The sequence below is a fragment of the Tenrec ecaudatus genome, chromosome 7, assembly GCF_050624435.1.
Source record: "Tenrec ecaudatus isolate mTenEca1 chromosome 7, mTenEca1.hap1, whole genome shotgun sequence".
NCBI lineage: Eukaryota > Metazoa > Chordata > Mammalia > Afrosoricida > Tenrecidae > Tenrec > Tenrec ecaudatus.
Genome location: NC_134536.1, coordinates 55,080,991 through 55,153,079, shown reverse-complemented (window position 1 = coordinate 55,153,079; position 72,089 = coordinate 55,080,991). Strand labels below are relative to the sequence as shown.

The 72,089-nt window shown below is 40.0% G+C and overlaps 1 protein-coding gene and 1 non-coding gene across 2 annotated transcripts; one reads left to right on the top strand and one right to left on the bottom strand.

Moving 5' to 3' along the window:
- Positions 1–635: 635 nt before the first annotated feature.
- LOC142454092 (U1 spliceosomal RNA) lies at positions 636–799 on the top strand. Its single transcript, XR_012785620.1, has one exon. It is a non-coding gene; the product is annotated as a U1 spliceosomal RNA (small nuclear RNA).
- Positions 800–43,534: 42,735 nt separating this feature from the next.
- LOC142452749 (amine sulfotransferase-like) lies at positions 43,535–61,905 on the bottom strand. Its single transcript, XM_075553972.1, has 6 exons — positions 61,767–61,905; positions 58,261–58,469; positions 52,609–52,735; positions 51,509–51,603; positions 46,933–47,119; positions 43,535–43,656 (listed from the first exon to the last, which is right to left on the bottom strand). The coding sequence occupies exons 1-6, from the start codon at positions 61,903–61,905 to the stop codon at positions 43,535–43,537; spliced, it is 879 nt and encodes a 292-aa protein (XP_075410087.1).
- Between the last annotated feature and the right edge of the window lie 10,184 nt (positions 61,906–72,089).

Sequence of the window (72,089 nt, the reverse complement as noted above, 5' to 3'; positions counted from 1 at the left end):
CATTTTTCTTCAGCAATCGTGTCGGGAAGGTGTACATCCTGGAATGCCAATTTAATAGAACAAAGTGTTCTTGCATTGAGTAAGTGGTTGAGTGGAGGCCTAATGTCCATCTGCTGCCTTAGTACTAATCCTATAAATATATCCACATAGATCTGTATCCCTACACGCATATAAATATTTTTATATATGTACATTCCTGTCTTTGGACCTCTATAAATACCCTTTGTCACCTAGTTCTTTCCTCTATTTCCTTTTACTTTCCGCTTGTCCCACTATCATGCTCAGCCTTCATTTGGGTTTCAGTAATTTCTCTAGGTTACCTTGCCCTTGTTGAATCTCTAACAGGCCACTCACACCTTCCTTGCTACTGATTTTGGATCACTTATGGCTCCCCTGTCCCTGGGTTGGTTAGCACCACCTCCTTGCCCCCTCCTCCCCCTTTCCCATGTCCCCGCGGAACCATAGGCTCAATGGTTTTCTCCTCCAGACTATCCATTCAGGCTATCTTATCTACATAGCTCTATAGAGATAATAATATGCACCAAAAATCAAGTCATTGCAAGATAGGCAATGAGTGAGAACACATCCATGACAACAAAAAAGGAAACCAATTATCCGTAGAAAATAAATTAATTATACTTACCTGGCAGGGGAGATACCATGATCATGAAGGTGGTTTTCCCAGGGCGAGGCTCACCCATTGTACTCCGGGTGTGCTGACCCCTGCGATTTCCCCAAATGTGGGAAACTCGACTGCGTAATTTGTGGTAGTGGGGGACTGCGTTCGCTCTATCCCCTGATTAAAAAAATAAGAAAATAAATTAATTAAAAGAAAAACTTTTCAAAAGAAAGAAAAACCTGTAAATAGATCAAGGTCTGATTTTTTATTTCTAGGCGTGCCCTTCAGTCAGGTCCAATGGGGTACCATGCTTTGACCCCAAAGTCTGTCCTTTGTACTCCCTCAGGGGTTCCCTTCTCTGCTCCCGCGGTTGCTCTATTGCATGTTTTTAGTGGTTTGCCTCAGTCACAGGGTCAGCCTGTTCCAGTCCTTGTCCTGAGTCTCCAGTGTTGTACCCCTTAGGGCCCTGAGCCATCAAGGGACAGTGTGTCTCGTAGTGGTATCAGCGATATTGTCCACTCTGTCCATTGGCTGTTCAGAGTGGGGATAACATCTGTCAGGCCTGATGGGCCAGTATGTGCTCCACTGTCTTCTTTCCCCTTTCTTGCTCCCATTTGCTCTGATCAAACATGCCCCTCTCCCCTAGCTGCAGCTTCAGTGCTGTCCTCTCAAGTAAATTGTTCTGTGGTGGAGGGACAGATGTCCACGTAGCTGGTATGGAGGCCGATCCCTCAGGCCCCTCCACTGTCTCCCCACTTCTGGATGACACACTGCATTCTTCTGGCGCTGGCTTAATAGATGGTCCCTCTTTCCCTGTGGAAACACAAACAATACTCTCCCCTTGGGTAGTTCAGTGCCCTATTCCCCCATCAGACATCTTTCTTTTTCCTTTCCCCCATTCATCCCTTCACCCCCATTTTAGTTGGCTACCATATGTACCCCTGGATTTGGTCTGGCCCCTGCCATACTACCTGGACCTCACCCATGGAGTGTTTATATACAGTAGTTTTTTTTCTCTGTGCCCCTTTTGCATTTCCTTTCTGTTCTCTCTTATATATATATACACACACACACATATATATACATATATATACATATATATATATATATAAACTTACCTCAGCGGACTCATGTTATTCTTGTGCTTTTGTGCTTGGCTCACGTCAATATAATTTCCTCCAGTTCTTCCCATGCGTCGATAACCTTAATGTGTTCATCACTGTTTTTTTAGCGATGCGTATTACTCCATTTTATGTATGTACCACAGTGTGTTAATGCATTTGTCTGTTGATGTTAATTTGGGTTGTTTCTTACTCTTCGCGATTGTTAACTTTGCCACAATGAACATTGGAGCACAGATGTCTGCCCGTAGTTTGCTTCTTACCTCTTCTGGGTATATGCCCAGTAGAGGGATTGCTGGCTCATATGGTAACTCAATTTCTATCTGTTTGAGAAATCGCCAAATCAATTTCCATAGTGGCTGTACATACCTACAGGTTCACCAGCAGTGGATGAGAGTTCCTATCTCACCACAGCCCCTCCAACACTTGTTGCTTTCTGGTTTTTTGAATTTGGCTATATTTGAGGATGTTAGGTGATATCTCATAGTTGTTTTGATTTGCATTTCTCTTATGGCTAATGATTGGGAACATTTTCTCATGTTTATTGGTCATTCTGATTTCAGATTCTGTGAAACTTCTGTTCAGGTCCATTGTCCACCACCTCAGTGAGCAATTTGTTTTTCGCTTATTGCAAGCATGCAAAATATTGTAGATTTTAGTAATAAGGCCTTTGTCTGATGTGTCATTGCTAAAGATGTTTTGCCTGTCAGCGGACTCTCTTATTACTCTCTTGGTGAATTCTTTCGATGTAAAAGGTGTCTTATCTTCAGTATATCCCACTTGTCTATTTGTGACTCCTCTTATTTGTATCCTTCACTATTTCTTATAGCCTGTGCATTCCCTATGCCAAGATTCTCAGATGTGTTCCAATTCCTTTATTAATGGCCCTAATTGTTTGGGGTTTTATCTCAAGGTCTGTGATCCATCTTGAGTTTATTCTTGTGCATGGAAGGAGGTAAGGTGCTTGTTTCATTTTTCTGCAGGTAGATATCCATTTTTTCCAGCGCCATGTATGTATTGAAGATGGCATCTGCTTTCCATTTAATAATTTTGGACCCTTATCAAAGATCAGTTGCCTGTATGCTGATGTTTTTATTTCTGGGTCTTCAGCTCTTTTCCTTTGATCTGAATATGTGTCATTATGCCAGTACCACACTGTTTTGACTACTGTGGCTGTGTACTTAGTACATGCTAAAATAAGGTAGAGCAAGCCCTCCCACTTTGTCTTTCTTCTTGAGGAGTTCTCTGCTAATTCTGGGCTTCATCCCTCTCCATATGAAGTTGGTAATCTGTTTTTTTCCGCTTCTTTGAAGAAGAATGGTGGTATTTGTTTTGGGATAGCACTGAACTTTCATAGTGCCTCAGGCAGAACTGACGTCTTCACTATATTCAGTCTGCCAACCCAAGAGCATTGGATATTCTTCCATTTGTTGAGATCACTATGATTTCTTGAAGTAGTGTTTTATAATTTTCCTAATACAAATATTTCGTTTTTTTAGTCAGGTATATCCCTAGGTATTTCAATTTGTGCTTGGCAATTGTAAAGGGGACTACCTTTTTAATCGTCTCTTCTGTGGTCCTGTCTAATGTGTAGAACAGTCCAATAGACTTCTGTTTCTTGATTTTGTATCCTGCCACTCTATCATATTCCTCCATTGCTTCCAACACTCCGCTTGTGGAGTTTAAGGAATCTTCAATATATAGAATCATATCATCTGTGAATAATGATAATTTCACCTCTTCCTTCCCCAGTTATATGCCTTTAATATATTTCTTTTGTCATGTTGTTAGCTAGGACCTCCAGTACGATATTAAATAGGAGTGGGGACAAGGGGCATCCGTGTCTCGTCCCTTTTTAGTGGAATTGTTTTCATCTTTTCTCCATTAACTACATTAGCTGTTGGTTTTTCATATATGGCTTATATAATATTGAGGAATTTTCCTTCTATTCCTATCGTCTTAAGTGTCTTAAGCAGGAATGCATGTTGGATGTTGTCGAATGCTTTTTCTGCATCTATTGATAATATCATGTGGTTCCTATCATTTTTCCTGACAATGCGATCAATAATGCTGATGATGTTTCATATGTTGAACCAACCCTGCATCCCTAGTATGAATCCCACTTGGTCGTGGTGAATTATTTTTTTAATGTGCTTTTGTATTCTATTGGCCAGTATTTTGTTAAGGATTTTTGCATTGATGTTCATTAGGGATATTGGTCTATAGTTCTCAATTCTTGTGGCATCTCTGCCGCTTTAGGTATCAAAGTTATACTAGCTTCATAGAAAGAGTTTGGAATTTTTCCATCTTTTTCTATGTTCTGGAAGAGATTGTACAGGATTGGTATCAGTTCTTCCCTGAATGCTTGGTAGAATTCTCCTGTGAAGCCATCTGGCCCAGGGGATTTTTTGTTGGTAATCCCATGATTACCTAGTCTATTTCTTCCTTTGCCTTGGGTCTGTTGAGATTGTTAACATCCATCTGGGATAGTCTATGGAGGGATTGTGTTTCCAAATATTTGTCTATGTCTTCCAAATTATTGAATTTGTTAGAATATAAACCTTCAGAATACTGTGTTATCATTTTTATTTCATTAGGTTCCGTTTTAATGTCCCCTGTTTCATTCCTCATCCTTGCAAATGTCGTTTGTTACTTCCTTTCTTTGGTTAGGTTTGCCAGAGGTCTATCAATTTTGTTAATTCTTTCAAAGAACCAACTTTTAGCGACATTAATTTTTTCCATCGTTTTCTTGCTTTCCCTCTCTTCTTTCTCTGCTCTGATTTTTATGATATCTATTCTCTTGCTATTAGTAGGGCTGTTCTGTTGACTCTTCTCTAATTGGTGTAAGTTTTGTGTCAGCATATCATCCACAAGTGTCTCTTCTTTTTTAATGTGTGCATTTATTGCTATCAGCTTTCCTCTGATAAATGCCTTTGCTATGTCCCACAGCTTTTAGTATGTCATATTTTCGTTCTCATTGGTTTCTAGAAACTTCATTATTTCACCTCTGATCTGGGTGAATACCCACTCCTCTTGCAATAGGATATTGTTCATGCTTCAATTGTTTACCCTTGTTTTCTTCACTATCCTTCTGTTAATTTCCAGCTTTAGGTGCAATGATCGGAGAGAGATGTCTGTATAACCACTATGTGCTTGAATTTACTCAAGTTCGACTTGTGTCCCAGCAGGTGGTCTATTTTTGAATATGTGCCACGTGGGCTGAAAAGAATGTGAATGTTTGTTTGTTTTTTTCCATTTGGGTGGAAAGCTCTGAAAATATCTATCAAGTCAAATTGTCCAATTTTGCTATTTTTATCTGTTGCCTCCTTGTTGAGTTTCTTTCACAATGATCTGCCGTTATCAGAGAGTGGTGTATTGAAATCATCAAGTATAATTGTTGAGTCTCTAATCTCTTTTTTTCATCTTTTAGAGTGTCTGATTTACGATTTTCACAGGTCTCTTATTAGGTGCATATATGTTTATTATGCTCACTGGTTTTTGGTCTATTGTTCCCATGAGCTTTATATAGTGCCCCTCCTTGTCTCTTGTTATGGCCTGTATCTTGAGGTCCATTTGGTCAGATATTACGATTGCTACCCCTGCTTCGTTGCATTACCATTTGCTTGGTATATTTTTCTCCAGCCTTTGATTCTCAACCTGTTTTTTTTTTCTGTAAGCTTGAGATGAGTCTCCTGGAGGCAGCATATCGATGGGTTATGTTTCCTGAGCCAGTCTGTTAGCCTCTGCCTTTTAACGTCTGAGTTCAGGCCATTGACATTCACTGTTGTTATATCTATCTGTGGACTTTGTGATGTCATATTGTACCTTTTGTGATGGATATTTTTCTATCTACCTATCGTATCCACTTGTTTAGTGTGAGTGGTTTATGTTTGCCTTCCTTCAACTATTGATCTGATGCTCTCTTGGGGTCTGTTTCCTCTTTCTCACCCTCTGGGTGGAGTTGTTCTATGTGATGGTCTCTCGGTAGTCCTTGGTCAGTGTTGATCTTCTGCTCATACTGGATCAGCAAGGAATTTTTGTAGGGCTGGGTTTCTCTGTATGTATTCTTTGAGGGTGTCCTTGTCTGGGAAGATTCTTACTTCTCCATTTGTCTTAATAGATAATTTTGCTGGGTAAAGTATTCTTGGGTTTGCGTTGTTTTCCTTCAATATTTGGAATATGTTCCCACTCTTCTTCATCGTTTCCACTGATAGATCTGAATATACTCTTATTGGGTACATTTATTTGTGACTCATTGCTTTTCCCTAGCTGCTTTTATGATCTCCTTTTCCTCATAGTTAGATAGATTGACAATTGTGTCTTTTGGTGACTTCTTCTTGGGATTTAGTCTGGCTGGTATTCTTTCAGCCTTCTGTATGGTTGTTGATTTTCATTTATTAACCTTGGGAAGATTTCCTCTAAGAATCTTTTGCATTTTTTGCTTTTTGACTTCTTTGCTGTGTTTTGTTCCGGTAGTCCAATTATTCTAATGTTTTTTTTCATAGCATCTGACATGGCTCTCAAGTTTCCCTCAGTTTCTTTTTTTAAATTTATTTTATTAGGTGCTCATACAACTCTTATCACAATCCATACATATACATACATCAATTGTATAAAGCACATCCGTACATTCTTTGCCCTAATCATTTTCAAAGCAGTTTTCTTCAGTTTCTTTGATTGTCTTATTTGACTGCTTTTCCCATTTGCTGAGCTATGCTTGGTTGTCTACTAGGTCACAGGTGTGATTCTCTGCCTCCTCAAGCTTATTAGCAAGGTCTGTCAATTTGTCAGTGGATTTTGTTATTTCATCCCTTAACTCTTGTATTTCCCTTTGGTGCATTTCCTTTATCTCCTGTATCATTTCATCTTTTTTTCTGAATTGCTTCCCTCATATCCTCTTTGACTTTAAGCATCATTTTGAAAATTTATTTTTGTGGCAGGTCAATATCTGCTTCTTCTAGGCACACCGTTATGTTCATGACTTCTTCTGTCATTGTTTTCTTTTTTCCTGCTTTTTCATTGAAGCTGTTAGAACTGGTTGTTGTTTATGTGTTGTTTTGGAGGAGCCTGGAGCCATCTTCCTGATTTGAAGATCCCTGGGCTCTCTCTTGGGGGATTTGTATGAGTACTTCTACGAACTACCTGCCAGTAGCTGTTTTGGGGGTTCAGGCTATTCTTATATCTTCCTGTGGTTTCACTCTTATCCTACCCATCCCGAAAGAGAGAAAATAAAACTCCTACATAAACCTGTTTTCTTTTCATTTTGTCTATATTGTTGTTTTGCCTACCTACATAAGATAGGCATGGGAGGCAAGCCTGAGGAGAAAACAATAGAACCAATACTTCTAGAGGGACTTGGAAGCAGGAAAGGTGGGCAAAAGAGGAGGTGAGCAAACCATGCCACAGACACGGGAACAATTAGGGAAATAAAAGCAACAATGAGGAGGATGTAGACATCCCGGTGGTGTTGGCCCAACAGAAATCTAGTTGAGAAGAATTACTATGAGGCAGAAGAAGGGCGAGCATGATGGTAGGTCAGGAGGAAGGTAAAAGGAAACAGAGGAAAGATCTAAGAATCAAAGCTATAGAGATATAAACAAATGTTTAATTTATAAAAATAGAGGCATTGGCCTATGTACATTTATATGGATGACAATACATTGAGGAAGTGGGCAGACTTTGGGTCTCTGCTTAAATGCAAGAACACTTTGTTCTAACAATCTGGCAATCTGTGATGTTCACCCTGCCCACACAATCACTCAAGACAAAATGAGTGCATAAGTAAATGTGCTGAAGAAAGCTGATTGTGTCTGGGTATTGAAAGATATAGCGTCTGGGGTCTTAAAAGCTTGAAGTTTAACAAGCAGTCACTTAGCAGAGAAGCAACAAGCTAACATGGAAGAAGCACACTAGCCGGTGCAATCATGAGATGTCAAACGAATTAGGTAACAGGCATCAGAAGATTCAAAAGAAACAAACAGTAAAAAACAAACAAACAAACAAAAAAAACCACATCATTGAGAATGAGAAGCATCAGAGCAGAGACCCCAAACTCGTTTGTAGACAATGGGACATCCCCTCACAGAAAGATCACATGGAAGGGATGCGTCAACCAGGGCCCAATGTGAAACGCACAATATTCCTCTGGTTCACTGAGTTTTCCTCACCACCCCCCATCTATGAGTAACCCAATCCTGCTTTTCTCTTCCTGCTAGACCAGAACATGTACAGTGGTACAGTTAAGAGTTTACAACACATGGAATCCAGGTTGAATAAAATACTCAGTAACGGAAATGGGATTAGAGATAACAGGATGATCCAGGGCAGGTGGGAAAAGGGAGGAAGGGGGGGAACCAATCACAATGATAGACACATAACTACCAGCCCCACACCATGCCATCCATCCCCCCCTCCGCACTCCCAGCAGAAGGAACAAAATAAACTGTAGGGGAAGGGAGACAGCAGTTGGTGTAAGACATGAAAATAATAATAATTTATAATATATCAAGGGGTCAATAGGGTTGGGATTGAGATAGGAGTGACTAAAGAGGAGTTAATACCAAGGGCTCTAATAAAAAGTAAAATTTTAGAAAATGATGATGTCACCATATGTACAAATATGCTGACACAATTGATGTATGGAATGCTAGAAGAGCTGTAACAGCCCCCCAAAGAAGATCTTTATAAAAATTGCATACCTGATCATTTGATCTCCCTTTTGACCCATTTAAAATATGTTTTCATTTTTAATATTCTCTGCTTTCTTTTTGATTGAGGTGTTTCTCTGTTTTCCTTTGATATTGTTATAAGCTTTATTTTATAAAGATTTTTCTGTGTATAAAATCCAGAAGATGTAAATTTATAGAAATAGTACCTACATTAGTGGTTCCTTTGGGGTTTGGCAAGGGAGGTTGGGGGAAATGGGGAGCTAATAATAATGAGTACATGAATGAAGAAAATATTCTGAAATTGATTGTGATGATTGTACAACTCTTCCTGATGCAATTGAACTATTGAGTTGCATGGGTTGTGAATTATATGCCAATAAAACTGATAATAAAAATGAAAAAAATTCTATACCATTGGTTAAATAAATGACACCATCAGTAGAATTACCTTAGGCCTCAGAGGTATGATTTATAATGTTCTCCAACATAACATGATGATGATGTCTCTAAAGGGAACCAGAGACCTATATTAACTACAGATACATGAGTGAATTTGTGTCCTAGGACTTAGTTCTTGTCCAGACATAATATGTTCTTATGACATGGACTTACTTGATGTGTGTCCTCATGAAGAAAACTCTGAAAACACGGGTGCTATAACAAAGTGCACTGGGGGAAGAGATGGTTCGTGGCCATTGGAAAGAATAGTCTCTGGAGTCTTAAAGACTTGTCTTCAAACAAGCAGCCATCTAAATGAGATGTCAACTAAGTCCACACAGAAGAAGCACACAAGCCTGTGTGATCCAAGGATTCTCCATAACATCAAAATCTGGAGGTGGAAATGATATCAGAGCTTAAATTCTGAAGAGAAGGCTACGGATGACAGGGAAAGGCCCACGTCCATTTGCATAGTCCCCATATGGATTGAGCCTCCAGTGACCCCTCTCTGCCCATCAGGCAGGGCTGTGAATAGCCTTGGTACTGGACAGGGAGCATTGTGGAGTGAATATGGCAGATGCAGTTAGGTTACCATGCAATACCTCATCATTTGATTTCCCTTTGGACCCATTCTAACGTTGTTTTAGTTTGTAAATGTTTCTGATTTCTGTTTAATTGAAGTGATCCTGTTTTGTTTGGTCATTGTTGTTGGGGTTTTATTTGATTATTTCCTTTTATTTTATATGACTTTGTGTAAATTAAATTCATGATAGGAAGAGCTATAGAGACAGTAACTAGATTGATAATTCAATAGGGGCATAAAAGGGGAGGATGGGGAAAATGAAGAGCTAATAATGAGTATGACTATAATATGTTCTGAAATTTATTGTGGTGATTTTTGGACAAATCTTTAGTATGATTGGGCAAAAATTGTATTATATGTGAAATATAAAAAAATTTAAATACCCAGATTTCAGAAATACCAGACAAAATTTTAAAGCAACTCATAAGATATTTCAAAGAACTATAGTAAACAATGTTTAAAGAACTAAGGGAAAGAGTAAAGACAGAAGTTACCCAATAGATTCATTAAGAGATAATAGTTATACAAAACATCCGGTAAAAATCAGGAGTTGAGAATTACAAGAATTGAAATTACAATGTTACTAAAAGGCAGCAAGACAAAGCTCAGCTACAAGAAACTAATACCTGAAAAATAGAGGAACAGTGATGCCTCGGTAAGAAAAAGAAAGGAAAATGGATAAATAGAAGCAACCGGGTCCTCGGTGAACTCTGAGACACCATCTAGCACACCAAATCCAGGCAGTCCCCAGATTACAAGTGAGCTCGTTCTCATTCAGTAAGTTAAAGCTGTACTTCAGTCAGAAGATATAAGTATGGTTTGTGACTAAATTAGTTTTTTTTAAAAAGCTTTTCTTTGTCTTACTCTTATTTTTTATGTGCTGACAAATGGATTCTGACTCATAGGGACCTTATATCCAACAGAACAAAACACTGCTCAGTCCGGTTCTTTCCTCTAGTTCTTTAATGCTTCCTCCCTCCCACTATCCTGACCCTAATTCTACCTTTCAACTCTGGCTAGACCAGAGCATGTACATGGGTACAGATAAGAACTGGAAACACAGGAATACAGGACAGTAGCCATACCAGGAGGGTAAGGGTAAGGTGGGGGCAGAAAGGAGGAACTGATCACAATGACCTTTCTATAACTCCCTCCCCAGATAGGTAGCTCACGCCTGGAGCTCGAGGAGATCTGTGAGCAGGGAGATTTGGGGGCGGAGTAGGCGTATCAAATCTGCCTGTTAGAGTCCCAAGACCACTCAGAGCATCTCTCTGAATCAGTGGTGATCGCCAGGGCTCCGCAGACGCTAGTGGTCTTGGTGCAGCGCTTAGGGCACCCGCTCTGCGGGGACAGGCGCCATAGGGTAGCCAGGGGCACAGTGGAGGCTGCGCCTGCATTGGTGCTCTCAGCAAAACTGCCAGTCAGTAACCCAGCCCGCCTAAACTTGTTCTGGGTCCGTGTGCGCGCCATAATACCCAACCCCCTGCAGATTCGAGACCCATCCGGGAACCACTCGAGGTCCAGCGCGCCAGACCCTGCCCCCTTCTCCCCGGAGGCACATGCCGCTGCCACAGACAGGTGGAAGGGTTCCCTGCTGCCTTTCAGTTCTGCGGGAACCGCCAATCAGAGCTGCCACATGCTCAGCGGTCTCAGCCCAGAGGTGCCAGCCCATTGTGCTGGTCCTTGCAGATCCGCCAACCAGCCCCTCCCTGGGCCTTCCCGACCCCCACCCCTCGCCCCATACACGCGCACACCTTTGCGCGGGGACACACAGACATGCAGAGATTCCCATCCTGTCACACCGCTTGAGGCCTGCCAGGCAGAGGACCCAAGTCTGGCAGAGGTTTTTGCAGCTGTGGCATAGGAACCCAAGCCATTGGGGATTGCTCACTGCATTCGCCATTCTCCCTGCTCACTCTGTCCCACCCTTTGGGCTCCAAGCAGTGCATCTTCACACCAGTCACGGCCCCCTCCCACCTGCCTACCTGAGGGAAGTGCCCCTAACCAGAAATAGAGCACCCAACACCCTCCCCATCCCCTAAAAACACTCCCCTGCACTGGGGCCAATACATTCTGTCAGACCGCAGCGTGCACAGCTGCAAACAGCCCGTAAGTGGACCTAAAGGTGACTGCGGAACAAACCATAGGCCAAGGTGTGAGGGAATCCCCAGTAGAACAAAGGTGAAACACAACCCCGCAAGACAGTGGGCTAAAAGCAACCAGCTGAAACACCAACACCAGCTTTCCAAAGAGAGAGACCAGGGCTCTGAGACACCCAGAAAAATGGCACCAATTTCCAACAAATCAAACAAAAACAAAAAGCTGCTTCCACAGTTTCAACAAGAAAAGAGAAACAAAATCCAATGCCAGAGGAAAACCTGGGCCCACAGCAGTCATAGAAAAGGCAGAGGTTGACCTCCCACAGAAAGATCTTCAGAATGCTACTTGGAGACATAGAGGACATGAGAGAAGCATTACAGAAAAAGGATGAAATGATAGAGCAATTAAAAGCTCTGCACCAAAGGGAATTATAGGCGTTACAGGGTGAGATAACAAAATCTAATAGCAAGCTCGTGGACATCGCCTGGAGAATGGAGGAGGCAGAGAACCGCACCAGTGACCTAGAGGATTCGCAAGCAGAAATTAATAAATGTGAGAAAAAGTCTAACAAGTCCATCAGAGAAGCTGAGGAAAATCTCAGAGCTATGTCTGACACTATGAGAAGGAGCAACATTAGAATTATCTATCTGCCGGAGGAATACACATCAAGGAAACCAGCATGCAAAATAGTGATGGAATGCTTGGAGGAAAACTTCTCTAACTGAATGAATGAAAACCAGGCAAATATCCAGGAGGCTGAAAGAACCCCAGCAAGTTAAAAAACCAAGAGGCCTCGATGAGTGAATACAATAGATAATACACGGTAAGATCAAGGATGCAGGATGACACCCTTGAGGGGGAACAGGGTGTACAGTGGTGTATATATCAGGATGCCAGCAGCCAAACAGATAACCCATCACCACTACCACGGCTCCATCTATCAGACTCTCACTCATTATCACTGAGTGGATGCTGACTCATAGCAACCAGATAGGACAGGGTAGAACTGTCTCTGTGAGTTTCCAAAACCATAACTCTACACTGGAGTAGATAGCCCTGTCTTGTGGTTTTGAACTGCTGATCTTGTGGTTAGCTACCCAACTGGTAACTACTACGACACCAGGGCTCCATTTATCCGGATAATGAATTCCAATCAAATAAAAGTAGGCCTTGGAGGTGATAGGCGGGTGAAGATAAATTAAGTTCTGGACATATTTCAACTTAATCTGAGGACACTGGGTGAGGGGGAGCGTGCGCGCGCACACACACACACACACACACACACACAGAGCCACTGAGTAATGCGGTAAGACAGAGTAGAACTACCTGCAGGGTTTCCCAGGCTGTCAATCTTGATAGAAGTAGATTGTCAGGTCTGACTTGGCACAGCCAAGTGCAAACCATCACCCTTGTGGTCAGCAGCTGAGTTGTTTTCACCACTCCACTACCAGGATGGGGAGGAAGGAGTCAAGTTAACTAATACTGAGTCTTGACTTGTCCTCTACAACAAGAAAGCTCTAGTCCAAGTAAGTTTCCAACCTAGTAAAGAAGCTGCCAATGAGCTTTAGGACATCCTTGAAACTCCCTAAATTATATGTAAATTCTGTGGAGAAGTATATATGTACATGCATCTTACTCAACATGGTTTGTTTGTTCCACCATGTACAGTAGTTACATAACCTGGTACCGTAACCACCTCATACACATTGTCTTTGCTGACCAGCCCTGATCTGTGTCACCAAAATGCCAGCCGGCACGTAACTGGGGCTCTCTGCCCTTTGTAGAGTAGGTGCCCCTTAGAGCATGCCCTCAAGGAGGGAGTTCAGGCTGCTTCCTAAGGAAAAGGATAGAGGTTATTATTTCAAGTGTTACAGCCCTTTCACTTAGCATCTTGTATGACATCATCCTGCTGAAGACCAGAAGACAAGTTGGAGCTTGAGAAGTAGATTGCTGTTTGATTGTTTCCCAACTTGCAAAAACAACATAATAAAAAAAATTAAAATGTCAAAAAAAAAGAACCCCAGCAAGACTGAATCTCCAGAAGAAGTCACCAAGACATAGTTGTTAAACGATCCAACTTTGAGGAAAAGGAGAACATTATGAGAGCAGGGAGGGGAAAACGGGCAACCACCTATAAAGGTCAGCAGATAAGGATATGCTTAAACCTGGCAGCAGACACCATGAAGAACAGGAGACAGTGGAGCAGCATATTCCGAAAATTGCAGGAAAATAACGCAAACCCAAGAATACTCTATCCGCCAAACTATCAAAATTGAGGGAGAAGTGAGAGTCTTCCTGGAAAGGAAAGCCTTAAAGAATATGCTAAAAGGAACCCAGCACTACAAAAGATCCTCACTGACCCAGTATGGGCAGAAGAACAACACTCACCAAGCACATGCAAGAGACTGCCACACAGAACAACTCCACTCAGAGACCATTACAGGGAAAGCAGCGCCCAAGATAGAACAGGCTATATGATGGAAGGAAGGCAAGAATGAACCACAAACACACATGTGCACAACCCACAGAAAAGAAAGGGAGGTAGGAAAACACCCAACATAAGAGAGATAAAATGACATCACAGTGCCCACACATAGATGTAATAACCCTGAATATTAATGGTTTGAACTCCGGCCTTAAGAGACAGAGGCTAATAGACTGGCTTTGAAAACACAAACCCTCGATCTGCTGTCCACAGGAGACACAGATAAAAACAGGCTGAGAATCAAAGGCTGGAGACAATACCAGCCAGGCAAACTCTAATTCAACAAAAGGGGGAGTTGCAATCCTAATCTCAGATAAAATTGACCTCAAAGTGCAAACCGTAAAAAGAGATAAGGATGGACACTATATCATGCTCAAAGGAGCATTACATAAAGAGCCAATAAGCATTCTAAACATTTACTCACCAAACAAGCATCCAGCAGAATATGTCAAGCAAACACTGCAAAGGATGAAGAAAGAAATCACAGCCCAACAATTATAGTAGGTGACTTCAATACACCACTCTCTGAGAAAGATATATCACTTGCAAAGAAACTAAAAAAGGTGACTAAAGATCTAAACCCTGTAATTAGACAACTTGACCTGAGAGATATCTACAGAGATCTCCACCCAAACAAAAAAGAATTTATATTCTATTTAAGTCCACATGGTACATTTATGAAAATAGACCACTTATGCTAGGGCATAAGTCGAATCTACATAAATTCAAGCACATTGATATCATACAGACCTCTCTCTCTGACCACTGTGCCATAAGATTGCAAATAAACAAAAGGAAGATAAAGAAATCAAGGGCAAACCATTGGAGAATGAATAAGTCTCTGTTGCAAAAGGAGAGTGTACTGGCTCAGATCAGAGATGACATTAGGAAATTTCTAGAAACCAACGAGAATGGAAACACGACGTACCAAAACTTATGGGACCCAGCAAAGGCAGTCATCAGGGGAAGTCTCATAGCACTACATGCACACATAAAGAAGGAGGAGAGGCTTATGATGGATACCCTGGCACAAAATTTACAGCAACTAGAGCAGAGTCAGCAAGAAAATCCAATTAACAGAAAAAGAAAAGACATAATAAGAATTAGATCTGAGATTCAGGACAGAGAAAATAAGAAAACTATGGGGAAAGTCAATGCCGCTAGGAGTTGGTGATTCGAACTGATAAACCGAATTGACAAACCTCTGGCAAATTTGACCAAAGAAATGAAGGAACACATCTCAATAGCAAGGATGAGGGATGAAAGAGGGAATGTTTCAACGGACCATAGTGAAATCAAAAGGTTAATTACACAATACAATGAAGGACTGTACTCCAATAAATTCAAAAACTTGGAAGACATGGAAGAATTCTTGGAAAATCAATCCCTCCCTAGATTATCCCCAGTGACCATCAAGAACCTCAACAGACCCATATCAATAGAAGAAATAGACAAGGCTATCAAAGAATTAGGAACCAAGAAGGCACCCAGACCAGATGGATTCACTGGTGAATTCTATCAAGCACTCAGGAAAGAACTGACACCAGTCCTACACAAACTCTTCCAGACCATAGAAAAAGATGGCAAACTTCCAAATTCTGTCTATGAAGCTAGTATAACTCTAATACCTAAACAGGACAAGGATCCCACAAGAATTGAGAACTACAGACCAATTTCCGTAATGAATATCGATGCAAAAATCCTTACAAAATACTAGCCAAGAGAATAAAAAATATATAAAAGAAATAATTCACCATGACCAAGAGGGATTCATACCAGGGGTGCAGGGATGGTTCAACATATGAAAGACCATTAGTATTACACATCACATTGAAATGAAGAAACGTAAGAACTACACGATAATATCAATAGATGCAGAAAAAGCAAACCAAGACAAATTCATGTTTAAGACACTCAAGAAGATAGGAATGGAAGGAAAATTCCTCAATATAATACAAGCTATATATGAAAAACCAACAGCCAATGTACTAGTCAAAGGAGAAAAGACGAGATCAATTCTTCTGAAGAAGGGGACTAGATAAGGATGTCCCCTGTCCCCACTCCTATTTAACATCATGCTGGAGGTCCTAGCCAGTAATATAAGGCAAAGAAAGGACACCAAAGGTATTCGTCTGGGGAAGGAAGAAGTGAAACTATCATTATTCACAGATGATATGATTTTATATATAGAAAAGCCTAAAAGTTCCACAAGAGGAGTACTGGAAGCAATAGAGAATATGGCAGAGTAGCAGGTTACAAGATCAACAAACAGAAGTCCATTGCTCTACTTTACACATGGGACAAGGACATAGAAGAGATCAGAAAGGGGGTACCCTTCACAACAGCCAAACACAAATGGAAATATCTAGGGATATACCTGACTCAAAAAACAAAAGATCTGTATGAGGTAAACTATAAAACACTATTAAAAGAAACCAAGGATCACCTCAACAAATGGAAGGAGATCCCATGCTCGTGGATCAGCAGACTCAATATTGTAAGGATGTCAATTCTACCCAAGGCACTCTATAAGTTCAATGCTGTCCCGATCCAAATTCCAGCAACTTTCTTCAAAGAGTTGGAAAAAACAGATTACCAACTTCATATGGAGAGAGAGGAAACCGAGAATTAGCAGAGAACTCCTCAAGAAGAAGAACCAAGTCAGAGGGCTTGCTTTACCCGACTTTAGCACCTACTACACAGCCACGGTGGTCCAAACAGAGTGGTACTGGTATCACGACAGATATTCAGACCAATGGAAAAGGATTGAAAACCCAGAAATAAAATCATCAGCATACAGACAACTGATCTTTGATAAGGGGCCCAAAAGTATTCAATGGGAAGCAGATGCCCTCTTCAGTTCATGGTGCTGGAAAAAATGGATACGGAGCTGCAGAAGAATGAAGCCAGACCTTTCCCTCACTCCATGCACAAGAATAAACTCAAGGGGGATCACAGACCTCGAGGTGAAACCCAAACTATTAGGGCCATCAATGAGGGAATTGGGACACACCTGAGAACCTTGGCACAGGGATTAGATAGGCTATCAGAAATCAGGAAGGACACCAACACGGAGGAGGCACAAATTGGCCAATGGAACATACTAAAACACTTATGTGCATCCAAATAATTCACCAAGAGAGTAATAAGGGAGACTACAGAATGGGAAAACATCTTTAGCAAGGATACATCAGACAAAGGCCTTATTACTAAAATCTACAATACACTGCTAAACTACAACAAGGAAAAACCAATTGTTCACTCAGGAGGTGGGCAAAGGACCTGAGCAGTAGTTTCTCAAGGCCAGAAATGCAAATGGTCAATAAATATATGCAAAAATGTTCCAGATCTCTAGCCATAAGAGAAATGCAAATTAAAACAACTATGAGATACCACCTAACACCCTCAAAGATAGCCCAATTCAAGAAATCAGAAAGTAACAAGTGTTGTAGGGGATGCGGAGAGATAGGAACTCTTCTCTACTGCCGGTGGACCTGTAGGTATATACAAATATTATGAAAATCGATTTGGCGATATCTAGAACATTTGGAAATTGAACTACCTTATGATCCAGCAACCCCCCTACTGGGCATATGCCCAGAAGAGACCAAAAACAAACCATGACCAGACACCTGTGCCCCAGTGTTCATCATGACACAGTTCACAATTGCAAGGAGTTGGAAACAGCCCAAATTCCCATCAACAAACGAATGGATTAAAAAACCCTGGTACATACATACAATGGAGTATTATGCATCCCTAAAAAGCAACTATGAACGCATGAAGCACATCGCCACATGGGAAGAACTGGAGGAAATTATGCTAAGTGAAGTAAGCCAAGCACAAAAGGACAAGTACTACATGAGTGCGCTGTGGTAAGCTCAAAAAAAAAATTCAAAAGGGGCATAGGGAAGAAGATGCTGTATAATACATCCCTGGGAGGAGGCCCAGGTAATATGGCAGGGGCCAGACTAAACCCAGGGATACATATGGTAGCCCATTAAAAGGGAGGATGGAAAAAGGTATGGGTAGCCGGGGGAAGAGAGCACTAACCCACACAGGGGGAGGGTGTTGATTGTGCTTCCACAGGGAAAGAGAGACCAGACTTCAACCTGGAGCTCCAAGACAAGAAGGCAACACACTGACATGAAGCAGGGAACCGACAGAGAGGCATGAGGGGCCGGCCCCATTACCAACTCAGTGAACAGCACCCTCCTACCCCCAAAAAGAGTTCGCTTCAGAGGATAGCACTGGCACTACAGCTCAACAAGAGGGGAATAGGGACTGGTCTGGTCAGAGCACACAGGAGTCAATGAGGGGGAATATGGGGAAAAAGAGAAAAGTGTGACACACATCCTGGCTCACCAAGCTCCGAGGACAATATTCCTGCTCAGAACAGCTATGCACAGAGATGGCCACAGGGCAGCCAACCTCTGGGGGCATGCAGCAGAGCAGCAGGGGAAGCAGAGCAATGAAGTCCCCAGGGATAGAGGTGGTGCTAGGGCATGGCACCCCATCAGACTTGACTGGAAAGCACCTGTGAAGGAAAACAAACAGACCCTGAACTATTCATATGTTTATGTGTGCTATTGTTGTTGTTGTAGCTATTGTTTTACTTTCTTTTGGCGCTTTGTGGTACTAGATCATGTGATGATACATAGCATATCTACCTGGCTGGGATAGTTGGAGCAAGCAGGCCTGGAGAACTGCAGGATGAAAATTCCGGGGAGACATGGAGGTAGGGGTGGCAGGGGAAAAGAAGAGGATGTTAACAAGCCCAGGGACAAGGGAATAACAAGTGATCCAAAATCAGGAGGAGGGTGTGGGTGGTCTGGTAGGCTGGATCAAGGGCAAGGTAACCGAGAGGAATTCCTAAAACCCTAATGAAGGCAGAACAGGAATGTACAAAGAAATAGAGGAAAGAACTAGGAGGCAAAGGGTAGTCATAGAGATTTAAATACAGACATACAAAGATGTAAATATATTTATATATGATGAGGCAGAAATAGATCTATGTACATATATTTATAGGTTTAGTATTAAGGAAACAGAAGGACAGTGGGCCCCTGCTCAAATCCTCCCTCAACACAAGAACACTTTGTTCTAACAATTTGGCAGTCTGAGATGCTCACCTGCCTGGCATGATCGCTGATGAAAATGGGTGCACAGGCAAATGTGTTGAGGAAAGCTGATGGTGCCCAGCTACCAAAAGATTTAGCACCTGAAGTCGCTGAAGACATTGGGTGCACAAGCAATTGTGGTGAAGAAAGCTGGTAGTGCCCAGCTACCAAAAGACATAACACCTGAAGTCTTAAAGACCTGAAGATAAACAAGCAGTCCTCTAGCTGAGAGACAACAAAACCCTTATGGAAGAAGCATACCGGCCTGTCCTGACTAGATCACTGAGGACAAAGTGGGTGCATAAGCAAAAGTTGTGAACAAATATAATGGTACCCGGCCATCAAATGATATAGCATCAGGGGTCTTAAAAGCTTGAAGACAATCAGGTGGCCATCTAACTAAGAAATAAAAAAGCCCACAAGGAGGAAGTACACCAGCATACCCTGACACGAATGCTGACGACAAAGCGGGTGCAAGGGCAAGTGCGGTGAAGAAAGCTGATGGTGCCCAGTTGTAAAAATATATAGAATCTGGGGTACCATAGGCTGGAAGATAAACAAGGGGCCATCTAACTGAAAAACAACAAAGCTCACATGGAAAATGCACACCAGCCTTTGGGATGACAAGGCATCAAAGGGATCAGGTATCAGGCATCAAAGACAAAAAAAAAATCACAGCATTGTGAATGAGGGGGATTGCAGAGTGGGGACCCAGGGCACATCTAGGGGAAATTGGACATCCCCTTGCAGAAGGGTTGTGAGGAGGTGATGAAACTTTCAGAGTGTAGTGTAGCAACGATGAAACATACAATTTCGCTCTTGAATGCCTCCTCCCCCACCACTATCATGATCCCAATTCTACCTTACATAACCGACTGGACAGGGACATGTATACTAGCATGGATAGGAACTGGAAATATGGGGAATCGAGGACAGATGAGCCCCTCAGGACAGTAGTGAGAGTGGCGATATCGGGAGGGTGGAGGGAGGGTGAGGGAGAAAGGGGAAACACATGACAAGGTCTACATGTAACCTCCTTCCTGGAGGACGGACAGTGGAGAACAGGGTGAGGAAGACGTCGGATAGTGTAAGATATGATAAAATAGTAATTATTTATACATTATGAAGGGTTCAGGGGGATTGGGGAGTGGGGAAGGAGGAGAAAATGAGGAGCTGATGCCAGGCGCTCAGGTGAGAGTGTGTGTTTTGAGAATGATGATGGCAACATATGTACAAATATGCTGGACACGAATGATGTATGTACGGATTGTAAAAAGAGTTGTAGAGCCCATAATAAAAGGATTTTTTAAAAGAACCTAAAAAAACCCCACAAAAAGCAAAGCACCCCACTTGTATTGATGCCCTTCCTACTCATAAGAACTCTCCCTATAGAGCAGAGAGGATCTGCCTCTGGGTTTCCGGGGCTGCACACCTTTACGCAAGCACACAACTTCATCTGTCTGCTGCTGAGCAGCTAGTGATTTTGAACTGCTGATCTTCCAGTCAGTAGCCCAACACATTAGAATGGACCCAAAGCCACCTCCCCTGCGAAATTCCAACTCATAGCTACCCTGGAGGGCAGAGTAGAATGCTTCATAGCTTCAAAGTCTGTAATCCTCACAGAGGCAGACTTCAGGGTGGACGGTAGGGTGAACCACCATCTTCGCAGCAGCCCAGGGCTTAACCACTGCACCACCAGCGCTCTTTGCAAACAGGCACTGGCAGGTCAAATGACTGTTTTTTATATTTTACCACTAGATGGCACTCGAGCACACTGCATTTAATGAATTTGGTTGGTAGATGACTATAGTGTTCTTTACATAATGAAAAGAAGCTTTTCAGTGGAAGACCATTTACCATCCACCACTACAAGCATCATGAAAAATGCACCTTGTTAACCCAACAGATAACAATTTAGAACAAAAGATTCTTATGAAATGATAATCATGTATTTGTATCATATGGCAATTCAGAACGACAGTTCCATAAACCTCATTTCCCCCCTATTGATTTCCTCTTCCAAGGTGTGTTATTCTGGGTAAACTAGAGAAACATATTCATAAACACTCATATGTGTATATGGAAGAGGCTTATATATTAGAGCAATTGAATATTGAAAAAACATCCCAGTTCATTCTCGATCAGGCCCATAGGCTGATATTAGCCCATTTGTCAGATACCAATCTACAAAGTCTTCTTCAGTCTTGTGAAACACATGCAATGATGCCGAATGTAGGAAGATCACAGGGCAGTGGATGAAAGTCTTGCGGATCCATTGGCGGCAGAGGCATCTCAGTGCTGGCTGGGATCTCCATGTAGTTCCTTCAGCTTCCAGGGCATAGGCTCTATCAATGTAGTGCAATATGTCTTGTCAGTAGAGCATCTCCAAGGGAGTGAGGAAAGAGAGAAAGTGTCTCCCAACTCCAAGGAGAAAAATACAGGAGTTCCAAAAATTATCAGGAGGAGACCATGCCCACACAGAGGCCTTATTGACTATGAGCTGATTGACAGACTAGATCCCACCCCTTCACTCTTAATCCTCTCAAGTCCCAAATTGACTACAGCTTATGTAACTACCCCATGGTCTTCTCCAATGTATAATGTGAACCAATAGACTTTTGTTTGTTGATCTTGTATCCTGCCACTCTTATATATTCCTCTATTGCTGTCAGTACTCTTGTTGTGGAGCATTTCAAATTTTCAATGTATAGAATCATGCCATCTGCAAACAGTGATAGTTTCACCTCCTCTTCTCCCAGTTGGATACATTTAATGTCTTCCTGCTGTCTTATTTTGTTAGCTAGGATCTCCAGTATGATGGTAAATAGAAGTGGGGACCAGGGGAAGCCTTGTCTGGTTCCCTTTTTTCCATGGGATTGCTTTAGACCTTGCTCCATTGGCTATGCTATTTGGCTGTTGGCCTATCATAGCGATTTGAGCAAGTCCCTTCATTCCTATATCCTTGAGTGTCTTAATTAGGAATGGGTGTTAGATGTTGTCAAATGCTTTTCCTGAGTCTATGTCATATATATATATATATGTCATATACATATTACCAATGTGTTGTATAGTATTGATATATTTTGTGTGTTAGAGACTTCCCTGTTTCCAGTAGGTTTCCTGTTTATGAAATAATAAAATATTTATAATCATATTAATTTTGACAAGCTTATTGGAAGGAAGTTTATATTCATACTTGGATATCTTCTTGATGTAGATAAAAATTTAAAAATACATTACTGATCACAATCTAAATGAACTTCATTAGGAAATATGGGACTTCCGTTTTGGAATAGATATTAGGTACTCTTTGTTTGCTTTCTATTCTACTTCTCCTTATGATTAACACATCACATATAAACTTCTCCTAACGCTTTTGTATCTTTCTAAAAGTTACATCTCTTCAAGAAAAGAGTCTATTTGTCATTTCTCCTTGTTCCTTTTTTCGTCTTATTATGACAAGCTACTATAAGAAAAATATTCCTTATGACTATAATGTTCCATCCAAGTCTGGAGAAAATACTAGACATCAAAGCAATTCATTTGGCTCAATTGTTATACTCAGAAGCAAAAACTTTGACTACCAGAAATAGTTTTGACCTATTCTTATCTCTTTTTAAGAAGGATTCATCAGTCTTCTAATTATAATTCTACACCAGTGGTATAATAGGCTTCACTATGTAATAGTATGTAGTTTTTCATATGCAACAACCCCAGTGCCAATTCTACTCCAACTTGCAGGCAGGAGCTAGGGTGGAGGACACATGCATTCTCTAAAAGTCACTTTATACAATCTGCAAGAGGTATTGGGAGGTGCACACATTTCAATATTTGACTATTGGCTGAAAGGGTAGTGTCTTGAACACACCCACAGGTAACTTGGAAAACCGGCCTGACAATCTGCTTCTGAAAGGCAATGGATTGGAAACCCTGTGAAATACATTGTATGCACATGGGGTCTCCAGGAGTTGAATTAGATTAAACTGCAAATAACAGCAACAGCATCAATTCTTCTATACCAAGTAGAATTTCAGGTATTGAATCAATGTGGCATCTCCGAAAGCATAATCAAATTTTGTCCCAGGCTTTTCTTTTACAATATGCAGCCCAAGAAATCAAAGCATAATCAAATCATCTGCCATCAGGTCAATTCTAACTCATGGTGACCTCACGTGTCACAGAGTAGAGTTCACTTCATAGGGTTTTCTTGGCTGCAATATTTCATATGAATGAGAAATATGGGCAGTTAATAGGAAAACATAAGAAAAATGTATGTATTCCAATGATAATGTTGGTGAAGAATATTAAAATGGATTGCCCGAACAACCTACGATTCTGTCTTGGAAGAAGTCCAGCCAGTATATTCCTTAGAAGTGAAGAGGGCAAGACCTTGTTTCAAGTACTTTGGATCTTGTGTGTTAAGCTGAGTTCTCTAGAGAAGTAAAGCCAGTGATGTTCCTTAGTATGGAGAACTGGATTTCTCTCAAGAAAGGCCTCACACAGGTATCGAAGTAAGTCCAGTCCAGCTTCAAGTCTCTGTGTGTTGAATGTAAGTTGAAGTCTTATCTTGACTCCCAGAGCTGCAGGGCCCGACAAATAGGAAGGAAAATGGTAAAGCAGGAGGATGAAGGGCTGGTGGATGCTGAATGGAATGAATTCAGTATTGGCTAATGAATCAAGTCTCTACAGTCCACAGATGATTTCTGGGATGAGCAAGTAACAGACCAGGAAGTGAAGGAGCTAGAAACAACATATAAATCCAGCACTGAGAATGAGTTAGTTTACGCACACTGTCAATTTATACTAAAAATACCCCACGCCTTGAATGAAAACTCCTGCAGTCACTATCAAGACAGTGACTAGATTGAGATGTCTGTCCTTAATGCAATGACTTGGCTGCTTGTGAAAAGCTCAAGTCCACCTGGCTTTCAACAGGAAACACTGTGTCATCTGAATATTGCAGATTGTTAATAAGGTTTCTTCCAGTTTCTCTGATTATTTTCTCAGCATTCAGATTGAAAAAGTATGGTGACAGGATACAACCCTAGCACACACCTTTCCTGATTTTAACCATGCACCATTCCTTTGTTATGTTTACACAACTGCCCCTTGGTCTGCGTGCAGATTCTGCATGAGCCAGTGAAGTGTTCTGGAACTCCTGTTCTCCTCACTGCTATCCATACTTTGTTATGGTTCACAGAGTGAAATGCCGTTGCATAGTCAATGAAACACAGATAAACATCTTTCTTGTATGCTCTGCTTTCAGCCAAGAACCGTCTGATCTCAGTGATGATATCTTCATGCCATATCCTGATCTGAATGTGGATTGAATTTACAGCAGCTTCCTGTCAATATGTTGCCCCAACTATTGCTGTATTTCCTGCAGAAAAGTTTACCTCTATGCGATATTACTTATTTGTTAGATAAATGTTTGCACTCTCTGGACAACTGGCTTATATGATGGAGTGAGTTATCATAGCACATGTGATAGGTGTGTTGTGTTAACTAGGCCTCCTTAGGAAAAAGTGGGTCGAGTTTAATTAGGTTGTACTTTGAATGGAGGCCAGCCTAAATCAGTATTTTCCGTGCTGGAATCCCATCTCTGTTCTTTCCTGGTAATCAGATCAGTGTGCTGCTGTTTAAGCTCATTCTTTGCATTAAACAAGTACTGCACTACCTGTAGGCCAAGCCAACCAGTAGATCTTGTCACAAGGACTTGAAGCTCCTTCAAAGCTGCTTCACCAAGTTCGAGGCTGGTGGATTACTTGAGTTTGAGATACCATCCAGGCCTGCTTTGATAAGCACCTGTACTACTGGCTGTTGCTACTCCACCTTACTATTTGCTGCCTGTAGACTGACTCTGTCTTTCTTGCCTGAGGAAAGACTCTGGTGTCTGTTTCCTTGACCTGGACCACTGAGAGTTGAAGGACTTTCAGTAGATTAACTGTTTCACAAAAGTGAGTTGAACTGATCTCTCTGTACTGCTGTGTGAACTAATTAGCCATTATATTCATTCTCACTGTATAACTCAATCCATTTGTGTGTGTGCATATATATATATGTGTGTCAGAAAATTTGAATTCTTCAGAATTTATGCCAGTAGAAACAGTGCCAACTTGGACTAAAACAGGATACAGACAGAGATGGGACAATGCAGAGGAATTAAAGGGAAACAGAATTGCTGTCTGTGAAGATAGAAGTAGGAAGCTATGGGCCAAAAGATATAGGTGGCTTCTGCACACGGGGAAAGACAAGTAAACAGATTCTTCCCGGAGCCTTACACTCACGCAGACGAAGTGGGACCCATATTTAATCTGAACAGCAGAATGGGAATATAATAAACTGGCATTGTTTTAAATCACTAAACTCTTAATGGTTTCCACAAAAACAACAGGAAATTAATACACAATTCATAAATGAAGCTGTATCATCTGAGCACTAAGAAGTCAGTCTGGCTAACTTCCACTGAAGAGGAAACAAAAGAGACTGGCAAGAAAAACTCTTATATTTGTTTTACGCTCGAATACGTCAATCATCCACTAGCGTAACATTTAAGAAATGAATTGATTTAGAATCTAGCAAAGAGCAAGAAGAGGAATTTCCCTAAAATATCCTATCATGGCTAGACTACAGCATGAAGTTGCAGATAAATTTAGGATTTCAATGTTCTATTTTTGTCAAGATTAAAACTTGCTTTGTTGTCAAGACATCACTGCTGATTTGAAACCAAAAATTTTCTATTAGCTACTTTGATTGTATAAGCTGGCATTCCCTTCTTTGTCTTTTTCTGTATACAACGATCCTCAGAATGGTCAGACATATAGGGAATGTAATTTTTAAATCCCAAGAACATGCTTTCATTAATAATGATCTTAATGCTAATCTTTAGGAAGAACCTTAAATTAAATTTGTGCTCTAGCTGGTAGCCAACACAAGATTAGCACTTATGAGTAGAAATTCACCAAATATGGAATATTCTAACACATTTCACAGGAAGTAAAAAGCACATGGGTTATGTAAATTTAACATGAAGCAATATCAACAAAAATGTTTAAATGTCATGATTTTATAATTTCTGATTGAGTTTGTGTGTATGGCTTTGAATGATAGCCATTGAAATGAAGTTATTGTCTATTTCCCAATAAGTGCTATCTTATGAGATTTATAATGAATATTAAATATTTACAGAACAAAGGAAGATGAGCTATCTTAACCAACGATCTTAAATGGGTATTAAATATTTACAAAGGAGAATACTATATATCTATAAGATATAGGCATATGGAAAGTGGTGTGAAGATCCTTTCCATAATGCATACACATTTTAACTCTCACTGATGTAATCCCCACTACGTAACACTGTTTTCCAAACTCCTCCATTGTTTCCTAGTTCCATTCCCTTTTCTTTTCCAGCCCTTCTGAATCTTGTCCCTGAATAAATGCTGCATTTAATGACTCCAGAACATAGTAATTGGGAGGAAGGAATAGGACTGGGCAATTTTTTGTTCTGTTGAATATAAGGTCACTACTTGACAGCACATAAACACAAGAGGAAGAAGAACACAAGCTTTTCAGTAATTAATATTAGTCACAAACCATACTATCTCTTCTGACTGAAGTACAGCTTTGACTTAGTGAATGAGAATGAGCTCACTCATAATCTGGGGGCTGCCTGGATGTTGGTGAGCTAGATGGTGTCTCAAAGTTCACCGAGGACCTGGTTGCCTCTGTTTATCCATTTTCCTTTCTTTTTCTTACAAAGCATCATAATCCCTCTATTTTTCAGGTATTAGTTTCTTGTAGCTGAGATCTGTCTTGCTGCCTTTTAATGGTGTGTTACTTTCAATTCTTGTAATTCTCAACTCCAGATTTTTTATTGGTTGTTTTGTATTACAACTATCTCTTTGTTGATATATTCTATTGGTAACTTCTGTCTTTACTCTTTCCCCTAGTTCTTTAAACATTGTTTACTATAGTTCTTTGAAATTTCTTATGAGTTGTTTAAAGTTTTTGTCTGATATTTCTGATATCTGGGCACCTAAAATGTTTTTTATACTTCACGTAGAAGACAATTATTTGTTCAATCATATTAATAAAGTTTGCGCAATAATCACCACTGTAAATTTCTGAACATTTTATTGTCATACTCACTATTAGCTCTCCACTTTCCCCCATCATCCCCTTCATGCCCCTAGACAATTATCAATCTAGTTACTGTCTTTAATTTTAGACTAATTTGTCTAAATTATTTTCAGTACATTAGTTTCAGATTTCTTTTTTGTCAAATTTACTGGAGAAGTGGTTTCTTGGGGATTACCAGAAATAAGGCTGGAAAGATATGTTGTGGCCATATTATGAGAGGCTGCGGAAGTAGAATAGGATGGAAGAGAAACCGAATGTTATTTACATCTTAGTACTCGTTTTCAAGTTACCTTTGCCCACCACATCCAGCATTGAATAATTATGCACCTGTTATTTTATCAAGTCCTTTGTAAACCAGCATTTCTTACTGTTACAACTACATACTTAAAAAGTAATTAAAATGCCCGTATCACTGATATTCTTGCTTTCATCTGCTATAATGGACTAATAGTAGTAAATGAATAAAAGTATAGTTTCCTTTCAGCTTTATATAATAAATCTATAGCTACAGGGACAGGGGAATAACAAGTGATCTAAAATCAATGGCAAGGAGGGTGTAGGACGCCTGTTAGGGCTTGATCAAAGGCAATGTAACCGAGCAGAATTACTGAAACTCACTTGAAGGCTGAGCATGATAGTGGGGCAAAGGAAAGTAAAAGGAAATAGTGGACAGAACTAGGAGGCAAAGGGCATTTATAGAGGTCTAAATACAGGCATGTACACATATAAATATGTTTATATATGACAATGGGGAAATAGATCTATTTACATATATTTGTAGGTTTAGTATTAAGGCAACAGATGGACATTAGGCCTCTACTCAAGTATTCCCTCAATGCAAGAACATGTTGTTCTAGTAGCCTGGTATTCCATGGTGCTCACCTTCCTGATCAGATCACTGAAGACAAAGTGGGTGCATAAGCAAAAGTGGTGAAGAAAGCTGATGGTGCCCGGTTATGAAAAGATATAGCATCTAGGGGTCTTAAGGCTTGAAAACAAACTAGCAGCCATTTAGCTGAGAAGCAACAAAGCCCACATGGAAGAATCACACCAGCCTGTGTGATCATGATGTAGTGATAGGATCAGGTATCAGGCATCAAGGAACAAAAAATCATATTGTGAATGACAGGAAGTGTGAAGTGAAGAACCAAAGCCCATCTCTAGGCAACTGGACGTCCCCTTACAGAAGGATCTAGGGGAGGAGATGAGCCAGTCAGGGTACAGTATAACACCAATGAAACACACAACTTTCCTCTAGTTTTTAATGCTCCCTCTCCCCCACACTCATGATCTGGCTAGAACAGAGCATGTACATTGGTACAGACAAGAGTTGCAAACACAGGGGAACCAGGACAGATAAACCCCACAGGACCAAAATTGAGAGTAGTGATACTGAGAGGGTAAGGGAAAGATGCTCAGAGAAAATGCAAATCGATCACAACGATGTACAAATAACCCCATCCCTGGGAAATGGACAATGGAAAAATGGAAGAAGGGAAACATTGGACAATGTAGGACATGAAAAAATATCAGTAATTTATAAATGATCAAAGATTCATGAGGGAGGAATGTGGGGAAGGGAGGGGAGAAGATGAGGAGTTGATAACAAGGGCTGAAGTACAAAGCAATTGTTTGGATAATGATGATGGCAACGAATATACACACATTCTTGAACAATGGATGGATGGATTGTGGTAAGTCTTGTATGAGCCCCCAATAAAATGATTCTATTTTTAAAAAGCAAAAAGTTGAGCTTAAGTTCTTTGGCCAGGTTCATATGTTCTGTGTATTGATATAAATACATATATATTTCTGATTGGGTATAAAATTAAATTCAAGTTTTAAAAAAGAAGAGGTACCTGAGGTGGCCAGATGGCTTCATATTTCTAGTTTGGTATAGGATTCATACAGAAGAACAATGCAGCCTCCTGCTTCAGTACAGGTGTACAGCCTTGGAAAAGCTATGGGACAGGTCTATCCTGTCCTATAGGGCAACGATGCGTCAGAATCGACTCGAGGGCAATGGTAGAGAACCTGCATTCTATCATCTACTGGACTAACAAGTAAAATCAAGTTGAGAGTGGATAAAGTAAGCTTAAAGTGCTGTATCCTTTTACATCATCTAGACTGTAAGGGGAAAACAAAATTTCTGAGGAAGCGTCGATGTGGGGAAAATGTGGAGAAGTAAGTGTCCTGATAAGCAAAGGGAATGCTTTAAAAAAAAGTATAGAAGAAGATTTGAGAATAATATGAGATGAGGTTTATAAAGTAAAGACTATTTTGCATTTAGAAACGACTAAATCTTAACTATTTGACTTCACTCTGCATGGTTGTAGGAGGAATAATGAGATAAAATATTCAAAGTTCTTAGCTGGAATTTGATCCATGCTGCATGGAGACAAATCCCTTAGCGAATGAACAAGCATCAAAGAAAGGCCGACTGAAGATACTTGTGAATATGTAAATGATCTCTCAGGCAGGTACACTTCCAAAATAGTCAATGGTAGGTATAAATAAGAAATAAAGCAATGTAATTTTTGAGGAACTGAGAAAAGGTTTCTTTTCTTCCAATTGTTTCATAATTTTATATTGAAAAGTAAGTACACGCATGAATACCTTCTTTTATTAAATTGGAACTCTATGATGCTCACTCTCCCGACACAACGGCTGGAGCCAAAGTGGGTGAACAAGTAAATGTGGTGAAGAAAGCTGATGGTGCCCGGCTATCAAAAGAGATAGTGACTGGGGTCTTAAAGGCTTGAAGATAAACAAGCGGCCATCTAGCTCAGAAGCAACAAAGTCCACATGGAAGAACACACCAGCCTGTGTGATCGAGTGGTCCCAAAGGGATCAGTTACCAGGCATCAAAGAACAAAAAATCATATCATTGACTGCACACCTCCATGATAGGATCGCTGAAGACAAATGGGTGCACAAGCAAATGTGGTGAAGAAAGCTGATGGTGCCCGGCTATCAAAAGAGATAGTGTCTGGGGTCTTAAAGGCTTGAAGGTGAACAAGCGGCCATCTCGCTCAGAAGCAAATAAGCCCACATGGAAGAAGCACACCGGCCAGTGCGATCACGAGGTGCCCAAGGGACCAGATATAAGGCATCATGCAAAAAAAAAAAGATATAAGTGTGTGTATGTATGTGTATATATGTGTATATGTATATATGTATGTGTATTTATATATTATATTAAATGAAGGGGTAAGTGCAGAGTGGAGACCCAAGGCCCAAGTGTCGGCCAATGGAGATCCCCTCATAGAGGGGCTTAGGAGAGGAGATGGGTTAATTAGGGTGTGAGGTAGTATCGATGAAGAACACAGCTTTCCCCCAGATCCTGGATGCTTCCTCCCCCCAACTACCATGATCCGAATTCTACCTTGCAGGGCTGGATAGGACAGAGGCTGTACACTGGTACATATGAGGGCTGGAGGTACAGGGAATCCAGGGTGGATGATACCTTCAGGACCAAGGGCGTGAGGGACGATGCTGGGAGAGTGGAGGGTGAGTGGGTTGGAAAGGGGGAACTGATTACAAGGAGCCACATGTGACCTCTTCCCTGGGAGAGGGACAGCAGAGAAGGGGGGAAGGGAGACCCCGGATAGGGCAAGATATGACAAAATAACGAGGTATAAATTACCAAGGGCATATGAGGGAGGGGGGAAAGGGGAGGGAGGGGGAGAAAAAAAAAGAGGACCTGATGCAAGGGGCTTAAGTGGAGAGCAAATGCCTTGAGAATGATTGGGGCAGGGAATGTATGGATGTGCTTTATACAATTGATGTATGTATATGTATGGATTGTGGTAAGAGTTGTTTGAGTCCCTAATAAAATGTAAAAGAAGAAAAGCGAAAAAAAATGATTAGGGCAAAGACTGTACAGATGTGCTGTATACAATTGATGTATGTATGTGTATGAACTCTGAAAAGAATTGTATCAGCCCCAATAAATTGCTAAAAAAAAAAAATTTTAAAAAAAAGAAAGAAAAAAAACACAACAAAACAACCTAAAAAAAAAAAAAGAAAGAAAAGTAAGTACACGTATGAGGGGTGTTAACTGACATGGGTGTGATGGGGGAAATGAGGTTTATGAAACTGTCATTCTGGATTGCCATATGATACAAATACATGATTATCATTTCATAAGAAGTCTTTTGTTCTAAATTGTTATCTGTTGGGTTAACAAGGTGCATTTTCATGATGCTTGTAGTGGTGGATGGTAAATGGTCTTCCACTGAAAAGCTTCTTTTCATTATGTAAAGAACACTGTCACCATCTACCAACCAAATTCATTAAATGCAGTGTGCCCATGAGTGCCATCTAGTGGTAAAATTTAAAAGACAGTCATTTGACCTGCCAGTGCCTGTTTGTAAAGAGCCCTGGGCTGCGGCAAAGATGGTGGTTCACCCTACTGTCCACCCTGAAGTCTGCCTCTGTGCGGATTACAGACTTTGAAGCTATGGAGCATTCTACTCTGCCCTCCAGGGTAGCTGTGAGTTGGAATTCCACAGGGGGTGGGTTTGGGTCCATTCTAATGTGTTGGGCTACTAACTAGAAGGTCAGGAGTTCAAAATCACTAGCTGCTCAGCAGGAGACAGATGACGTCTGCTTGTGTAAAGGTGTGCAGCCTCGGAAACCCAGAGGCAGATCCTCTCTGCTCTAGAGAGAGAGTTCTTATGAGTAGGTAGCAACTCTATACAAGTGAGCCTTTGCTTTTTTGTTTGTTTGTTTGCTTTAAGGTCTTTCCATGTAGCTTCTTCTTCTTTTTTATTAAAAAATCATTTTATTTGGATCTCTTATAACTATCTGTACATCAATTTTATCAAGCGTAGTTATACGTATGTTGCCATCATCATTTTCTAAATATTTAATATCTAATGAGCCCTGGGTATCAGCTCCTGTTATTTCCCTTCCTGCCTCCTCACACCTTCATTACCTCTTCATATATTATAAATTATTATTATTTTCATATTATACTGACCGCCGTATCCCTTCCCCCATGCTTTCTGTTGCTTGTTCCCTTGGAGGGGCGGGGGTAGGTGGTTATGTGTGATTATTGCAATCAGTACCCTCTTCTTCCCCTCTTCCCCCTACCCGCCTGGTATTGCTATTCTGATTCCTGTTCCTAGATTCAATGTCATAAGCCCTTCTCTCTTATCTGGGCCTGTGTACATGCTTTGGTCTAGCCCAGTGGAAAGCAGTACTAGAATTGTGATAGTTGGGGGTGAAGAAGCCTCAAGAGCCCTAGGAATATTGTGTGTTTCATCGGAACTTTTCTGTGCCCTGCTTGACTCATCCCTTCCTTGTGACTCTTCTATGAGGTGTTGTCCCATTTTCCACAGGTGGATTTGGGGTTTCTGCTCCGAACCCCCTCATTCTCAACAATATGATTTTGTTTGTTTGTTTTGGGTCTTTGATGCCTGTTACCCAATCCTACTAACACTTCATGATCACACAGGCTTGAGTGCTTTTTCCATGTGTTCTTGTTGCTTCTCTGCTAGATGATTGCTTGTTTAACTTCAAGCCTTTAAGGCCTTGGATACTATATCTTTTGACAGCTGGACATCATCAGCTTTCGTCACATTTGCTTAGGTACCCATTCTGTCTTCAGAGATTGTGCCAATAGGGTGAGCATCACAGAACACCAGGTTGCTAGAACAAAGTGTTCTTGTGTTGAGGGAGGTCATGAGCAGAAGCCTGAAGTCTATCCACTACCTCCGTGTATTGTCATATAAATAAATATACATAGGCCAATACCTCTATTTTAATGAATTAATGAATTTATATATGTACACACCCATGTTTAAACCTCGATCCTAGCTTTCTTCCTAGATATTTCCTGATTTCTTTTACCTCCTTCCAGTCCCACCATCAGTCTTGCCCTTCTTCTGTCTCTTCGTAATTCCTCTCAAGAATGCTGTTGCTCCCAAACCCCCATGCTATCCAAGTTCTCCTCGTTGTTGCTTTCAATTCCCTAGTTATTGCCCCATGCATGGAGTTGTTTTCTCATTGCTCCCTGCCACTTCTTCCTGCTTCCCCACCATCTTCTTTGATTAACTCTTTAGCTACCCTGTATGAAAGAATAGAACAATTTCATTGGGTTGCAAAACTCAGTTGGTAAGTTTCAACTAAGCACTTAACTGATATGACAAGAGAGATTCTGATGTGGGGAGATCAGCAAGCAAACAAACAAAAATGAGAAACCCATTCTTTGTTTGGCACTTCTAAAAGATTGTTTTTCCTCCTACAATCTGCCTGCTTTGTTTACTTGTCAATGTCCTCATCCAGCTGATTTTCCAAGAGTTTACAAATGTTATGGGGAGAAGCTCCTGTTGTTAGATAAGGAAATTAATAGATAGGCATGGGAGGCAAGCTCAAGGAGAAAACAACAGGACTGACGATTCAGAAGGGATTTGGGGGAGGAGGAGGTGGGCAAATGTAGCAGTGAACAAACAGTGCCATAGACAGGGGAACAACTAGGGAATTAAAAGCAACAACAAGGAGGACATAGAGATCTAGTGGTGGAGCAACAGCAATCTAGCTTAGAGGAATGAATTACTAAGAAGCAGAAGAAGGGCAAGTGTGATGGTGGAGCAGGAAGAGGTTAAAAGGAAACAGAGGAAAGATCTAGGAATCAACGCTGTGGATAGAGGTATACATATTGGTTTGCACTTTTGTAAATATATTAATTCATTAAAATAGAGGTACTTGGTCTATGTACACATATTTATATGACAATGCATTGAGGAAGTGGATTGACTTTGGGTCCCTGCTCAAGTCCTCCTTCAATGCAAGAATACTTGGTTCTGACAACTTGGCTTTCTGTGATGTTTACCCTCCCGACACAAATCGCTGAAGACAAAACGGGTGCACAAGCAAATGTGGTGTGGTGCTCATCCGTGTTAGTTTGGGTAGACTAGAGAAACAAATCAAGAGATGCTCTCATATATATATAAAAAGAGCTTTATATACAAGAGCAGTTGAATATTGAGAATACATCCCAGCCTAGTCCAGATCAAGTTCAATCTTTATTTAGCTAATTTTAGACCTTATCTATTCTATTGATACAACTATATGGGAATAGGTCTCTGACAGCATTGCCTCAAGCCAAGGTCAGTCCTTCTGCCAGCCATTCTGACCTCAGGTGGCCATTTTCTCTAACCAGTATGGTCTCTGAGAAATTCAAGGGGCGATTTCTACCCGTGAGCTCACACTATAAATGAACAACATTCATTTTTGCAATTTCACACAGGAATAACCAATGAATACAACCAAACAAAACAATCAAAATGTTAACTTCCCATTTTCTTTACAGAAAACAACCTAGTAAACTGCATGGACATATTCTGGATAGCCCAAGAAGAAACATTATCATGAAGGATTACTCAAATAAACATCTACTCTACATCTTTATGATTTGTTTCTCTAGTACCCCACTCCCAAGGTACCATAATGTGTTAGTCTGGGTAGACTAGAGAAACAAATTAATAGACACTCATATGGGTATAAGAAACCATTATATACAAGAGCAACTGTACATTAAGAAAACATCCCAGCCCAATTCAGATCAAGTCCCTAATTCCCACATGTCTGATATCAATCTATCAAGTCCTCTTCAGACTCAGAAACACATGCAATGATGCTGAATGCAGGATGATCACAGGCCATAGGGCAGACAGTCTTGTAAATCCAGTTGTGGTATAAGCATATCAACGCTGACACTCCAGCTCAGGGGACTAGTGGAGTTCCATGTGTCTTATCAGGAGAGCGTCTCCCAGGGAGTGAGCCTAGAGAGGGTGTGTCTCCCGCTTGCAAGGAGGAAATGCCAGAGTCCACAGTATGCTCAGCAGAAAGCCATGCACCCACAGAGGCCTCATTGACTGTGATTCGATTGACAGACTAGACTCCACCCCTTCACTCTTAAGCCTCTCAAATCCCAATTGACACCAGATTATGTAACTACCACACTGTCTTTCAAAAGTTATGGTATCTGAGGTGTTAGAGGCTTGAATGTAAACAAGCAGAAATATAGCAGAGAAGCAACAAGCCTACATGGAATTAGCACACCAGTCTGTGTGATCATGATATATCAACAGACTAAGGTAACACAGGCACCAGAAGACACAAAACTAACTAACTAACCAACTAACTAACCTACTAACTAACTAACTAACTAAACATATTATTGTGAATGAGGGGAGTTGGAGTAGAGACCCAAACCCATCTGTAGACAATGGGACATCCCCTCACAGAAGGGTCACAAGTAAGGAATGATTCAACTAGGGAACAGTATAGCACCAATGAAATAAAAAATATATTCCTCTGATTCTTTGAGGTTTCCTCTTCCCCCACTATCATGACCCAGTCCTACCTTTCAGTTCTGGCTAAATCAGAGCATGTAAATTGGTATAGATGAGAACTCACAACACACAGAATCCAGGTAAGAAACCCCTCAGGATCAGCAATGGGAGTAGCGATACCAGAAGTTGGGGGCAGAGGGAAGCAAGGGGGAACTAACTGCAATGATGAATGCATAATTCCACACACTAACACACCAGCCCTCAAGGGGATGATGAACATCAGAAACACTGGTGAAGAGAGACACCTTTCATTGTTCAATATGAAAATAATAAGTCATAAATTATCAAGGGGTCATGAGTGTGAGGAAGAGGAGGGACAAAGAGGAGCTGATACCAATTGCTCAAATAGAAAGTAAATATTTAGAAAATTATGATGGAAACATCAAGCAAATGATGTGTGGAATGTTGTGTTAGTCCGGGTAGACTACAGAAACAAATCCATGAGCACATATGTTATAAGAAAGATATTTATATATAAGAACAGTTGAATATTAAGAAAACATTTCAGCTCAGTCCTGATCAAGTCCAGGACTCTGATATTAGCCCATATATCTGATACCAATCTATGAAGTCCTCTTCAGACTCAAGAAACACATGCAGTGTCGCAAAATACAGGAAGATCACAGGCCAGTGGGTGCAAAGTCAGTGGTGGTAGAATTATCTCAGCACTGGCAGGGGATCTCCATGTGGCTCCTCCAGTTCTCAGGGCTGCATCAGGGTAGATCTCTGAAGCTTCTCCTCAGGAATATCTCACAGGACTTGACTAGAGACAGACAGTAGTGTCTCCCTCCCCAAAAAGGAAGTACTGGAGTTAACAGAATGCTCAGGAGAAGGCCATGCCCACACAGAGACCTCATTGCCTATGATCTGATGGACAGACTAGGCTCCAGCCCTTCTCCTTTAATGCTCTCAAGTACAAAATTCATACAAGATTATATAACTACCGCAAATGTTATAAGAGTTTTAAGAACCCCCAATAAAATGATTTTTAAAAAGTCAAAACTGAGAACAACAAATGCTGGTGGAGTTGTGAAGACATTGTAATTCATATAGTGTTGGTGGGCAAGCAATATGGAAAGAGTGATATGGCAATTCCTAAAACAGATGGCAATATAAATACCATATAATCCAGCAAAACCATTACTGGTCATATTCCCGAAATAAATAAGAAATAGACCGCGAACTGACGTATGCTTCCCCCATTTTCATTGCACCATAGTTCACGATAGCAAGAAGTTGGAAACAGCCTAAATTCCCATCAGTAGAACATTGAATTAAAAAATTCTGGTATAGTCAGGGCTTGGCACCCCATCAAACTTGACCAGAAAACACTCCTAAAGGCCAACAAACAGTCCTACAGACAGAACGAACTGCAGCATTTTCTTTTTTGTTGTTTTTGGTTTTTTTGTGTGCCTTTGGCTTCTTTGTTGTTGTTGTTATTTTGTTTCCATTGTTGCTTTGTTTTGCTCTGTCTTGTTTTTGTGCATCTTATTATCTCTACATGTCTGTCTAAATTAGATAGGCTGGATGAACAATCCGGTGAAGAAAACAATGGGCCTGATAGTTCCAGGGGACATGGGAGAGGGGGAGGTGGCGGGAAACAAAGTGGTGTTAACAAACCCACGGACAAGGGAAGAGCAAGTGATCCAAATTGGTGGTGAGGAGGGTGTAGGAGGCCTGGTAGGGTGTGATCAAGGATAATGTAAGTGAGATGAATTACTGCAAACCACATTATAGTGAGACAGGAGGAAAGTCAAAGGAAATAGAGCAACGAGCTGGAGGCAAAGGTATTTACAGAGGTATAAATAAAGAGCATGTACATATGTAAATATATTTATATATGAGAATGAGGAAATAGATCTATGCATATATATATTAAGGTTGCACATATATATATATTTTTTTTGCATATACATATTAAGGTAGCACATGGACTCTGGGCATCCACTCAAATACTCCCTCAATGCAAGGACACTTTGTCCAATTAACCTGTCATTCCATGATGCTCACCTACCTGACCCAATTGTTGAAGACAAATGGGTGCATAAGCTAATGTGCAGAAGAAAGCTGATAGCGCCCAGCTATCAAAAGATATAGCATCTGGGGTCTTAAAAGCTTGAATATAAACAAGCAGCCATATAGCTCAGAAGCAACAAAGCCCACATAGAAGAAGCACACCAGCTTTTGTGATCATGAGGTAATCAGGTAATAGGCATCAAAGAACAACAAAAAAAAATCATTGTGAATGAGGGCGAGTTCAGATTGGGGACCCAAGATCCATCTGTAAGCAACTGGGCATCCCCATAGAGAAGGGTTGCGGGGCAGGATCAACAGTCAGGGTGCAATGTAGCAACAATGAAACATACAACTTTCCTCTAGTTCCTAAATGCTTCACCACCATCACCACCTCCACTATCATGATCCCAATTCTACCTTACAAATTTGGCTAGACCAGAGGATGTACACTGGTACAGATAGGAACTGAGAACACATGGGATCCAGGACAGATGATCCCTTCGGGACCAATGCCAAGAATGGCAATACTGGGAGGATGGAGGGAAGGTGGGGTGGTCAGGGGGAGCTTATTGCAAGCTTCTACATATAACTTCCTTCTTGGGGAATGGGCAAAAGAAAAGTGGGTGAAGGGAGACATTGGACAGTGTAAGATATCACAAAATAATAATTTATAAACTACCAAGGGTTCATGAGGAAGGAAGGAGTGGGGAGGAAGGGGCAAAATGAGAAACTGATGCCAAGGTCTTAAGTGAAGAGCAAATATTTTGACAATGTTGAGGGCAGCAAATGTACAAACGTGCTTTACACAATTAATGTATGCATGGTTTGTGATAAGTGTTGTACGAACATCCAAAAAATTAATAACAACAACAACAACTCTGGTATAAACACATGATGGAATATTACTCATGCCTGAAAAACAACAACGAAATGCCCCATGACATGGAGGGATCAGGAAACCATTATGCAGAGTGAAGTTACTCAATAAAGAGAACAGCAAGTGAATTGAGTGGCAAGGTCCCGAGGGAATGCTGAAGGTGGACTTTGGGGCCAGGGCGTGTTGCCCCAACAGACTGGAATGGAAAACACTCCTAAGGTCAACAAACGATCCTTGAACTAACTACAAGCTTTTCTTTCTTGTTTTTTTGTTGTTGTTGTTGTTCTTTGTCAGTGGTTTGTTGTTTTGTTGTATATTGTTGCTTGGTTTTGTTCTGTCTTGTTTTTGTGCATATTATTATTTCTGTAGGTCTGTCTAAATAAGATAGGCTGGATGAACAATCTGGAGGAGAAAGCAACAGGACCGACAGTTCCAGGGGTTCATGGGAGAGGGGGACGTGGGGGGAAAGGAAGTGGTGTTAACAAACCCAGGGACAAGAGAACAACAAGTGATCCAAATTGGTGGTGAGGTGGGTGCGGGAGGCCTGGTAGCGTATGATCAAGGGTAATGTAATGAAGAGGTATGCTGAAACCCAGTTGGAGACTCACCATGACAGTGGGACAGGAGGAAGTCAAGGGAAATAGAGGAAAGAGCTTGGAGGCAAAGGGCATTTATAGAGGTCTAGATAAAGACATGTACATATGCAAATATATTTATATATGAGGATGGGGAAATAGATCTATGTGCCTATATTTATAGGTTTAGTATTAAGGATAGCAGAAGGACATTGGCCCTCCATTTAAATACTCCCTCAATGCAAGAATATGTGTATAAGCAAATTTGTGGTGAAGAAAGCTGATGGTACACGGATATAAAAAGTTATAGTGTCTGGGGTCTTAAAGGCTTGAAGATAAACAAGCAGCCATCTAGCTCAGAAGCAACAAAGCCCACATGGAAGAACACACCAGCATGTGTGATCAGGAAGTGCCAAATGGATCAGTTATTAGGCATCAAAGAACAAAAATCATATCATTGGGTATACACCTCCATGATATGTTCACTGAGGACAAATGGGTGTATAAGCAAATGCGGTGAAGAAAGCTGATGGTGCCCAGCTATCAAAAGGTATAGTGTCTGGGGTCTTAGAGGCTTGAAGGTAAATATGCGGCCATCTAGCTCAAAAGCAACAAAGCCCACGTGGAACAAGCACACCAGCCTGTGCGATCACGAGGTGTCGAAGGGATCAGGTATAAGTCATCATCAGAACAAGAAGATATTACTATAGTGAATGAGGAGGGGAGTACAGAGTGGAGACCCAAAGCCCATTTGTCGGCCACTGGAGATCCCCTTGCAGAGAGGTCTAGAAGAGGTGGCAAGCCAGTCACGATGTGATGTAGCACCCATGAAAAATACAACATTCCTCTAGTTCCTGAATGTTTCGCTCCCCCACCCCCCACTATCATGATCCGAATTTTACCTTGCAAATCTGGCTAGATCAGAGGATTTACACTGGTACAGAGAGGAAATGGACACACAGGGAATCCAGTGGGGATGATACCTTCAGGGCCAGCGGTGTGAGTGGCGACACTTGGAGGGTAGAGGGAGAGTGGGCTGGAAAAAGGGAACTGATTACAAGGATGTACATGTGACCTCCTCCCTGGAGGATGGACAACAGAAAAGTGGGTGAAGGGAAACTCGGACAGAGCAAGATATGACAAAATAATAATTTATAAATTATCAAGTGTTTATGAGGGAGAGGGGAGTGAGGGGAAAAATGAAGATCTGATGCCAAGGGCTTTAGTGGAGAGCAAATGTTTTGAGAATGATGAGGGCAATGAATGTACAGATGTGCTTTACACAATTGATGTATGGATTTTGATAAGAGTTGTAGGAGCCCCTAATAAAACGATTAAAAAAAAGAAAGAAAAGGACAGATTCTATCTGAGTCCACGACTGTAGGAACAAGCAATAGGATGGACGCAAGCTCAGGCTTGCAGGACATTCAGTCTGTGGACCGGGTGGCCAGACAGTCTGGTAGAGAGCCTGACTGGTGCCAATGAACCATACTCCAACCTCTCCAGGTGTGTCTCTTGAGGTCATTTGGCAAAGAGCTTCCCAGAGGAGCTGGGATCCAATTGTAAAGCGAGCAATTGTTGACTACTCTGGGATCCAATTGTAAAGAGAGCAATTGTTGACTACTGAGAGGTGACTGTGATGCAAAGTGGTGACAAGGTCACTCCAGACAAGTAGACTCCCTATCAGAGGGAAAGGGATACTGTTGGGAAAGTCAGGTCAGGAGAGGGAAAAGGGAGCAGACGTGTCTGCGGGAGCACAAGTACATGACTGTTGGTAGGAAAAGTGGGAGGACTGACTTCCAAGTGGGGGAGGGGGATGACTAAAAATACTTTTAAGGACCCTAAGTGGGGATTATCCCTAGAAATATGCACTGAATAAGCCACATTGGCCCAAGTTTCTGGGCACATACATCCTGCAGGCCCAGGTCAGGTGTCATAGGACACTGGGGCATTGAATTCTGGCTCTTCAAAGCACGCAACATGCTGCAAAGGCTGCATCAGGGAGATCAATGAGGTAACTCCAACACGTGCCCCGGACCCCACCTCCAGCACACGTGTTACCTGAGGACTCACAGATGGAAAATTCCTGGTGTTTGAAGAAGCAGAAGACAGCGATAAAGACAGAAGGGGCAGTGTAAGATATGTATAAATAACATTACATAATATATTAAGAGTTCCCAAGGATGGCAGGGCCAGGGGTAGGAAGGAAATAAAGAGGAACTGATATCAAAGGGCTCAAAAAGAAAGATAATGTTTTGAAATTGTTCGTGGAAATATTTGTACATATCCACTGAATGTATTGGATATATTATTATTATATGTAAGAACCCCCCCATAAAATTGTTTATTAATAAAAACGCATCGCACTGTCAGTAGGTGGATAATCTTGACTTACTACATCAATGATCCATATAGTGTATTAAGATATACATTATTCTGGCAGACTTGTAACTGACATTTTTTATTGTAAATTTATTGTAAATTTTCCCTGACAACCAACTCCCATTGTGGTATAAATAGAATAAAGACATGAAAGGGTTGATTCTGTATAATAATTCAGGTATTGTGACATAGAGTTAGCCTATATTGACCCAATATCCCTCTCGCAGAGGTGTTTGAAGAAGTTAGTACCAGGGTCTAATCAATGACAATATTAAGAACAGATCTTTATACCCCAAAGAGATGATGGACAAGACTCCCCATCATAAATGAACAAGGAGGTCTCTAAAGAGTGCCAAAGGCAGATTAAAGAAAAAAACAAACAAAGAGACAGAGAGCCAGGAATGCGTTTTGGGCTTGCAGTGAATCCTAAGTCCAATTTACAAACAATTTGTTCTTATGTTAGGATGCCGCTTCATACTCTTCCAAAGGAAAGGAACACAGAAAATATGGGTGCTGTAGAAAAGTGCAGTGAAGGAATTAGATGGTGCCCAACTCCCAGATAAAACGGTGTCTGGGATCTTAAAGGCTTGTTTCCAAATAAGCAGCCATCTACGTGAGTTGTCAATTGAAGCCAGAGGGAAAAAGACACCAACATCAGCGAACAAAGTATTGTAAATTCTGTAATCTGAAGCCGATGAAGGAAACTGTATCAGAGCCTAAACGGTAAGATGCTGGTTTGCAGAGGGCTATGGATGACAGTGGGAGCCCAGGATACATTGGTGAGATCTACATAGGGGATAAGCCTCTTGTGATGTACCTCCATCCATCATAGGGGGATGGGAAGAAACTGGTTTCCCAAACAGATTGCATTGGAGAGACGTCTATAGGGGAACAAAATCATAAACCTGACTTGAATGGTTCAAACCTTGTTGATCCCCCATGATTTTTTCTAAAAATCCCCCATCTGATGCATGTTGGGCCTGATCTGTTTTTTGACATTTTCTCTATGTTTTAGGTTTATTGTTTGCCTATTTGGGGGTTGGCTCTGATGTATTTTGTCATTGGGTGTGCCCTTTGAATTTCTGTGATATGTGTTTCTGTTTTTCAGTATATGAAACTCAGAATTGATGAACCTGTAGAGACAGCAAGTAGAATAAAGGTTTCTAAGGGGGTCAACTGGGGGCTGGTATAATGAATCTTATGTCACAGAGTTCAAGAAGGAAAAGGATGTTTTGAAACTGATCGTGGCAGTGACTGGACAATCCTGCTTGATGTGATTGAACTATGGAAGTAAATGATATCTGTGTTAACTCCCATTACGATGGCTTTGGAAAACCACACAAAAAAGAACCATTGTGAGACCAGCACAGGACCTGGTAGCTTTCTTTGCTGCACGAGTTTTGCTATGAGCTGGAACCAATGCATAGCATCCAACAACAACAAACAGGTTGAGATTTTGTGGTGAATTTGTTCTTTTTACTTTCATTAATCATACATATTATTTCCAAGATATATCAATTAAATATTTAAATACTTAAGTGTCCTTTCATCCAGTGATCTTTAACACAAAAATCATGATATGGTGAATTATTATAAAGATGCATTTATTCATATTTGAGTTATTTATTTATTCTACTATAACATTTACACTGTCAAAGAACTTTTTGATGCCAAACAAAGTTTAACATAAGAATAAGATAATACATAATATTTAACTCATTCTAAATTTAAATGTAGATGATTAAAGAAATTCCTAGTACAGAAATTTTTCTGAAAACATTTATAATTCATGCATCAAGCTTTCTAAATTTCTTATTACTATTACAATTCTACTTACTAAATCACTTTAATATATTGCAATTCACAGAGTTCATCAACTTACATTCATTATTTAAATGTACTTGTATTTTTCACTAATAGTGTCCATAAAGGACTGAGATTTTATCATTAACAATCACATGAAAGGTGTATATCAATAAGAATATGAAAATATGCTTTATAATTACTAGCTTTTATAGAATTGTTTTGGAACTCTGATAAAAATTCTATTCCTCATTTACATCCCAGATGAACTTCAGAGGAATTTCTTTCATCTTCCTTTGGAAGATCCTGTCAAACATCTCACTCTGCTCCACAGTCAGGTGACGTTTCCAGTCTCCAATTGTACCTGGTGAGGTAAGCACATGGACAGTCGCTAGCGGAGAACAATGCACGATGAAGGCCAAGGTCCTCTCCCCACTTACTCTCTTCTCCAAGTCAAGCTAATATTTCCAGTAGTTTACCACAAGGCGTAACCCCTCAGCTCTCTGTATGCATGAAATGGACCTAATCATGCTGCCAACATGGTGAATGTAGAGTCTATTTCTCTTTCTGTTAACCTTCCAACTGCTACCTTTGAATAATAATAGTTCTTGAAAAGAAGAAACAAACCTTAAAATGTATTAAAGACTACATTTATTATATGGCAAGCAGTAAACTATCAGGCTGATATATAATAAAGTCTGACCAAAAAATGAATGATGAAGATATTTCTTCATCCTTACTATTGACCCTCAAATGTTGAAGTTCAAACTTTTCAAGTAATAAAGTCAAGGGCATAGAGCATACTCAAAAGTTGTCTGTGCTGAAGTTTTATAAAAATTTGAAGAACATTTTAAACCAATTTTAAGAAATGAAGATTTGTAACATAGCTCCTTCAGTGACCACATTTGACTTTGGGCATATTCTCATAGGCATTATAGTAAATAGAATTGTGGGTTTGGCATTATAGTAAATAGAATTGTGGGAACACAAATTACAACATACTGGATTTAGTTGACTGTTGAGGAATATACTGATAAACCCAAAGCATTTGCCGTAGCTGCTTTATGACTAGGAGCCAATTTCAGTCATTTTGACATCCACTCCAATCTTTCATCATTTCCGTTTTTTAAAATGATCTTTTGCATTTTATTGGATCAAGTTCATGTTGTCATTTCACAGCTCATCATGTCTTGTGTCATTAATTTTCAAGGCATCAAATTGTTCTTGAGATGGCTTCAAAATTCAGGTGATATATACCCAGAGTTGCATTTTAGCTCTTGTGGACTTGTTTTAATTATCATCAACTTGACTTAAACTTACACGTGGTAAACGGAGAACTTGGATGAGTGTATTTGATCTTTTTTATATTCTCATAACCATGAGCATAGAAAACTATCCCTATTTTGAGAAAAATCTTCATTGCTCTGATATAGAAATGTTTTCAAATATACACTTTCTATGCCAAAAATGTGTGCCCTGTAATAGCTCTCCATTAAGGGGTAGTTTAAGAGGAGCTACCATAAATTATGAATCATATCTGTGTCTGGCTTTCATTATGCCTGAAGGTTTTCTGTAGATAAGAGCAATCAAGTTCTATAGCCCAACCCATATCAAACCCTCTTCTGATGCCTCCTGCTGATATGGATTCATAGACAGCTCCCCTGGGGAACGCTCTGGGGCATCCAAGGTCAAGTGGCACTAGGTCAACATGATGACTCACTTAATTTTCTGTTTATTTTGTGACCTGCTTATGGTATTACCCATTAACTATGTAATAGAATCGCTTTATGACATTTATGCGTATTGAAATATTTTAAGCCACATCATATATACCTATTGGAAAATACATTCACTCTCTTGGTCGTGACATTGGAACATGGAGGCCTTGTGCCTTGCTGTCTGTCTGCCTGCATTATTTTGTCCAATCTTAAACTCCTTCCTGAGTACCTATTTGTTGGGGACTCATACCCCAACACTTACATAGAAGCAATTGATGGTGTGCTTCACTTGTGGCCCTTGGCCTCTTCGTGTTGTTGGGTGCCCTGTAGTTGGTTCTGACCCATAGAGAACCTACGTACACTCGAGTGAAACACTGCCCAGCCCTGAGTCATCCTCACACGTGCTCCTATGCTTGTGCCAATTACACAGCCACTGTTTAAATTCATCTCTTGAGGGACCTCCTCTGTTCCACTGCCCCTCTACTTTACCAACTACGGTATCCTTTTCCCACGTCTGATCTCTCCTGACCAGCTGCTCATATTGAGCTCTCCATCATCCCTTAACACAGATGTATTCAACTTGATTTCTGTGTATTGCGTCTGGAGAAGTCCACAAGCATAGTCACATTTTGTATTGTTGAAAGAATGCTATCTGTGGAGAAGTTATTGGTCTTGAATAATATGATCATTCAATCTAAAGCTTTGTTTATCTCACCTGGGCCATGTTTTCCAACTACTATTTTCCCTCTTTGATTCAGACTCATAGCAACTCCCAAAACCAGAGAGGATTGCGTCATTGTGTAATCTAGGCCACAAATCTTCACAGAAGAATAGCTCACCTTTCTCCCATCGGGAGTCTAAAGATAACGATTACGCAACGAGAGCTCCCTGATGATAATGGTCTCAATGAAATCTTTGAACTTAAGGGGCAGTGGTTTGGAGGAATTTCTGAAACCTACTGATGCACACCTACAATGTATTGTTTTTTGTCGAATAATTGAGTTTATAGCAGATTGGATAAGGAGATATCATTCTAGATGTAATGATAAAAATAAGAGGTAACTATTTTAGAAAAAGAAATAAATAACAGTAATCTACCAATCACATAAATATATGAGAAAATGGATTGACTAGGTTCTGGGAAGTATAGGAAAAGGGTTGGAGTTTATATATAAGCTCCATCATTTTATAAGTTATACTCTATATGTTAAATGGAAATTTACTGCCATCAACTTTAATTTAGATTCATAGTGACCATATAGGAGAGAGTAACATGGCTCCTTGAATATTCTAAATTCTAGGTCATAAATCTTAACGAGAGTAGAAATTCCTTTATTTCTTCCATGGAGGAGCGGGTAGCAATACACACACACACACACACACACACAACGTGATCACGTATATACATTACCTTCGCACAGACATTGTTAGCCTAATTCAAAGTGTCAACCTCTAGCCTAGAATCAGGGTTGGAAAACTGCGGCTCTCACTGGAGCCATATATGGCTTTCTTAATATGTGCCTGTGATTCTGAAGAAAAAATGAAAATGAAAGTAAAATTTTATAGTTCCATTCATATTACTTTAAATTTTCTGTATTCATAAAAATATATGTATGGCTCTTGAATAATTTTTCAATTGTTGTGAGGAACAGGATTGGCTCTACTTTTCAAAGGTTAACCAATCCCAGGTCTAGAAGGAAGGGAAGAAATGTTATTGGATAGACTGTAGTGTCAGGCTTTGCACTAAAACAATGTAGCAGTTTCTGAAACATTCTTCAGAGTTATTTCTAGTTGTAAACTTAGATGGCTAAAGAAACCAACATCACTTAGAGAGGCATTTTTGAAATACCTCTTAATTCCCTTATGGGACAAGAAGATAAGGGAACATTTTACATTTTGATACTTTAAGTCCTGAGCATTACCTTTGCGTAGGAAACAACCATCTTCTGTTCTCGCCCCAACTTCTTCTCTTACAAATTTATCATAATTGGCTTGTGGATCAGATTTCATGTTTCGAAAAGTGGCTTTTCTCACAACATCATCCACAGCCTCATCACTCAGTTCTTTCTCAAGAAAACTGCAGATTTTAAGCACAGAACTTCGGAGATCCTAAAAGAAATTGTTGGTATGAAAAACTAGTCAGTTTATACTGAGTTAAGGATTTAATTTTTAAATAACATAACAAAATAACATTTTTTACAGTGTCGAGTTTGGTCTTGTAAGTATATATTCGACAACAATATATTGCTCTATTACTCCTCCTTTGAAAATGAGAGCTTTGGTTTTCAGTTTATTGAGTGCTTTGTATTGTTTTAATATGGGACTGAGTGCTCATTTTCACTTGTTCAATAAGCCAACACATTTGGAATTTGATGTATCAAAAACTGTAGTAGACGTTTGAAAAGCTTAAGAGAAAAATAAAATAATATCTGTATGTGTAAAAAGCACACAGTTTCATGGGGATGTTAATATAGAACATAATCAAAATATAACAGCGAGCTTAATATAATACAATGTGAAATGGTAATAAAGAAAGAGTAGTGTTCAGTATGGATTACAAATTAATGCAAGGAAAGATCCTCACACGGGACCAGTAGGTAATAGCATGATGAATTGTGAAAAAATTGAAGTCATCAAGAATTTTTCATCTTACTTAGATCACAATCAATGCTCATGGAAGCAGCAGTCAAGAAATCAACTGAGCAGTTGTCTCTTAGCTGCTGCATAGAGAGGCTAACACACTAAAATTGGGAATCCACAGCCTGAAATAGCCTGTGAAGTTTAGAAAGAGAGGATTTCAGTTTTTGTAGAGGGAGTTGAGAGTTGAGCATGAAACTGCTTTCTGTCTACTGTAATCTCTCTGGAGTCTTTTGTGAGTCAGACTTCCCAGATAGATAACAAAGAGGAGAAAAGCTAGACCTTAGAGGGGGGCACTTGGTACTCCTTATCTGCTAGGATGTTTAAAAGAACAGTGTTGACAGGTTCAATCCCAAACCTGCTGCTCCTGTTCTTAGATCACAAGAGGTAAGGAGGCCAATATTGGGAGACTGGGTGCTAAAAATAGATTCAGTATACTAGGGTTTTGTGTAGACCTCCCACTTAGATTTTGGCCCACAGAGAAGTTGGAGAACTTGCTGAAATGCTCTCAATTTAAAAAGTCTGCCCTGGGGCTCTGCTAATCCTTCATTAGATCCAGTGGGACAGTGTCTGTTACCCCTTTCAGCACCAAAGATCCAAGAGTTTCAGCATGGAATGATTTCTCCGGCTGCTGCCTAAAATTGTTCATACTCCCAAGCATGAGGAGAATCTCTGAGAACTAGCCACAAGATCTCACACCAGAATTCCCTTTATTGATATCCACCTCACTCCTGCATTCTTTGGTTTGCATGTTCCCTCCCCAGCCAAGAAAGAGTGAGGTGCCCCTTTCCTCTTTACATAAGTCATCCCCTTTCCCCTACACCCCATTTCTGTGCCTGCAAGTGTGGATAACAATAGATAATTATTCACTCATTTTCATCAACTGAAGAGCCCCTGGGATATTAACCTGTGATAGTGTTCAGGAGAGAGCTGGGAGTGACACAGGAATGCAGCGAATGGGAGTGGGGTGTGGGGGTAGGTGGGTTCAGATCCATTCGGCCCCAAATGCACTTAACTCATCTAGTCCCCCCCTTCTATGGGGAACAAAGCAGCACAGCCCCAATCCTAGGGCACCCCAAAAACTCATTATTTAAAGAAAAATATATTATTTTTAAAAACACAGTTCCAGGCTGTGTTCCTTTGTGTAAATTTGAATATAAGCTGCAAGAAACCTGGTTCTCAGTCAGAATAGCATCTCACCTACACAGCAGTCCAACCTACCACCATGGTAGGACACAAGTAGTCCCTGAAACCAGTCTTACCAGTCACACAAAGAAAGAGCTCAGGGCCCTTCATCTTCTAAGGACATGGCACCCAGTTCTTCCAAAATGACATGCAGCCCTAAACATACCTCAACACTCTCAACAAGAAAATAAGAAAAAACAAAACACGACAGCAGAAGACATTGTAAACCTAACAACACACATTGAAGAAACAGACATTGATCTTCAACAACCGACATCTTTAGAATGCTGATTGGAGTAATACAGGATATGAGGGGAGCAACACAGTACAAGGATGCCATGACCAAGGAGATGAAGACTTAGTAGAGGGGCTGAGGTCCACCAGACAAGGAACAGTCAGGACAAGATCATCTCCTATCTCTTAAAGTTGTTTAAGGTCAGCCAATTATTTTGGTACAATGCCTGTGAATTTCCACCTTTTATGATTTTTTTTTGCTATTTCTGCTGTAATTCAATTTATTGATCCACACAAACCTTCTGTTACTAATTGTGACCTCTATTTCTTCCCCAGTTCCTGCAGCTTGAGAAAAGTCCAGTGATCTCTTTACTCTTGGTTTCTAACGTGAGGTTCTTGTCCATTACATTACTATAGCTTACCTTGTCTCCCACAGCCACCCTGGGTTGTTTTCTCTTTTGCAATTTCACCTCATCATTTCCCCCCCGCAACTTTGCCATTTGTAATTTTAAAAGTAAGTTCTAGAGTCTTTATGATATTCATTTCACTGTTTTCTTTCTTTTCCCCTCTTTTCTAACTGACTGTCTCCACGTACATTGTTCTTGATGTCATCCTACAACTCTTCTGGTATTTGGTCATGAGAGTTTAATTCACATGGGATACCACAAAGGTGTAATACTTTGCTTGTCAGGGACATTTTCTACCTTCTTCAACCCTCTTCATACCACCATGATGGTCCCCTCCAGGCTTAGCCACTAGCCTTGTTCCAGTTGATGACACAGTTGAGCTCCATATTTCCTCTCCAGAGATGGAGGCAATGATATCACAATGACTGTACCTTAATCCAAGGCACCATTATTTTGAAGAAATTCATCCACAGGTTTCTAATAGGTCTGTTTTTCTTCATAGTTACCACCTCTGAGCCCATAATGAGGACGCTCTTCTAAAAATATACGTTCTATCACATTTCTATTCTTTTTAGAGCTCTTTAAGGGCTCCTTATTGTTTTAGAATGAAAATAAAATCAATGGAAATTCACTAACATTATCTGTAAGCCTTATATCATTAGGCTGCTATACACCTCTGTATGTTCATGCTTCACCACTTCCACCTAGCTCTCAGTTCTTTCTTCAGTTCCTCAGAGTTTTACAGTTGCAGAAAATTTACACATTTCATTTTCTTCATTTGGACCACTTATCCCCACTTCTCCCCTAGTTTCACTTGTGGTCTCAAAGTCACTTTCCGCCAGAAACATCCTGAACATCTTGGCTATGTAATATCTCCTTGATAACAGCTTATCTGCACTTGTAGTTTATAACACCATGTTTTTACATTATCTATACTCTTGTAATGAATAAAAACCTTACATGTTAATTATAAACTCTGTAAATAATGGACTCTAAAAAGAATCTTCGGTTTAGTTACATGCCTGTCCTATTGTAGGTATACAATATTATAAAATAAACTCATGAATACAATTTGTTTTAAAATAGTAATCAGATCACAATTTAGAGAACTTCAAATGTGTTTTGTCTTGTTTACACGATTCTTGAAAGCTCTTTGAGTTGTTAATTTTTTAACCCAATTTCCCATAAAATCTACATTTGAAATTTCTGTATACATCAGGAAGGGTATACATCATAGGACACAGATTCACGTGTGGCAATAATGTGTGGTTCCTGCAGAATGGCTTCTTATCCTAATCCTCCACATGCTCCCCTCCCTCTTTGTTTATATCCAGCTGTCTGGACATTTGGTTGTGCCTTGATTGCTACATGCAGGTGCATGAGACGATAAGAGGCTGAGAGCACTGAGAAGAGGCCTCTCAGTCAGCGCTAAGAGAGATTCTAATTAAAAGATGAGCAGAACTTGTTTTGTTGGTAAGTCCAGGGAATCATGTCCAACTCCTAGCGACCCTATGTGCAGCAGAGCAGAACACCTCGAGTCCCGGGCCATTCTCAGAGTTGTCCCTGTGCCAGTATAGCTTGGCAAGAGCCTTCCTGTGTTTCACTGCCCCTCTACTCTACCATGCATGACATCTTTCTCCAGGAACTAGTTTCTCCTGATGACATGCCCAAAGTGTGTGAGACAATGTCTCACCCATTTTCCTCTAAAGATCATCTTAACTGTACTTCTTCCAAGACAGATTTATTTGCTCTATTGGAAGTTCATGGTACTTTCGACATTCTTCACTAGTACCATAAGTCAAACACATTGATACTTCTTTGGTCTTTCTTATTCAATGTCCAGCATTCTCATGCACATGAGGCAACTGAAACACCAGGACTTGGGTCAGGCACCAAATTAGAAGTCCCAAAATAAGTCTGAGCTGGAGTATGTAGTAAGATTCACTGAGAAGTAAAAGAACGTAGTTCACTGACACCAAAAGAAGGAAGAACTGTGGGGAAGCACAGTAACAATAATATAACCTTCTGATCTTACCTTCTTCATGTCTTCATACCTCATAAACAGAACATTGAAACTATGTCTGTGCTCATACCAGCCTCTGATGTGATCAAACCAAAGGCTTCCTACCACTGTTGGGAAAATTAAGGAGAAAATAAAGAATTACTTAAGTTAATATTTAAAATTTATCAGAGTAAAAGTTGTTACATTTTAAAAATAATAAACTATATTTTGTTTTCTGTCTTTTGATTCTCAGTCACATTTTAAAAATAATATACTATCTTTTCTGGTTTTTGATTCTCAGAGAAAATATAATTCCTGATACTGAACATCTGCATTATCTTCTTGGAAAATGGGTAGTTCCATGCAGAAGAAACACATAATTTTATTGGGAATTTTCTTTATAGAAAGATACTTTAGGTACATCAGAAAGCAGCAATGCAGTAATAAGAACGTCACAGTTTTAACATTTTTCCTAGTTCCTGTATCTTAAAATGTGTTTTTATTTATCCCAATGTTCTCTAGTCTAAGATATCTGTACAGCAACTTTAGCTATCAACACTAAAAAACACATCATATTCTAAACAAGTGATATCTTGTTTTGTGTTCTAGGAGCTTTTAGCCCCAGTCTGTATTCCTCATTGGATTACAAACTGTCCCCGTTAAATTAATTCTGACTCCTGGAAATACACTTCGTGTCAGTGGAATAGAATTATGCTCCAGAGGGTCTTTGGTGGCTAATATTGGGGAAGTAGACTGGCAGGGGCTTCTACAAAGTGCCTCTGGGAGGACTTGGATATCTAACTTTGGGGTTAGCAGCTGAGTGTGTTAACATTTACATCATCCAGGGCATCCACACCAGACCTAGGTAATATCAATTGTGATTATTTTATGATCGCATGAAAAGATTTTCTAAAATATGTGCCTCTGTGCCTTTACATTCCTCAAAGTGGTTCTTTCATAAGTTGATAATAATTGGTCAGTGTCATAAAATCATGCACAATAGTTATAACTCATATATAGTCTACTTTGAATTATCTTCCTTCTCTAACTGCAATTCTGATTCTTAACCTGGAGAACTTGGCCAGAAGACATCAGAACATCATAAACAAGTTGTTTGATTCATAAATAGTTACCTTTTCCATCAAGAAATCTTTTCATGAACTGCTCTATATTGTCAACATCTTCTAATGCAACCAAAAGTTTTGAAAAGTGAAAATACGAGATCATTACATCCTTAGGGTTTCTGTAGACGTAAATAATCTGCCGGGGTGGGTGAGGAGGAAGAGAAATGCTTTAATGATCTTTATTTATTCATCCTAGTTTTTTTACACATGCATAATTTATAATTACACTAATTCAAAATAAATTGTTCACTTAGTCTACTATTTATGAAAATTGTTCAGATAGCTTTATTATTAGAGTGTTCCAATAAATGACGTGATTCACAGGACATTGCGTGCATGTGCAAGTAGGAGGACGCGTTCTAAGAGTGGAGCTGTTCACTTGTGAGGCCTGCATGTATTGCACATTGGTTTCCACAGCGACTGTCCCAACTCCCCTTCCCCAGCAATATGTGACCTTTGATGTCTAAACACAGTAAGATTGGGGATGACGAGGAGAGAGAAAACTATTTAGTAGATGGTTTTAGAGCAAATGATTAAACAACTGGGGGTAAAAACCGATAGCAACTCTTTAATAACATACTAACATGAATTAAAAGGTCAAAGTTTTACATGTGAAAACAAAGTTTGTCATGGAAATTATTTGTTGAAGAGATATTTCAGTTTCAGGAAGCTTTTTAAAACAAGAAAACTTTATTAAAAATAAAATTTAAAATTATGTTCATTAAAATATACCTTAAAAACTTATAAAAATAAAATAAAATAGGAGGGAAGCAATATATATTTCAGCAAAGCACAATAGTGAGAACAAATAATTAGGCAAGTAAAGACATGAAAAATGGTTATTATTATTATTGATTAGCAAAAAGGAAAATATGTTCCATTTCAGATATCCCAGAATCAATTGACCAAAACTTAAAAGCGTTCCAAGATTAAGTACAAGGGTCCATGAATCAATGTAAATTAATAGCGCTATCTTCTTAAAAAAAGAAAATATCATCTTAATAAGTTGAATATTCCTATATTTATTGCTTTGCAATTATATTGAGGGTGGATAATCCAGGGGAACTAATGCAGATATGCACCATGGGTGAGTTCATGAGTATTAATAACAGAGGGAGTCAAAATAAAAACACTAGAATATCCAAATTATGTAGTGCAGGGCATGAACCACTCATTCAATGGCTGCCATTGTGTCAGTTCTGATTCCTGGGTTCCTGTGCATGGGGTAAAACTGCCCTGTGGGTTCCTGAGAGGGTAACTTATGAAGATGTGGCTCGTAGTTTTGACTTGATGACCATTAGGATAGCAGCCCAACACGTAACACTATGCCAACAGGATGCCTAAGGATGAGATCAGATAGAGGTATACTCATACAATTAAAAATAAATTTAGAGCAATGAAAATCACATTTAAATTTAAGAAATAAAAAAGAATACAACAAAAATTTAGGCAAAATGAAGACAACTGTTAATTAAAAACTTTTTTCTTTTATTATTAAGATTTTTTAAATAAATCATTTTATTGGGGCTCTTACAGCTCTTATAACAATCCATACATCAATTGCACCAAGCACATTTGTACACATGTTGTCATCATTACTTCTAAAACATTTTCTTTCTACTTGAGCCCTTGGTATTGGATCCTCTTTTCTCCCAAGAAACTTTTAATTTCTTTCCTGACTCGCTGAAGACAAAATGGGTGCATAAGCAAACATGATGAAGAAAGCTGACGGTGCTCGGTTATCAAAAAAGTATATCATCTGCGGCCTTAAAGTTTGAGGATTAATGAGCAGGCATCTAGCTCAGAACTAACAAAGCCCTCATGGAAGAAACAGACCAGCCTATGTGATCATGAGGTGTTGAGGGATCAGGTATCAGGCGTCAATTACCTAGAGCAAAAAATCATATCAATGTGAATGGGAAGGGCAGAGTAGAGACCCAAAGCCCATCTGTAGACAATTGGACCTCTTACAGAAGGGTCACAAAAAAGAGACTACCTAGTCAGGGTGCAGTATAGCACTGATGAAACATACAACTTTCCTCTTGTCCTTTAATGCTTTCTCCCCCCCACTATCATGACCTCAATTCTAACTTACAAATCTGGCTAGACCAGAGCATGTACATGGGTACAGATATGAGCTCACAACACAGGGAAAACAGAACAGATAACCCCCTCAGAACAAATTATGAGAATAGAGATACTAGGAGAGTAAGGGGAAGTTCAGGAGAGAAAGGTGTAAGACATGGGAAATGTAAAAAAAAAAATTATCAAGGTTTCATGAGGGAAGAGGGTGGGAGAGGGGGGAAATGAGGAGCTGATATCAAGGGCTCAAGTTGAAAGAAAATGTTTTTAAAATGATGATGGCAACATATGTACCAATGTGCTTGACACAATGGATGTATGTGTAGATTGTGGTAAGAATTGTAAGAGCCCCCAATAAAATGTTTTTTTTTGAGAAAAAAGAATTAAAATATTTTCAGCATTAGAAATGAAAGAAAATGATCAAATCAAGAATTGAAAAAAATTCATCATAAAGTAACAGAATATATTTTCATTTGTTTCAATAGTTTTTGAAATTTAGATGAAGTATTATAACTTATTTTGAAAATATTAATATTGCTGATTTAGGAAAAGGAAGCTAACTCTGATATTGAAGCCAAACATAATAGAATATTCATAGAAAATCATAGATCGGTTTATAAAAGTAATTTATGATAAAAACAGAGTGGAAATTTTTAAAAAAGGGTCCTCCATCAGTATGTTAAAGAAAAAAAAATACTATGCTATGAACAAGCATTGAAGGAAGATGAGGTCATCGGCTCTCATAAATATTATAGCCTCAAAGCCCGGTACAAGTTACTGTGACTCAGAATCAATCTCTGACAGTGCGTTTACTTCTCTGTTTCTGTCAGCAAGTAGGATTTATTCGAGGAATGAGGTATTCCTAGGTTAATCAATTACTTATACTGTACTATATGTGGAAAAGAGGCAAAGGAGACTTCTTCAGAGTTATCCCACCAATGCATATGATATAATTTCTCTTCTGTGAATAAATAAATGTAAAGTTACGGCTTCAAGTAATTTAAGAACAAAGTACATTTAATTAATATGTTCCTGAGATAACCCTAGCAGACCAAAAACAAAAGACATAATTTACTGAAAATAGTGGAGAATCCATAAAAGATAAGTATATCTATCATAATATTTCACCCCTACACATTTTACCTAGTGACATAAAAAGAAGGAAAATATTGAAAAGGATTAAAAATTAGACATATTATCAGTTAAGGTCATAAACTAAGTATATGAGACAGAAAAAGAAAATAATAATAAAGTCAACAAAATATATTAAAGAGTACAGAAATGTAAACCAATGTTTTTTCTTACAAAAAGATATATTAAAATAGAAACTTTATAATGTAAAAAATTTACACTAATAAAGCAATAAAAATGTAAGCAAATATACTGTGAATTGGTTCAATCGAAAAAAGAATATCTTAAGTGATTATGAAGATCAATATTAAACACACTTAGAGGCTATAAAAGTAGACCTAATAAATAAAGAACCTTAGAATGGTACTGGATAGAATGTTGGAATATTGCACTGTCAACCATTACCCCATGGTTAGTCTACGCATGTGATAGCTTCCAATTGGCATCTAAAATCATTAATGGATCAAATTATTTAAAATTTGTTGTAAGATTTATTTGATCAAAGTGAGAGTTTTCATATTTGTAATATTTAAAGCAGTAAAAAACTGACATAGATGAATGATCTATCAATATTTGGAATAAAGAATGCAGACTCAGAAAAGATTATTTAGCATATCAAAATATAGGTTCCAAATATTGGGGAAAGGAGATTCTTTAATAGATAATGAATCAATTAACTAACTTGTTGGACAAATATAACACAATATTCACACCTCATGGGACATGTGATTTTAGGTATTATCTATAACCAAATATTAATCTATAGCCAAAAATTAAAGGTGGACACTATTTAGATAAAGCCTAAAGAGTATTCACACAATCTCGTGGTGGAAGAATATCTTAGCAGGACACTAAAAATAGAAGTTATGGAGGAAAGACTAACGAACTGGTTATTTCAAATCAAAGGTTTTCAACAACTTTTAAAGATAAGCTATTTCTTGGGAATATATTTACTCTATACAAATGCATTCACTCCCTACCACAATGTCATATCTATTGGTGCCCATGTGTTCTCTCTCTACAGAGTAAAACTGCTCTAGAGAGATTTCTTGGCTGTAAGCTTTATGGAAGCAGATCACTAGGAGTTATATCTTTGCTGCTAATGGGTAGGTCTGAACCACCAAAGTGAAGAGAGCAGCCAACCTACACTTTACAGATCAAGTGTCAACCATTTACACCTCTCAGGGATTGTAAGTACTCCAGACAACAGCTAAACAAACAAAAGGAAAACAAACTAAAGAAAAATGCACAAAACTATTAAAAGACATTTAAAAGCCTAAGAGTATTCTAAAAGGATGTTCAATTGTTAGAAAATATACGTAATTCAAGTCAGGACATTTGCTTCATTTTTTCTGTTTTGTTTTGGGTTTTATGTACAGCATTAGCCAAATCGATCATTTCAATGGTCAGAAAGAAGCACTCCACTGTGGAAAGCAACATTCTTGAATGCTGTGTGAAGAAGTAGAGGTCAATGGTTCATAAAAAGCAAGTTGACAATATACTAACATGTAAAGTTCTTATATTTCACTTTTAGGAAAATATTTTACTAGACTAGAGTAGTACAAAGATCTATAGGAATATTTATTACAATATAGCATATGAAATGTACATGCTGTAACCTAGCAGTCATGAATGATTTACTAGTAGCTTACAATGAAATTTTATCAAGCCATGAAAATAAAAGGAGTATTAAAAGCTGACATGAAAGGTATTTATTTACATAATTTCATGGACACATGCATAGTGATCCAAGGTATGTTTATATGTGTGATACTCTATTTGGTAGTTATACAATCGTTTGGCAATTTGAGAGGATTAAGAGCGAATGGGTGAAGTTTAGCCTGTCAATCAGGTCATAGCCAATGAGGCCTCTGTGTAGGCATGGCCTTCTCCTGAGTATTCTGGGAACTCTGGTATTCCTCCTTGGAGGTGGGATATGCTCTCTTGCTGGCTCACTGCCTGGGAGACATTGCAGCTGACAAGGCACATAGAACTACACTAGTGCCCTGAACTGGAGAACCCACATGGAGACCCAGCCAGTGCTGACATGCTTACAATGCCACTGGATCCACAAGACTTCCCACTCACTGGCCTGTCATCATCCTCCATTTAGCCTCATTACATGTGTTTCATGAGTCTGAAGAGGAATCCATATATTGTTATTGGACATATGGGCTAATATCGGACTTATGGGCTTGAACTGGACTGGACTGGGATGTTTTCTCAATATTCAAGTGCTCTTGTATATAAAACTCTTATACAAATATGAGTCTCCCTAGATTTATTTCTCTAATATCCCCAGACTAGCATACTCTACATATTAATTAAACATATAAGATAAAATATTTGCAATAAAATAACTAAAACATTTGACAGAAAGTGGATGAACAAGGCCCGAGAACAAGACACGTCTGGAGGAAAAGTCTATAGGAAATTTCTGCGACGTACTTTATTTTTGTTGTTCTTGAGGGCATTTGGAGCTAAATAATATGGCAGGTGGGAAGAGAATAGGCGAGGAGACGGGCGCTTGGAAAAGTCAACTTTCCTAATATTATACTCCAGAAATGGGGCTCTATCCAATGAATCCATCTGTGAGGTCCTGTTACGGTGATCTTCATAATAAATCAAGCTCAATATCTGTTGAGTCCAGATCGTACCTGTAAAAATACATAAACTTGTTTCAAATACAAATTGATTCGTAACAGTAGATGTAGTCATCATGCTCTGCATCTTCCCTCTGCCCCTTTTGATTTGATCTTGGTGTTCTAGGCATAACGCCATGAACAAACATACAATTAATCCTGGAAGGTTAATTATTTCAGCTCTATTTTTTCATCCACTTCCACCACTTTAAAACTTTAAGCCAAGTCTTGCAGTATTTTTCCCTGTAAATAAATGTGCGCATGAAAAAAAGTGTTTTTAGCACCTTCTGTGATCTACCAGGACCATCCTCAACCACATGTTATATTGACAGTCCTGAAAGAATTAAAAAAAAAAACAAATGAGAAAGGGGGAGAGGCTTAGGGTGGGTGGGGTGGGGACAGAAGTTCTTATTGATGTGACAGGTCATCATTGTCAAAGGCCTTTTTTTTAATAGACATCTGTGGGGGAATCTATGCATCATGGAATATGGAATGACACCTGTTGGAAAATTCCATCCTGTGGCAGATAATATTTTAAAAAAGGAGCATTCACAGTCTGGAAAGAAAAAGATTTTGGACTGAGATCCAGGTCTGCATTGCTTATCAACCATTTAGATAATTTCCAAATACATATATATGTCCATGCTCTCACCAGGCTTTTTGTTGTTATTGTTATTTTTTCAGGGTAATCAGTCTCCTCTTGTTTATTTTGCCCATCTAATGGTTTTAAAAACCCAAACCTGGCGCCTTGCAGCACTGCATCTTAGATGGGATACAGGTTGTGGAACAGAGAACATGGCTTTGTGCCTTGTTTCTGGCTTTCTGAAGTGCGCACGAAGTGTGGCTATGGGTGCATGGCTGCACTTGACCCTCCGCTCCCTCCACACTGGCTTCCTCTTGCTCTGCTCCAGGAAGAACCTCTCAACTGCCAGTGTGCCCTTGCGCAGGCCCAGGCTTCGACAGCAGCTCCAGCAGCACCGGCACTTTCAGCAGAGGCAACAAGGATATCCAGAAGCAGGATCCCATGGAACTGTAATAGAGTGTGTGTGCAGTCTCCAACTCACATGCTGTCCTCTTTCATAGAATGTATTGTTGACATTAAGTGACACATGCTGGCACTTCCAAGAAAAAGGTATACTTTAAAATGAACTGATTGTTCTAGGTCTACAAAAGAACCTTTCATCTGGAATCCCTATCCAACAACATCAATAGTTAAAGCCAAGTCTTGCGTGGTCCACATACAGAGTCTGTATTGCATATTAAGGAATCATCCTTTGCCCTCCTACATTGTCGGACGCACTGAAGGAAGACCTTGAGGCCAAGCATGATGACCTCAACTTGGACAGAGTCCCATTTCTCTCCACACAAACCCTGGAGTCTGTCCTCAAACAGAGTGGCAGAAAAAGTACATGCCCTTTCATCTATGTCCTAGGGAAAGAGGGACAGCTGAAAGGCTGCATGGAAAGACTTGATGAAACACCAACAATATGTGCTTCAAAGCTCCCTTTACTCCCCTGTTAAGAGCTTTCTCACTCTCCTCAAAGTGAAATGTCCTTTTGTAAGGACACAATAACACCCAGAATCACTTTAGAGGAAGGACAGAGAAACTTCATCTCATAAACTTCTCCCATGTTGTCAGGAGACTCCTGTGCCTGGAAAGGACCTCTTGCTTGATAAAGTAGCTGGGCATCAAAGACATGGAAGCCCCTTGAACTGCCATAGTGCCTGCAACAATAGGCCCAAACTAAGAACAACTGAGAGGATGGCCCAGGACCTTGGTTTTGTTTTGCAAACTTAGGGTTGGTCTGAATCAGAAAGGACTTGGCAGCACCTTGCAGCCACAATAACAATGACGCCATTTACTCCCCCACCCCCACTTTTGTCTAGGGTCTGATTTTAAACATAATATTTCACTTTCTTCTGTCTTTAATATGACATTTGCTATGGTCTTTTGGGAGATTCCCTTATCAGATTAATGAGAACTTAACTTTTTCCTCGTTGTGCTAATAGTGTTCATTCTGAATAAATGCTGGATACTATTGAATGGATTTCTGCATCTCCTGAAATGATCAGGAGGGAATCTTCTGTTGTCTAGGAATGCAGGTCAACTATAATAAGAGATTCAAAGTTTTTCAAACCAATCTTGACTCCTGAAATACAGACTATTTTTCATGATTTGGTTTGCATTAGAGGTTAGAAATTTTGCTCCTATATTCATAGATATACCACCAATGATCTGAGATGCAAAGTGCCAAAAGTATTACAAATATTACTGCTTAATTGACTTATCGACATTGTAGAGTTGATGTAATTTATGGAGGATCTTGAGATACTGAATATTCTTCCCTTCAAGGCAAACAAGAACCCGTCAGGGTGGAGAAAGCATTGGGTGTGATGCCCAGACTTGAACCTGATTTAGGTGCCCTATTCTTCCACGGACTACAGTGCTTTACCCAACATTAAGCAAAATTGGTTGCCAGAGATAATAAATCGTGGGAATAAAATAAAAGAATTTCAGTTTTGTTAAATGGAATCATCTATTCGAAGAATTTTACATGATCAATGAATCTAAGGATAAAGCAAATATGTTTCTAAATAAACAGGTGATGAACTTCAAAGTAGAAGATAACAGAGAATAACTGGAGAATTTCTATGAGGAATAGTTTCTATGGTACTAGTTCAAACTGCCATATAACCCTGAGAGGAATTAACTACTCAATAGAACATTGCTTCAATGCCACCATATATGCAATGTTCTAGAAATACCATTTTAAACTTCGCATTTGGTAATTCAAGGGCAATTTATTTTACTTCAAAATGATGTCCTTACTATTCATATACAAGTAAAAATCCATTAGGAATTTTTATTACCATTAAATGTAAACAACAAGAGTATTTGAAAACAGTCACCAAGTCAATTCCAAGTCATAGTGATCCTCTAGGATGCCATAGAGTCGAACTGCTCCTTAGACGTCCTAAGGCTAATCTTTATGGAAGCAAATGGTCCCATTGCTCTCTGTGGAGTTGCAGGGAGGGTTAATGTTCTATTAATGAAAATGTGCTCATCTCTGAAATATATTTTCTCCCAAGTCAACATGTCATCACCTAGCAAGTAATTGTTCTTAACTCCATATTTGATTCTTCATAGCTTTCATCAGAGTTGACATCATATCCATTGTAAATGTCCTCATGACATACATATTTGAGCTTCATGTCAATTTTTTCTGTAGCTCTATGATATCGAATATGTCCATATACATGTGAAGAAAACAAAGTAACGACAGGTTACAGAGGACTCAGTCCTGAACTCACCAGATTTGGGATATGTGATTATGAAGATATCTTCATCTCTAATTTCAAAATCATCTAGACTTTCTAGTTGGTCAATATCAATCAAAGCACGCAGAAAATTATAGCCTTTAAAATTGAGTAAATATGTGTCCTCATCCATTATTAATCACCTACAAATAAAAACATGACATTATTTTCAAGCGCACAGTATTTTATAAAAAATACCTTAAAGCTATTGAATACTTAATATAATCTGTGAAATATTTAAGTGTTGTATATCTTTTAAACTGATTTAACACAGTAAACATTTCACAAATATCAAATCATTTAGCTTTATAATAACCCAATAAAGTAGGCATTCTTACTATTATTATTATTTTAAAAGTGAGAAAACCAAGATTCTTAAGAGTTTTAACAGTATTCCCAAAACTCACCTGAATGAGGTACTATCATTATTTCAAACATACAATTGAAGAATATTAATTAAATTTCTCAGAGTTACCCAGCAAACAGAACACAGAACTAAGATTTGATACAAGTCTTCTGGACACAGAGTGTATAATTCCAATCACTATACTTTAATAATATTTTATGATTTTTATTTTCCATTTTTCATTGTTGTAGCAATAGGAAATTCAATATACTGTTAGTAAGTCTACTTTTAATTATTTGTGTTTTCCAGAGCATGAATAATCTGCTTTCTCTGAAAGATGCCTCTGAGACATTATGTCACTTGATTTGTGTGTTAGGTCAGGGTGACTAGAGAAACAAATCCAGTGACTCTCAAAATGTGTAAGAAAGAACTTTACATCAAGAAGTAATTGCATATCAGGAAAACATCCCAGTCCACTCCAATTCAAGTCCATTAAGTGAAAAACTAGACTTTAAGTCCCTCTGCAGACTCACAAAGTCACATGTAATGATGCAGAATGGGGAAATATCACTGGTTGGTGGGTACAGATTCTATATTCTCACCTATCCCCATTTGGGGTATCCAATTTCTATAAGTCCCTTTCTATCAACCCAGTGCTCTGAGGAGACAAGTATGTCCTTTGAGGAGAAGAATCTTCATTCTTGCTGGTACCTTGTGAGTTCACATCCCTAAGCAAAGTCAAATCAGGACAGGTCATCTAAATTAGCAGCAATGTGCACCAATTCACAGGCTCAAACATTTTATCTGCATCTGGTCGGGGTCTGGTTGACACACTGTGGACCACCTCTCTTAGCCTCACCAGGGTACGCATTGACCAGCTCGCCCTTCGACCATAGACCCTTCACACATTCTCAGCAATCCGATTCCCCTTAGGCAAGGTCATGCCACCGGCCCAGGCTCTGCTCAGTTCTTAAACTTCAGCCAAACCGACCTGCTTTGTCTCTCCTCTAGTCTCTGTGAACCAGGTCCAGGGGTGTCAATGGGCAGATTCCACCCATCTCTCTATTGCTCCGTTTTCACCACTTCCACTCAACAAGTGACACTCTACCAAGCATCTGAGTCTGCCATCAGCTCTCTCAGCAAGTCTTTTCAAATTCAAATTGAGAGCTACCCTGAGCATTCAAGTCACTGGGTAGGACTTATATTTTCTAAACCTTCTTTGCAGGCATTTCAAACTAACCTATTAACAGATCTAATGTAGTGACTGAAGGCAGTGGACTTACGGACTCTATTCCTACTTCCTAATAATCCTTTCTATCACACATTATCTCAATGATAGGTGGAAAAGATTGGAAAAGATCCATATTATCCTTGTTCAGTCAGATCCTAAACCCATCTTTGAACCAGTCAAATACAACCCTTTCATATCTAAACTATCCCATTCATATGCTATGGGATATAAAAAGACTTTTCCCTTCTTGGTCTCCCCGAAAGATATGCCAAACATTATCGGCTGTTTGACAGCACATGCTGGGAGGTTAGATGCTTAGAGATATTCTCCTGAAGGCATCTGATCCACTATAGGTGGGGCTCACACCATACTGATAAATATAGTCATATTTGCATGGAGAGCCAGAGAACAGGTCAAACCTGCTCAGTGACATCCAAAGTTAAGCTGCCATCCTGAAAATAGGATCTGCCCATTTTGTCACATATATATCCCCAATCCCTCCCTTTATTATTACATGTATGCCCCTAAGGTGTCCTCCTCTCATTACTTTATTACCTATTGTACAACCCCTCCCTGTGATGTACGTCTTTACCTGTAATTAGGGGGCTTGCATGCCCCCAAAAGATATATAAACGTGGTTAGCAATAAAGATGCTCTGCTCGCTCCGCCTTCCTCTCCCCTGGCTCTCTTTCCTAGTCCTCTCCCCGGATCCTTGATCCCTGGTTCTCGTTTCTCTTGTCTTACTTCCTCGCCCTCTCTCTCCTGCCCTCTGTATCCCAGGCCTCCCATCTCCACATAAACCACACATGAGGCTCAGGTGAGCATGCTATTATGATATGTGTCAGACTCCATTATTTCGATATCTGTTGTATTTCTCCTTATTTTCTATAACTAAAATAATATATAATATATATATCCTTTTTGAACCGTACAATTGTGACTATCGAACCCGCGATTAGCTATGGGGCCTGGCTTCCTCTGACAATATTTAATATGTCTTAGGTCTCTGGCAGCATCAAGCCAGTGCCTGGATGTCAGTCACCCATTTTGACTGAGCAGTGTGTCCTCAGAGAATTTCAAGGGGGTGATTTTGCCCCCAGAACACAAAATTTACAGTTATCATGTTAATTTTCACCATTTCAGACAGGCATGAAAAAATACAATTTCCAGGAAGCAATACCTCCCCTTCCCATGTCCTTTATAGAAATTACTCCAGTGAATAATGTGGCCCTATCTGATCCCTGGCTAGCCAAGGAAGAAAAACTACTATAAGTCAGAGGACAGATAAGCCTCCACTTTCCATTTTGATGATTTGTTTCTCTAGTATCCCACTCACAAAATACCATAATGTGTTAACTAGGTGACTATCGAAGCAAATCAAGAACGTTCGTATATGTGGCCCAGCCCAGTCCCACTCAGATAGTAGTCCATCAGTTCCTCTTCAGATTCATGAAGCCACGTGAAATGATGCTGAATTGCAGGACTATCATCAACCGGTGGGTGCAAAGTCTTATGGATCCAATGGATGATGGACACATCTCCAGGACTCTGGCAGCAACCAGGTCCTCCAGAGGAAGATGAAGGCAGAGAGAGACAGGGAGTTTCCCAGGGCCACAAGGAGGCACATTCAGCCTGTGATCTGATAGACAGGCTAAACAACACCCCTACACTTTCCTATTTCTTCAGGTTCACATGAAATTATGTAATAATCAAATATGTAAAAATATGTTCCTCAAGAATTATAGTAATTGGTTTGAATTTGTAAATGTTGGCCTTCCATAGTACTGAGACTTTATATGGTAATTGATACAATAATTTCCACCAGGAATTTTATCATAAATGTTATGAATCTAAATGTGAAAGGCAAAATAACAGTATGAAAAAAATAAACCAGAAGTATTATCTACTTAAAGTCTCCACTATTCAGTCACTTGTTATTTGCTTTGCCTGGTAAACCTATTCCATGTGTAAAAGATTACCTACATTAGAAAATCATATGGTCTAGAACCATCAAATAAATTAGATCATTTATTTATGTATTTAATTTACGGTGGTTTGGGTGAAAGTTTATACGGAAAGATCGTTTTCACCTCAATAATCTGTACATCGCAAGGTCCATGGCATTGGGTGCACACGACTCAATCCGGTAGCACTCTTCTCGCTCCTCCTTGGTTACTCGTTCCTTTGTTCTTAGGTGCCCCATACTGCCTCCAAAATTTGATTTGGGGATAATGCTTGTTTGGGTTTTATTGATTGTAGTGAGGACTAAATTCTTCTAGGGTATAATTGGTCACTTTACTGTTTGGGTGAGAAGTGACCCCCTGGTGGGTGAAGTTCTAGGTTTAACAAGTGTTCTACACCTGTCAAAGTATGTTAGGTTCTCTATATAGTAGTCCAATAATAACCGAAGCATGCTCAAATTAGTAAACTATAAGCTCTCTCATTCTCTCCCTTTAGATAGAGGGATAAAGGTTTATATCAAGACTATAGCTCACATATTTGTGGAAGAAGGTAGGTATAATCTGATTTCATGACCATGGGTCAGATGTGAAGGTTTTTCCAGACTGGCATATCTTCAAGAATTGGTGAACTCAGGATTGTCAGGACCAACACTGCTGCACGGGCAGGTGATTCTAAAGTCACCAGGTAAGGGTTTTGAATGGAGAGAAAAAGGAACCCCAGGTTTAAGGTCAGTAACAAGCTGCTGCTGCTGCCCAGGATTTGAAGACAATATGGCAAGCGATTGGATCTAAGGAAATAAATGGTTTGAACCAGATTCAAGCTGCAGACTCAGCACAAAGCAAGCAAGCTTCCTACCGTGTATGTTCATTTATGTGAAGTGGGTCACACCACCCTGAAGTGTACTTTCAGTGGGATCAGCGCTGTGGCCTGAGTAAGGAGTTGCTCCACCCCAATTTTACAACTGATTGACTTCTTACAGCAGATTGCATTATGGATCTGATTGCATTGTGTTAGGTTACATACATCGGGGGGGATTACTAGGCCTTAACTTCCAAACCACTGAGACCCCTGACCCAATCAACTGACACATAGCATTCACAGCAAGAGTCGAAGGATCCTACTCGGGGGGATTCCACCACTTTGCCTCTAACCTTTCACTGTCACCTTAAAATGGCTGGTAGTTGCAGTTGGTCACCGCTAGTTGTTCCGTTCAGGAAAGTAGAGATTATTGGTTGTGTGGTTCATCAGGATTTTGGAATAGGTGTTTCCGTGACACTAACTTTCTTCACGTTAGACAGGAAAAGCCAATTTTTGCATTTTAGCCAGTTTCTTGAAACTTTGAAATTCCTAGCTGTTCTGAACCCAATTGTGCTGGAGGGCACTAACACTGCGAACTGTGGTCACTGTCGTGCATGGCGCCATTGAAGCGGTTCCCACTCAAAGCAGCACTAGTCACAGCTGAACAACTTCTGCCTGTCCCCGTGTCTTCCTCACGCCTGTCCTGCTATCCCCTGGTTGCAGACACTGTGCCATTCCATCTAGGGGACCATCTCTCTTTTTAGGCTGAAACTGTACTATGCTTAATATCTTTGGGGGGATTGGGTCTATCCTGACACATGTCCAAAGCCAGTGAGTCAAGTTCTGGGTATCTTCACTGTTAAGGAATATTGTGGCTCTACTTTCTCCAAGACAGATCTGTTTTACATCTACCAGTGATAGTACTTTCAATATTCATCAAGAACACCATAAATCAAATGCATCCCCTCTTCTCTGGTTGTCCTCATTCACTGTGCAACTTTCACATATGGAGGAAATCATTGAAAATTCCAGGTTAGGGGTCAGTCATCCTTAGCCTTCAAAGGGGCATCTTGGGTCTTCATCATTTTAAAGAGGTTTTATGCAGAAGATTTGTGAACATTTTATTTTCTTGACTCCAGCTTCCAAGACAGATATGCTTTTCTTTTTAACAGTCCACAGTACTTTGAAGATTCTTCTCCAGCACCACATTTCAAATGCATTGTTCTTCTTTGGTCTTTCATTTTCTGTGTCCAACTTTCACAAGTGCAGGAGGCAATGTAAAATACGATGGTTAGACCAGGATGGAGCGATCTGCAGCACCTATGAGGAATGCACGGTGGGGGGAGGACAGCTCGCTGGAGAGGAAAGTTTATATGGACTTCAATTCAACCACTCCCTTGGAGCTTGAGGTTAAGCAGGTCATGACTGGAGCCATGCAGGAAGCCTGGATGAATTCCAGCAGTTCCTAACCTGCAGGCCTGTTCCTGGGGTAACTGGGGCTGCCAGTTCAGAAAAATGCATTGACTGGACTGCATCAGCTCTAGCTTCTTAGATATGCGATGAGAGTTAAAACGGCGACTTGTCCCGGGAAGATGGCACCAAGTTAGACCCCCTCTCTTCCCTCTCCTGCCTCTGCAAACAAGACCTTGGCTCTTCCAAGATGTCTCTAAACTCTGCCAGACCAATTAACAAGAAATGTACACTATCTTGTAAGACTTTGAATTACTACTTGAAGCTACGCTGTTTCCTCAACCCTGTTACCCTACCAACCACATGCAACTGCTCTCTTGAAATCCAAAGCAGGGTGGCAGTTCATGAGCAGGCCAGAGATCCAGGGGCAAGCCAGGAATCCTGAGAAGAGCCCCTGTCTTCCCTTAGCTCTGGATACTGAACAAAGTCAGTATCCAAGAGCATCCTCAGCCAATGGCAGCAGAGTGGACAAACTTCTCGCTCTCACATCCCTGCCAATCCCAAACATCAGAAATACAGCCAGCGTGACCGCGAACAAGAGCTACAACAAGAGAATTATGTACAAATTGTTTATAATTTTTCTGTACTGATCCTCAAACGATCCATAAAATCCTAATTACCAATGGGGGGAAGCAATACCATGGCTTGGGTCAGATGAACCTTAGTCTTCAAATATTTGCATTTCAACACCCTACAGAGGTCCTGAGCAGCAGATTTCCCTAAAGCCGCATGCCTTTTGAGTTCTTGCTTGCTGCATACATGAGCACTGATAGTGGATCCAAGCAAGACAAAATCCTTATAAACATCAACTTTTTCTCCATTAATCTATTTTTCCAGTTGTGAGAAATTTTACCTTGTTTACATGGAGTCTCAATCCACACTGAAGCCTTCAATACTTGACCTTTATTGGTAAGTGCTCAAGTCCTTCTCACTTTCCGCAAACAAGATTGTGTCTTCTGCATATCGCAGGTGGTTAATAAGACTTCTTCCAATCCTGATGTCTCAATCTTCTTCATATAATCCAGCTTCTCTCATCAGCATTTGATCAGTATTCCGTTTGAGAGGATTGAGAGAATCCAAGTGTGATGCACACCTTTCCTGATTTTAAACGACGCAAACACCAGCCTCTTTATCAATGTACTAGTTTCTCATGAGCTCAATGTGGGGTTCTGTAATTCTCATTCTTCTCAAGGTCGTCCTTGGTTACTGTGGTCTCCACAGTGGAATGGAAAGCAAGAAGATTAACAGTAATATTTTGGAAAACTATAAATGTCTTAAAAGAGCAAAGTACTAGAACAGAGTCAATGGGAGATAGAATAAGTGAAATTAAAGACACTCTCAATGCTAATCAACCAAAGGAACATTCAACAAAAGAGAACAACAAAAATAATTAGAATGAGAAAGACCAGGGAAAGTGGTCACCAGAGAACTAGCAAGCGAAGATCTCCTTAAAAACCAACCAAGCGGTTCCACTCCGGGGACAGCCTGCAGTTCCTGACAATGAGAAACTCAACTTCAAAGCCCAGTAGACCAAGGTTTCTTAAAGCGGGAGAGGAGTGACCCTTTCACTACTGAGGAGCAGCCTGGGTTGCTTCCATGAGCCCAGCTGTTCCACAGCCCTGAGACAATCCAGGAGCCAAAGCACTTCCCTGGCTGCCTCCTAAATGGACAGCACCCCTGAAAGGACAGCAGACCACGTCATGTAGATATTCTCAGTATCCGTACACTTTTGCCATTTTTTCCTTTCACCTTATTTTCTGTCTCATTCTCCTGTACCCTCCCCTCCACACATGTGTCCCTGCCCCACAAAGCACAGGCATGCACAAAACAGCACACTAAAAGAGCACAAATCCCTAACCACAAGGGTTTCTTTTTCACTTAAAATTTTCCTTTGGTTTTTGCACTTTTCTTCTATAATAAACCTTATATTATTTTTTTTAGTTCTGTTACACTTCCTCTTCAAGTGTGACCTTACCCTCCTAAGAATACACATCCTGCCAGGCAAAATCAGGCAAGCCTGTACATTCCGGCACACAGACCCAATCAAGTCCACTCCCACTCAGTGCCAAACCGTGGCTCCCACATCCATAGAGCCATAGCAACAGAGCACCAGCACTCAAAGCCAAGCCAAATTCCACTCTTTAACTCGGTCATCTTTTCTCTACATTCCCAATTTTTTGTCCTTATCGTGCTCTTTTTACTTTTTTATTCTTTATCTTCTTTTACTTCTCTCTTTTGTCTTGCTTCTCTCTTTTACTCTTCTTTAAAAATAATTCTGATACACAATATTCTTCTTTTCTAGATATTTGCTTAAATTTTTCTCCTGCCCCATCCATCATCTCTTTCAGCTCTCCTGTTTTCCTTCTGAAATACATTTCCATAAATCCTGTTAATTCAGATTACCCCTCTTAAAATATATTTACTGATTATTTATTATAAATATATTGGTCTAGCAAGACAGCTGCTTATAATTACTATCATTACATTTATTTTACTCTCTTTTTTCCCATACCCCATACTTGAAATTTCTGCCTTTCCCTATCTCTCACCTCTTTACCCCATTTCACCAATGCATGTTTTCAGGATCCTATTAGAACAATCCAATGTCATTAGACAGAGCCAAATACCCCTACCCAACACAGCAGCTGAAACATTACTAGGAACTGCCACATGATGCCAAGGAAACCACAATCAATGAGACTAAGGCCCCCAAATTATGAAGAAAAAAAGTAAAGAAACTCCCCTAAACCCAATAGAGTGCTCTAAAGAGCCCCTGGAAGCACCAGAAGCAGAAATTAGAGCAGGATGTTCAGAGCCCTCAACAGATGTGGGAACACTCATGAGAACAAAGGAGGAAATTTAAAAACTAGAATCCTTAAAGAAAAAAGAATTCAGAAAGATAAACAATGGGGTAACATCAGAATAAGCCACGTAATAAAGAATCTTGGAGACAATCACTCTGACTACAAACTGGCAGATGGGGTTGGACTCCACATGACATTGCAGGCCCTTAGGATATTTGAATGGTTTGACCTTATTTCTGATTTCTAGGACGGTAGCCTTAAGGGCAGTTCATTTCACCTCTAATGTTAAGTCACTAATCTCTTGTGTTACTAAAGCATAGGAAGAATATTTTACCAAGTGACTGTCAAAAGGGCATTTTATATACTCTGAGCCAGGGCTACGATGGAAGATGTCACTGTAGTAGCCAGCAGAGAGACTGATGAGACAATTCACAAATCTCATGAGTCTGAACCTCCTCTTGGAGCAGCTTAATTCTCTATGAATTTCCTCAAGGACCTGCAGGTCCTGGTCTCCTATGGAGGTGTGGGTACACCCTTGTTGAGAAGCGAACAGATAGTGGTTAAACAGCACAGGCCAGCAACACTTCCAGGGGTTGAATGAAGGAAGGCAGCAGCAATGGCCGGTGAAATGTGCCAGAGAGGTGGGAGGATGGCTTGAGAGCAGGTGTGCAGGACCTGGGCCAGCACCCCATAACCTCCCGGGAATGCTTTAGAAAAGTTGGATAAAGAGACAGTAGGCTTAGTAGAGGCCTGCCCCATGATGGATTAAACTAGGCGGAAACTAAAGGAGAAGAAATAGGCATAAAATACAAAATTAATTTTGTCTGGCAATGGTCACTGAAAGTTCCTTGTCCGGGAAGGTCATGAAAGAAGGAAAGGAGATCTGAGTCTCTTGCAAACAAACTTTTCAGAAGCTACAGAGGAAAGAAGGAAATTCAATTAGAGAATGGAGAGAGGGTAGAGGAGGTCAGGTCCTGTATGGCAAGCAAAAGGGATGCACAACGAATGTCAAAATATATATATACACACACATACATGATGGGGTCCACTCTTCCTGAACTGCATTGACAACACCAAGACTTAAGATCAAAAGTAGCAGCTCCAAACAGCAAATGGCAAAAGAAAATCATGCAAACAAAGGAGTGTGTGCCTCAGAATAATTTAACCCTTATTAAACAAGTCTAGACCAATCACCCCAAATGTCACAATTCAGGAGTGATCAGGTCCTCCTCCAGTGACAGGCAAATTTGAAATCAAACCACAACAGTAGTTGATCAGTAAACAGTCCAAGAAATCCAAATAGACAGATAATTCGCTCTCTCACCAAAGATAATTAATTGTAACTTTTGCCTATTTCTTCTTCTTCTGGGTATAAGCAAATTGAAACCCAGGACTGGTGAGAGGATGTTGGAATATCACACATGATGTGCCCCCATCTCATAGTCAGGATTCGCCCCAGGGTGAGGGAGGCCCTTTTCATCTTCCAAGACCTGGACTGAGGATCTCGCTGGGGCCACGCTGGGGCCTGCAATGCTGCGGTGAGAAATGAAGACCCTTCATATGCAGCCAGAAGAGGCCACGCCTGAATGACAGTGGGCAGAGTGTCTGTCAGCTATTGCTTAAGCCCTTCTGACTCCAATGATTCGAGACAGGGGTGTCCTTTCTAGTAAGTGAACAAAAGGAATTGTGTTACTCGGTCAAGCAGG

Excerpts from the sequence above, each read along its gene's own strand:
- LOC142452749 (XM_075553972.1), bottom strand. The coding sequence starts at position 61,905 with ATGGATGAGGACACATATTTACTCAATTTTAAAGGCTATAATTTTCTG. Across the intron at positions 52,736-58,260 it reads TCAAGAACAACAAAAATAAA|ATTATTTACGTCTACAGAAA; the intron begins GTACGTCGCAGA and ends CCACCCCGGCAG. Across the intron at positions 47,120-51,508 it reads GGTATGAAGACATGAAGAAG|GATCTCCGAAGTTCTGTGCT; the intron begins GTAAGATCAGAA and ends AATTTCTTTTAG.